We start from the raw sequence: 72,089 nt of genomic DNA, 5'->3' as shown, positions 1-72,089 counted from the left end.
TGTCGCAGTAATGCTAATTGAATGTTCGTTATCTGGTCTTTAATAATGTTCTCAAAACATTACAAAAATCATGGAATGTTTTTTTCTGAAACATTTTAGTAGTCTAGGCTACTTGTTTCAGAACGTTCAGAGAACATTCAAGTAACGTTCCCATAATGTTACATAATGATAAAATGGAATGTTCCCTTAACTTTCATGTAACCAAGAATTTCTTTTCATAAAATTAAGGTTGAGCCACTGGAGTCAAATGGACTATTTTAACGATATTTACTACCTTTCTGGACCTTGAAAAAGGTCAGAGCGCTCTCGGATTTCATCAGAAATATCTTCATTTGTGTTCTGAAGATGAACGAAGGTCTTACTGGTTTGGAACAACATGAGGATGAGTTTTCATTTTGGGGTGTACTAACCCTTTAATGGGAACATTAGCTAAACGTTTTTAGAACATATTTTTGTTTGCTGGACTGTACACTCTAAAAAATTGGGGTTGTTATTTCAACCCAAACGCTGGGTTGAGACTGTTGGGTAAGAATGCTGGGTTGATTTAACCCAATTTTGGTTGAAAGTTGTTCTTAACCTGCAACCCAGCGGTCCGCAAAAGGCGGATTCGAACTTCAGGTCGATTCACGTCAAAACTTGATGCCATGCGTCTTACCCCTACACTATTGCCACTGTAGATGATACAGTGATTTCCATAATTTTGTCTTTCCCGGCCAGAAGTTTAGCAAACAAGGCAGTGTATTTGTACTTAATGTAAATGACATCTACTCCAGTAAAATTGTTCTGAGAGAGGACCCACCCACATTTTTTTTTGCTTCCGAGACCCATGGGTAGGACGCATGACATCAAGTTGACGCGAATCGACCCGAGGTTCGAATCCGCCTTTTGCCGAACTCACTTTACTCCCTTTTCCCATCACATATCAGATCGGAAAGGCATTTACACTCACCTAAAGGATTATTAGGAACACCATACTAATACTGTGTTTGACCCCCTTTCGCTTTGTGAAATGGTGCATTATCCTGCTGGAAGTAGCCATCAGAGGATGGGTACATGGTGGTCATAAAGGGATGGACATGGTCAGAAACAATGCTCAGGTAGGCCGTGGCATTTAAACGATGCCCAACTGGCACTAAGGGGCCTAAAGTGTGCCAAGAAAACATCCCCCACACCATTACACCACCATCACCAGCCTGCACAGTGGTAACAAGGCATGATGGATCCATGTTCTCATTCTGTTTACGGCAAATTCTGACACTACCATCTGAATGTCTCAACAGAAATCGAGACTCATCAGACCAGGCAACATTTTTCCAGTCTTCAACTGTCCAATTTTGGTGAGCTTGAGCAAATTGTAGCCTCTTTTTCCTATTTGTAGTGGAGATGAGTGGTACCCGGTGGGGTCTTCTGCTGTTGTAGCCCATCCGCCTCAAGGTTGTGCGTGTTGTGGCTTCACAAATGCTTTGCTGCATACCTCGGTTGTAACGAGTGGTTATTTCAGTCAAAGTTGCTCTTCTATCAGCTTGAATCAGTCGGCCCATTCTCCTCTGACCTCTAGCATCAACAAGGCATTTTCGCCCACAGGACTGCCGCATATTGGATGTTTTTCCCTTTTCACACCATTCTTTGTAAAACCCTAGAAATGGTTGTGCGTGAAAATCCCAGTAACTGAGCAGATTGTGAAATACTCAGACCGGCCCGTCTGGCACCAACAACCATGCCACGCTCAAAATTGTTTAAATCACCTTTCTTTCCCATTCTGACATTCAGTTTGGAGTTCAGGAGATTGTCTTGACCAGGACCACACCCCTAAATGCATTGAAGCAACTGCCATGTGATTGGTTGATTAGATAATTGCATTAATGAGAAATTGAACAGGTGTTCCTAATAATCCTTTAGGTGAGTGTATTTTCAATAAAAATGAAGAAAAAATTTGAAAAGTAGAAATAAAGCGTCAAGTGTTTATCGGTTAGGGGTAGGTGAACAGACATGCGCTGAATTAGAGACGATAAAAGTGAGTGGGTCCAATATCATTGATCGTAAAAAGTGGACGGGTCTTGTCCGACCCACATATAATGGTTCCGACGCCCATGACGTCACGTTACAACACGGATCACACCAGTGCGAGAAGCACTTCAGGTGGAAACGAGTGCAAGACGGTTTTATGGTAAGTAAAGACAAAACATTTTAAGTCATTATCAATTGTTTTTGTATATTTTGAGATTGATTGAAGGAGAAAAAAGTCAGAAAAGAGCTTTAAATGGAAGTATTAACGGTTTTTGCCTCATTCGCCTCAACTCTCAACTCTCTCTCTTTTATTGAACTGAAGAGATTAATATAGTGGATTTCTTATGACGTATTTATACATTTTTTGAAGTCTGTTAATAGTAATAAAAGTGATTTTATGATTTCCAAGATTTCTGGCTTTAATTACAAACAGCAACATTTTTCCAGCAATGTAGTAATTTTACACCAAAATGTAGGTTAAAAAAACAACCCAGCATGCTGGGTTAAAACAACGTCCCTTTTTGACCCAGCGCTGGGTTGCCAAACTAACCCAATTTGGGTTGATTTTAACCCAGTAGTTTTTAGAGTGTATGAAAAGCTTGTGTGGATCAAATTACATTCATGCAGACCTATGAAAATCTGCTGATTCAGATGATACACTCTAAAAAATGCTGGGTTAAAAACAACCCAAGTTGGGTTGAAAATGGACTAACCCAGCAATTGGGTTGTTTTAAGCAAACATTTAAACAACCCAATTGCTGGGTTAAAACAACCCCTTCACTGGGTTAACCCATTCACAGCATTTTTTAGAGTGTACCAGTTTTGTCCTGATGATAATCAGGTATAGCCTAAATCACATGTGAAAATGTACTTTCTTACCTGAAATTTGGGGTTTGTCCCGTAAAACCTTTATATTCCACAACTTGTACTGTCACCTCAGGAGGGTGCTGGTCATGTTCATTTCCAAACTGGCTAAACTGATGCAGTGTTACATCACTTCCTGCATGGTCTTCATGCATAGATGGGCTGATGCTGGACTCTGTCAGAAAAAACACACAAGGTTGACCTCAACAGATCTGCATCTCTTCTGTTGTTACAGCAGTTTATAAATTACAGCGATGCCCATTTTTGGTTCCCCAGAGAACCTTCCAAGAAATATTTAGCAATCATTTTCCACTATAAAGAACCTTCTGTGCAAAGGAAAGTTTCCATGGATGTTAAAGTTTCTTCCTGGAACCATCGATTCCAATAAAAAGCCTTTATTTTTAAGAGTGTATTGTCTGTTTAAAAAGAGAATAAGAAATGTTCTGGCATGCAGTGTAAACAGTACCAGGACAGCCCACAATAAAATAGAGATGCACATATTTCCTGGACCTGCTTATGAAGTCACAGTATACAGTTGTCATTTAAATAAATTGTGAAACTACTAATTTACTCAGAGAGTAGTAGCCAGGGATACACCAGAGCATGCTATCCCACAATGCACCGGACTGGTCTGGAAATTCTCAGTAGGGTTTCTTTTCATGTGTACTCCCATGGCAGTTGAGGAATAATAGGTCTCAAGCTTCACTTAATCTCTGAGCGTGATCAAAGTGCTGCGGCACCAATTTAAAGACCCTGTCAGAAGCCGGACAATACGCAGACAGAGCCTGTTACATTCAATACTCATGCACATTTACATTACAACCCGCTCATAGGGCTAAAAGTGGAAGCGGCAGGCTTTCTCTGACTTAATCATAAGGTCGTTGGGGGAGGACAAAGCAATAAACCCAGAACCAGCTATTGTTCCCATAAAAAAAAATTAATATACAGATGATTGAGCATTTCACAAAGATTTAATATTTTTTGTGTGTACAGTAAGATGTGACCACACACATTGTCTATTGACTGTTTATAACTCCACATGGCTAAAGAAATAAATGAGAAAAACACATTTCAGGAGTCCTTTAGAAGTAACAAACAGGCCTAGTAGCTTTGTTTACTGGTTTTAGAGAGGTTTGGCCACGTTTCAGCTTCATTTTAAAGCAGCTTGGCCAGACTAGACTTTTGACTGAATACTGCGAAAAATAAACGCATATCGGCATCATATCGCTGCTTCCAGATCTCCATTTTGGGAATCAGTGCAGTTTCCACTGTATGTGCAGTCGCTACTACACAAAGCGTCCGCTTTATGCTGAAAATATAATGAGCCGGTTTTATTGACTCGCTCCTGTTTCTCCCCCCACTTGCGACGGGATGGACTTGTTGCTGACGTGCACATCCCTGGAAACGGGTTATTTCCCAAAGTCGAGTGACCTATGGCCAGAACAGAGGGCTCTTCAAGCCCGGCTGTGATTAGCATAGAGTGGCGCTGACCTCGACTCGGCTGAATTTTAATAGCTCTTCATTCCTACTGACTCTGAAGCTGATGTTCAGAGATAATGACATCATAGATGGATCCGGGAATTACACCTGTGCTGCTGTGTATTCCAACAAGATATTTTTCCCCCAACCTACGCATAAATCATTACTGTCCAGTACATTCTTAAAGATTACAGGGGTCCTATAAAGCCCCTTTTTACAAGATGTAAAATACGTCTCTGATGAGTGTGTATGTTAAGTTTTAGCTCAAAATACCTTGCAGATAATTTTTTATAGCATGTCACTTTTTGAGGGTGAGCAAAAACGCGCTGTTTTTGTGTGTCCCTTTAAATACAAATGAGCTGCTGGACCCGGCCCCCTTTCTAGATGTGGGCGGAGCTTCAAGAGCTCAGACACACTAAAAATGTCAGAAACTGTTCAGACTTTTATGTTCAATCCGGAGTCGGAAAATGATGGAGAGACTCAAGAAGAAGTGACAACATGTAGAATGAGACAGGACGTTTCTGAATTTATGAGTTAACTATCTTCAAGTCATTGATTAGCATATTCTGTCATGATAATCTATAAATCGCTGGTGTGGGAACTGTTGTGAGATTCACAGAGCCAGAGAATATCTGCGGCATGAAGAGAGAACAGGAATAGTTTCGTTTAATTACGGTTATAACTTATCTTGTCATCTTGCTTCATGAGGTATTGCATTTGTGTTCGTACTGTATTGTAATAAATGTGAAAACACGGATGACAGCTTGAGCGACTCCCAAATGTGCTCGACTACTACAACAACTCTTCCTCTTCTCAACATGCCTCTAACCCGTGAATGCGCTTGTTGTAGTCCTTAAAATGCAATTTCTGTAAAAGAAAATATCTCCCTTTGCTTTGAACTCTGAGCGTTGTAACTTTGCAGATGTTGTTTATGCTCAAACAGCAACATTACACACTAACTAAAGTTAAAAAGTCAAATCATAATCAAGGATTTAAAGGCTTTTTATGTCACTTACAGTTCCATGATAAACCTTTAACATCCATTGAACCTTTCTTTTGGACAAAAGGTTCTTTAGAGTGGAAATTGGTTATTTTGATTATTAACGACTTTTTCTAATATTAACTTTCATGCAGGGTGTAATTAGCCTGGTCTTACCAGACTCTCGTACATTTCATTTGTACACTCTCCATTGACAAGTGTTTACTTCCTTGAAGGCGGGAACTCTGTTGAAGTTTAAAACTATTGGATCTGCCCAGAGTCACTCTGATCTGCCATAACCAATTGCTAACGTTTGGTTGTGACGTATGTCGTGTGCCGTTCGCCTTTGATTCTCACATGGAAGTCCGAAAATAAATGTGCACACCACCTCAGTGATAAAACCTAAAACTTGTGCATTCGGATTGTGATTTATTCACAGTGGAGGGGAGAGTTTTGTGATCGGGAACGCGCTGCTCACGTGGTCCGTAACATGATTGTATGCTGTAAATATGCTATCATATGCTTGGTATGATAAGAATAAATGCTGCCATAAATAACGGCCCAATTCAAATGTTTACGTGTGTAACATTACTCCACTGGAGGCAAGCTTCAGAACCAATGTGCAGTTTATTCCAAACAAAACATAAAACAAGGACTTGGCAAAACAAACTATAAAGAGATTTAACTATAACGAAACTCACCATCAGCGGTTACACATACACAATTACAGACATGGACGCATGGCAAACATGAGGGCTAAATACACTGAGACAATGACAAGACAAGTGACACCTGTGAACAGTGATTAAACAATGAACCAATGACAGAACATGACAAGATCACATGAGGGCATGGGAATCACATGACAAGACCAGGAAACCTGACAGAACATGACAAACTTAAAACATGAAACATGAACATGAACCGTCACCAAAACACCCTGTGACAACGTGCTTTTCTTCTTTTTATTTTTTTTAACGGTGATGAAATATATTGCTCTTGTAAACACTTACCAGCATTTAAAGAAATACAAGTCTAGAAATGCATCCAAATTACAATGAAGCACAGCCGTACGGTGCTCTGCAGTGGTCAAAAAGGTTATATTCTGGTCAAAGATATAGATAAGATATAAGATATATTCTTGAAAACTCAGAGATGTGGATTCGGAGAGCAATTCAATTACCACACGACCTTGGTGTTTGTCTAAAATAGTAGGTCATTCGGCCGGGGATTTTAACGAGGGTCGTGGGACCACTTACCGACTAACACTAACCACTAACACCACTAACGGAGCGAGCTGGAAAATCAAACTTTTCCCGGGCCACAACATCATGGCCACCAACAAAACTCAGCAAAGATTGTTCTTGCTCCGGCTTTAACTTCTGGATATTCGGCAACGGTGCCACAACGCAATGAATGGCTTCACTCGCATCTTTCTCCGCCGCCATTTCTGAACTACAACTCAAACTAGCGCACGACATCAACGTCCTTGTTCTCAGCCACTCCCTCTGTTCGCTGATTGGACCGAAAAAAAATTGTTCGGGAGAAAACCTAAGCATATACAGCAGTCCCAGACGGAGTACTGAAAGAAAATGAAAATTGAGCGGAAGTACGTAGGAGGGTGGAGCCAGGCTAGGGTGTAATATAGCTGTTTGTGAATATAAAACGTTTGCAAACTAAAGTTATTGTCTCCTAAAATAGTGAAATTAATTGATTCTGAACTGCTGAAACGAGTCATCTGTAATTCCAGCCTCACTTCCATACATGCATAGGTTAGCAACACATTTGCATAATGCCCGCCTACGGTTTTCATTGGCTGCCCAGGAACGTCTACTTTGACCCGTCCTCAAACACTTTATTTGGTTCGTGTTGTCGACATGTCGAGAAGACGCTGTTTTCTGAGCTGTGAAAGCAAATTCTCTTTGTATGCACTTCCAACGGACGAGAAGGTGAAGAGTCAGTGGTTGAAATTAATTTTTACAAGATACCACTGTACATCTCCAACCTTTTGTTGCATTGTTCATTTTACTGACGATCGCTTTTTTGGCATTTAAAATTTTAATTAAAAAATTTAAACCAGTGGTTGGGTTTGTTCATATTTGACCCAAACTTATTTTTTAGTGTGGGACAGTACCCACTATAGTAGGACCAACTTGCTCATCTGGATTCAAACCCGTAAATATGATTAATTATTGATGTATATATTTACTACCGGTTGTTTAATGTGGTTTTGTCTCCGGCTAACCGCTAACTTGCATTATTACTGTCTTACTGAAATACTTCTCCAAATCAGCTGTGGGCCACTATTACCTAAAACTGTGTCTATTAATGCAGATTGTCTGTTGTTCTTACTACTTTGAGTAAAGATAAAGGATGGAGCAAAATTTTGGTTTACGAACTGTTGTTACTTCAGGCTAGTGCTCAGCTAGCGTATGCGCTGTCATTGATACAGTTAATGATACAGTTCCATAAATTAGAAATCAGTTTGTTGATAATACAGATGTAGAGGACATCTTATAATGTACGACAAACAAAGTAAAAATGTACCAATGGGAGACGTCCTGCTCAAGTCGTCCTTGCGATAGAGGTTCGGTTTGATCATCTAGTTCTTCCAAAGTTTGATCATCGGACTCGTGCTCAGATTTATATGATAAAATCAACACCGACGTTACTGTCCTTACAATAGCTAAGGATTGAGGAAGCCTCTAGTCTAGAATGTAATTCAGTAGACGACCATCTGACCAATCAGAGAAGAGTAGGCTTGCAGAAAGGAGGGGTTTACAGAGACTGAATCTTCGAAAGAACAGTTTCAGACTCTTTGAAAAAAAAGCTAATGTGCAATGAATATTATGAGAAAATGAAAGTTTTTTGACCCATGATGCCTTGTAGGAGACCAAAACAAAATTAGGAACCTTTAAAATAGCATAATAGGGGCAAGCTAAAGTGTTCTTAAAGGGTTAGTTCACCCAAAAGTGAAAATTAGCCATGATTTCCTCACCCCAAGTCATCCTAGGTGTATATGACATTCTTCTTTCAGATGAATACAATCAGAGTTATATATTCCGCCAGATCAGGGAAAAAAAGCGTAACAGTATGCAAGGCACTACACTTTTTCCATAAGTTGAATACGGAATGCGATCTGATGGAAGCTAGATAATTTACTTTATAAAGTTTTAAATATGGATATTTTTCTTACACAAACGCGCCACTTGGCTTCAGTAGGCCTTTATTAACCCCCCGGAGCCGTGTGGAGCAGTTATATGATGGATAGATGCACTTTTATGGACTTCAAAAATGACCCGATAATTCACTGCCATTATAAAGCTTGGATTAGCCAGGACTTTTTTAATATAACTCCGATTGTATTTGTCTGAAAGAAGAATGTCATATACACCTAGGATGACTTGAGGGTGAGTAAATCAAGGGCTAATTTTCTTTTTTGGTTGAACCAACCCTTTAACACTAAGCAGAATTTATTTTTTTATTTTTTTGGGCTATTCACTGAAATGTTCTTTGGGGAACCAAAAATGGTTCTTCAATGGCATCACACCGAAAACCCACTTTTGACACTTTTATTTTTAAGAATGTACTGTACTGACAGACATTCTAAAACAAACTAATATTTGTCCTTGTCTGCTGTGATCATTCACTTAACAAATGTTTCTAGAAAAAGCAAAGATGACAGCCTAAATGTTGCATATTTCCATGTGCAGAGAATCTGACACGGAGATGAACGGAAAGGCCAATGCACCGTTCTCTTCAGGTACAAACATGATAACCAACATTCCCGCTGTGCTCTGAGTAAATGTCTCCATCTGGTGGACTCATTTTAATCTTAAATTATTAGCTTAAATTATTAGCATGAGCAGGAGATATGTGGCATTGAAATAAAGTAGGGAAATAAAAAAAGAAAGAAAGAAAGAACAAACTAAATAAACCTTGACTCTGACACTTAATATTCAGGTCCAGTTTCAGGTCCAAACTATCTTTTATCCACAAAGCAATTACATTTTTAATTTCTTCTTCCAGTGTTAACTGTTGGTTAGCTGGTCTGGTTATTTTTTTAATTAGATGTATTTGCTTTAAATTATTGTTTTTATACGCTAACTGTGATTGTTGAATGTCTGCTGCAAACTTACTACAGTGATAAATAAACTGACTACTATTCAACAATATTAGTGATCTGACTCTGTTGTATGAGAACTGAACTGACTAATCAAACTTACTGTAGCATTTTTACAGTCAAAATCATTCTTTACATTGTATGCAATTTTCTCAAACTGACCAACGTGTCACTTGGTCGTATGATTAGTGTGGGTGCAGATGCGTCCCACACACTGCTGGCATAAGAAGTGTCTGTTCTGTGACTCAAAAGGGACAGTGTTGCAGGACAACAAACTGCTAGGCATGATGCCAATTGCATGAAACGTACACACACACACACTAGCAGCAGTAGTTAAGGTCAGGTTTTTCTCAAGGCAAAACAGAGGCTTGGGAAAACTGCAGAAGAATGCACGTTTGTGTACAAAGAAAAAAGTTGACCTAGTCATTTAGGTCACAACACAATGTAACTCAAGGCGGCCCCTATTATACAGCCGACAGCGCACAGTCCCTCCAACTTAATTGAAGAGTAAATTACCTCTTATACAATAAACAAAAAGACTCCTAGACCATGAGAGGCTCATTTACCTTCAATGGAAATCACTCACTGCTTCAGATTAAAGGCCGTGAATGTATGAGCACAAAAAAGTCGGAAGAGCAGTTTATAATAGGTTTGTGAAAGCACTAAAACATCCGATAACTCAAGAGTTACACAAACCAGTGCACATGATTGTTTTTGCTTAATGCTTTGAACAGCAGCTACGCTAATAATTGTTCTGTTTTATCTTGGGACGCCCATCCCGAGGTAACTATAGAGTGTCAGCTCCAGTCTGGATCCAGCCTCTCCTGAAGGACTGCAGATGACCATCACCCGTGAAGAGACCTCTCCAGATGACCATCACCCGTGAAGAGACGTCTCCAGATGACCATCACACATGAAGAGACGTCTCCAGATGACCATCACACATGAAGAGACGTCTCCAGATGACCATCACACATGAAGAGACGTCTCCAGATGACCATCACACATGAAGAGACGTCTCCAGATGACCATCACCTTTGAAGAGACGTCTCCAGATGACCATCACCCGTGAAGAGACGTCTCCAGATGACCATCACCCGTGAAGAGACGTCTCCAGATGACCATCACCTTTGAAGAGACGTCTCCAGATGACCATCACCTGTGAAGAGACCTCTCCAGATGACCATCACCTGTGAAGAGACGTCTCCAGATGACCATCACACATGAAGAGACGTCTCCAGATGACCATCACCTGTGAAGAGACGTCTCCAGATGACCATCACCTGTGAAGAGACGTCTCCAGATGACCATCACCTGTGAAGAGACGTCTCCAGATGACCATCACTCGTGAAGAGACGTCTCCAGATGACCATCACATGTGAAGAGACGACTCCAGATGACCATCACTTGTGAAGAGATGTCTCCAGATGACCATCACTTGTGAAGAGTCGTCTCCAGATGACCATCACTTGTAAAGAGACGACTCCAGATGACCATCACTTGTGAAGAGACGTCTCCAGATGACCATCACCCGTGAAGAGACGACTCCAGATGACCATCACTTGTGAAGAGACGACTCAACTCCTGAAGGACCCCAGATGACCATCACCTGTGAAGAGACGACTCAACTCCTGAAGGACCCCAGATGACCATCACCTGTGAAGAGACGACTCCAGATGACCATCACCTGTGAAGAGACGTCTCCAGATGACCATCACCTGTGAAGAGACGTCTCCAGATGACCATCACCTGTGAAGAGACGTCTCCAGATGACCATCACCTGTGAAGGGATGACTCCAGATGACCATCACCTGTGAAGAGACGTCTCCAGATGACCATCACCTGTGAAGAGACGTCTCCAGATGACCATCACCTGTGAAGAGACGTCTCCAGATGACCATCACCTGTGAAGAGACGTCTCCAGATGACCATCAACCGTGAAGAGACGTCTCCAGATGACCATCACCTGTGAAGAGACGTCTCCAGATGACCATCACCTGTGAAGAGACGACTCCAGATGACCATCACCTGTGAAGAGACGTCTCCAGATGACCATCACTTGTGAAGAGATGTCTCCAGATGACCATCACCCGTGAAGAGACGACTCCAGATGACCATCACCCGTGAAGAGACCTCTCCAGATGACCATCACCTGTGAAGAGACGTCTCCAGATGACCATCACACATGAAGAGACGTCTCCAGATGACCATCACCTGTGAAGAGACGTCTCCAGATGACCATCACCTGTTAAGAGACGTCTCCAGATGACCATCACCTGTGAAGAGACGACTCCAGATGACCATCACTCGTGAAGAGACGTCTCCAGATGACCATCACTTGTGAAGAGACGACTCCAGATGACCATCACTTGTGAAGAGATGTCTCCAGATGACCATCACTTGTGAAGAGACGACTCCAGATGACCATCACCTGTGAAGAGACATCTCCAGATGACCATCACCTGTGAAGAGACGTCTCCAGATGACCATCACTCGTGAAGAGACGTCTCCAGATGACCATCACATGTGAAGAGACGACTCCAGATGACCATCACTTGTGAAGAGATGTCTCCAGATGACCATCACTTGTGAAGAGTCGTCTCCAGATGACCATCACTTGTAAAGAGACGACTCCAGATGACCATCACTTGTGAAGAGACGTCTCCAGATGACCATCACCCGTGAAGAGACGACTCCAGATGACCATCACTTGTGAAGAGACGACTCAACTCCTGAAGGACCCCAGATGACCATCACCTGTGAAGAGACGACTCAACTCCTGAAGGACCCCAGATGACCATCACCTGTGAAGAGACGACTCCAGATGACCATCACCTGTGAAGAGACGTCTCCAGATGACCATCACCTGTGAAGAGACGTCTCCAGATGACCATCACCTGTGAAGAGACGTCTCCAGATGACCATCACCTGTGAAGGGATGACTCCAGATGACCATCACCTGTGAAGAGACGTCTCCAGATGACCATCACCTGTGAAGAGACGTCTCCAGATGACCATCACCTGTGAAGAGACGTCTCCAGATGACCATCACCTGTGAAGAGACGTCTCCAGATGACCATCAACCGTGAAGAGACGTCTCCAGATGACCATCACCTGTGAAGAGACGTCTCCAGATGACCATCACCTGTGAAGAGACGACTCCAGATGACCATCACCTGTGAAGAGACGTCTCCAGATGACCATCACTTGTGAAGAGATGTCTCCAGATGACCATCACCCGTGAAGAGACGACTCCAGATGACCATCACCCGTGAAGAGACCTCTCCAGATGACCATCACCTGTGAAGAGACGTCTCCAGATGACCATCACACATGAAGAGACGTCTCCAGATGACCATCACCTGTGAAGAGACGTCTCCAGATGACCATCACCTGTTAAGAGACGTCTCCAGATGACCATCACCTGTGAAGAGACGACTCCAGATGACCATCACTCGTGAAGAGACGTCTCCAGATGACCATCACTTGTGAAGAGACGACTCCAGATGACCATCACTTGTGAAGAGATGTCTCCAGATGACCATCACTTGTGAAGAGACGACTCCAGATGACCATCACCTGTGAAGAGACATCTCCAGATGACCATCACCTGTGAAGAGACGTCTCCAGATGACCATCACTTGTGAAGAGACGACTCCAGATGACCATCACTTGTGAAGAGACGTCTCCAGATGACCATCACCCGTGAAGAGACGACTCCAGATGACCATCACTTGTGAAGAGACGACTCAACTCCTGAAGGACCCCAGATGACCATCACCTGTGAAGAGACGACTCAACTCCTGAAGGACCCCAGATGACCATCACCTGTGAAGAGACGACTCCAGATGACCATCACCTGTGAAGAGACGTCTCCAGAGGACCATCACCTGTGAAGAGACGTCTCCAGATGACCATCACCTGTGAAGAGACGTCTCCAGATGACCATCACCTGTGAAGAGACGTCTCCAGATGACCATCACCTGTGAAGGGATGACTCCAGATGACCATCACCTGTGAAGAGACGTCTCCAGATGACCATCACCTGTGAAGAGACGTCTCCAGATGACCAACACCTGTGAAGAGACGTCTCCAGATGACCATCACCTGTGAAGAGACGTCTCCAGATGACCATCAACCGTGAAGAGACGTCTCCAGATGACCATCACCTGTGAAGAGACGTCTCCAGATGACCATCACCTGTGAAGAGACGACTCCAGATGACCATCACCTGTGAAAAGACGTCTCCAGATGACCATCACTTGTGAAGAGATGTCTCCAGATGACCATCACCCGTGAAGAGACGACTCCAGATGACCATCACTTGTGAAGAGACGACTCAACTCCTGAAGGACCCCAGATGACCATCACCTGTGAAGAGACGACTCAACTCCTGAAGGACCCCAGATGACCATCACCTGTGAAGAGACGACTCAACTCCTGAAGGACTCCAGATGACCATCACCTGTGAAGAGACGACTCAACTCCTGAAAGATTCCAGATGACCATCACCTGTGAAGAGACGACTCAACTCCTGAAGGACTCCAGATGACCATCACCTGTGAAAGGACGTCTCCAGATGACCATCACTTGTGAAGAGACGACTCCAGATGACCATCACTTGTGAAGAGACGTCTCCAGATGACCATCACCTGTGAAGAGACGTCTCCAGATGACCATCACTTGTGAAGAGACGACTCCAGATGACCATCACTTGTGAAGAGACGTCTCCAGATGACCATCACCCGTGAAGAGACGACTCCAGATGACCATCACTTGTGAAGAGACGACTCAACTCCTGAAGAACCCCAGATGACCATCACCTGTGAAGAGACGACTCAACTCCTGAAGGACCCCAGATGACCATCACCTGTGAAGAGACGACTCAACTCCTGAAGGACCCCAGATGACCATCACCTGTGAAGAGACGACTCCAGATGACCATCACCTGTGAAGAGACGTCTCCAGATGACCATCACCTGTGAAGAGACGTCTCCAGATGACCATCACCTGTGAAGAGACGTCTCCAGATGACCATCACCTGTGAAGGGATGACTCCAGATGACCATCACCTGTGAAGAGACGTCTCCAGATGACCATCACCTGTGAAGAGACGTCTCCAGATGACCATCACCTATGAAGAGACGACTCCAGATGACCATCACCTGTGAAGAGACGTCTCCAGATGACCATCACCTGTGAAGAGACGACTCAACTCCTGAAGGACCCCAGATGACCATCACCTGTGAAGAGACGACTCAACTCCTGAAGGACCCCAGATGACCATCACCTGTGAAGAGACGACTCCAGATGACCATCACCTGTGAAGAGACGTCTCCAGAGGACCATCACCTGTGAAGAGACGTCTCCAGATGACCATCACCTGTGAAGAGACGTCTCCAGATGACCATCACCTGTGAAGAGACGTCTCCAGATGACCATCACCTGTGAAGGGATGACTCCAGATGACCATCACCTGTGAAGAGACGTCTCCAGATGACCATCACCTGTGAAGAGACGTCTCCAGATGACCAACACCTGTGAAGAGACGTCTCCAGATGACCATCACCTGTGAAGAGACGTCTCCAGATGACCATCAACCGTGAAGAGACGTCTCCAGATGACCATCACCTGTGAAGAGACGTCTCCAGATGACCATCACCTGTGAAGAGACGACTCCAGATGACCATCACCTGTGAAAAGACGTCTCCAGATGACCATCACTTGTGAAGAGATGTCTCCAGATGACCATCACCCGTGAAGAGACGACTCCAGATGACCATCACTTGTGAAGAGACGACTCAACTCCTGAAGGACCCCAGATGACCATCACCTGTGAAGAGACGACTCAACTCCTGAAGGACCCCAGATGACCATCACCTGTGAAGAGACGACTCAACTCCTGAAGGACTCCAGATGACCATCACCTGTGAAGAGACGACTCAACTCCTGAAAGATTCCAGATGACCATCACCTGTGAAGAGACGACTCAACTCCTGAAGGACTCCAGATGACCATCACCTGTGAAAGGACGTCTCCAGATGACCATCACTTGTGAAGAGACGTCTCCAGATGACCATCACCTGTGAAGAGACGTCTCCAGATGACCATCACTTGTGAAGAGACGACTCCAGATGACCATCACTTGTGAAGAGACGTCTCCAGATGACCATCACCCGTGAAGAGACGACTCCAGATGACCATCACTTGTGAAGAGACGACTCAACTCCTGAAGGACCCCAGATGACCATCACCTGTGAAGAGACGACTCAACTCCTGAAGGACCCCAGATGACCATCACCTGTGAAGAGACGACTCAACTCCTGAAGGACCCCAGATGACCATCACCTGTGAAGAGACGACTCCAGATGACCATCACCTGTGAAGAGACGTCTCCAGATGACCATCACCTGTGAAGAGACGTCTCCAGATGACCATCACCTGTGAAGAGACGTCTCCAGATGACCATCACCTGTGAAGGGATGACTCCAGATGACCATCACCTGTGAAGAGACGTCTCCAGATGACCATCACCTGTGAAGAGACGTCTCCAGATGACCATCACCTATGAAGAGACGACTCCAGATGACCATCACCTGTGAAGAGACGTCTCCAGATGACCATCACCTGTGAAGAGACGTCTCAACTCCTGAAAGATTCCAGATGACCATCACCTGTGAAGAGACGACTCAACTCCTGAAGGACTCCAGATGACCATCACCTGTGAAAGGACGTCTCCAGATGACCATCACTTGTGAAGAGACGACTCCAGATGACCATCACTTGTGAAGAGACGTCTCCAGATGACCATCACCTGTGAAGAGACGTCTCCAGATGACCATCACCTATGAAGAGACGACTCCAGATGACCATCACCTGTGAAGAGACGTCTCCAGATGACCATCACCTGTGAAGAGACGACTCAACTCCTGAAAGATTCCAGATGACCATCACCTGTGAAGAGACGACTCAACTCCTGAAGGACTCCAGATGACCATCACCTGTGAAAGGACGTCTCCAGATGACCATCACTTGTGAAGAGACGACTCCAGATGACCATCACTTGTGAAGAGACGTCTCCAGATGACCATCACCTGTGAAGAGACGTCTCCAGATGACCATCACTTGTGAAGAGACGACTCCAGATGACCATCACTTGTGAAGAGACGTCTCCAGATGACCATCACCCGTGAAGAGACGACTCCAGATGACCATCACTTGTGAAGAGACGACTCAACTCCTGAAGGACCCCAGATGACCATCACCTGTGAAGAGACGACTCAACTCCTGAAGGACCCCAGATGACCATCACCTGTGAAGAGACGACTCAACTCCTGAAGGACCCCAGATGACCATCACCTGTGAAGAGACGACTCCAGATGACCATCACCTGTGAAGAGACGTCTCCAGATGACCATCACCTGTGAAGAGACGTCTCCAGATGACCATCACCTGTGAAGAGACGTCTCCAGATGACCATCACCTGTGAAGGGATGACTCCAGATGACCATCACCTGTGAAGAGACGTCTCCAGATGACCATCACCTGTGAAGAGACGTCTCCAGATGACCATCACCTATGAAGAGACGACTCCAGATGACCATCACCATGAAGAGACGTCTCCAGATGACCATCACCTGTGAAGAGACGTCTCCAGATGACCATCACCTGTGAAGAGATGTCTCCAGATGACCATAACTTGTCAAGAGACGACTCCAGATGACCATCACCTGTGAAGAGACGTCTCCAGATGACCATCACTTGTGAAGAGACGACTCCAGATGACCATCACTTGTGAAGAGACGTCTCCAGGTGACCATCACCCGTGAAGAGACGACTCCAGATGACCATCACTTGTGAAGAGACGACTCAACTCCTGAAGGACCCCAGATGACCATCACCTGTGAAGAGACGACTCCAGATGACCATCACCTGTGAAGAGACGTCTCCAGATGACCATCACCTGTGAAGAGACGTCTCCAGATGACCATCACCTGTGAAGAGACGTCTCCAGATGACCATCACCTGTGAAGAGACGTCTCCAGATGACCATCACCTGTGAAGGGATGACTCCAGATGACCATCACCTGTGAAGAGACGTCTCCAGATGACCATCACCTGTGAAGAGACGTCTCCAGATGACCATCACCTGTGAAGAGACGACTCAACTCCTGAAGGACTCCAGATGACCATCACCTGTGAAGAGACGACTCAACTCCTGAAAGATTCCAGATGACCATCACCTGTGAAGAGACGACTCAACTCCTGAAGGACTCCAGATGACCATCACCTGTGAAAGGACGTCTCCAGATGACCATCACTTGTGAAGAGACGACTCCAGATGACCATCACTTGTGAAGAGACGTCTCCAGATGACCATCACCTGTGAAGAGACGTCTCCAGATGACCATCACTTGTGAAGAGACGACTCCAGATGACCATCACTTGTGAAGAGACGTCTCCAGATGACCATCACCCGTGAAGAGACGACTCCAGATGACCAACACTTGTGAAGAGACGACTCAACTCCTGAAGGACCCCAGATGACCATCACCTGTGAAGAGACGACTCAACTCCTGAAGGACCCCAGATGACCATCACCTGTGAAGAGACGACTCAACTCCTGAAGGACCCCAGATGACCATCACCTGTGAAGAGACGACTCCAGATGACCATCACCTGTGAAGAGACGTCTCCAGATGACCATCACCTGTGAAGAGACGTCTCCAGATGACCATCACCTGTGAAGAGACGTCTCCAGATGACCATCACCTGTGAAGAGATGACTCCAGATGACCATCACCTGTGAAGAGACGTCTCCAGATGACCATCACCTGTGAAGAGACGTCTCCAGATGACCATCACCTATGAAGAGACGACTCCAGATGACCATCACCTGTGAAGAGACGTCTCCAGATGACCATCACCTGTGAAGAGACGTCTCCAGATGACCATCACCTGTGAAGAGATGTCTCCAGATGACCATAACTTGTCAAGAGACGACTCCAGATGACCATCACCTGTGAAGAGACGTCTCCAGATGACCATCACTTGTGAAGAGACGACTCCAGATGACCATCACTTGTGAAGAGACGTCTCCAGATGACCATCACCCGTGAAGAGACGACTCCAGATGACCATCACTTGTGAAGAGACGACTCAACTCCTGAAGGACCCCAGATGACCATCACCTGTGAAGAGACGACTCCAGATGACCATCACCTGTGAAGAGACGTCTCCAGATGACCATCACCTGTGAAGAGACGTCTCCAGATGACCATCACCTGTGAAGAGACGTCTCCAGATGACCATCACCTGTGAAGAGACGTCTCCAGATGACCATCACCTGTGAAGAGATGACTCCAGATGACCATCACCTGTGAAGAGACGTCTCCAGATGACCATCACCTGTGAAGAGACGTCTCCAGATGACCATCACCTGTGAAGAGACGTCTCCAGATGACCATCACCTGTGAAGAGACGTCTCCAGATGACCATCAACCGTGAAGAGACGTCTCCAGATGACCATCACCTGTGAAGAGACGTCTCCAGATGACCATCACCTGTGAAGAGACGACTCCAGATGACCATCACCTGTGAAGAGACGTCTCCAGATGACCATCACTTGTGAAGAGATGTCTCCAGATGACCATCACCCGTGAAGAGACGACTACAGATGACCATCACTTGTGAAGAGACGACTCAACTCCTGAAGGACCCCAGATGACCATCACCTGTGAAGAGACGACTCAACTCCTGAAGGACCCCAGATGACCATCACCTGTGAAGAGACGACTCAACTCCTGAAGGACTCCAGATGACCATCACCTGTGAAGAGACGACTCAACTCCTGAAAGATTCCAGATGACCATCACCTGTGAAGAGACGACTCAACTCCTGAAGGACTCCAGATGACCATCATCTGTGAAAGGACGTCTCCAGATGACCATCACTTGTGAAGAGACGACTCCAGATGACCATCACTTGTGAAGAGACGTCTCCAGATGACCATCACTTGTGAAGAGACGACTCCAGATGACCATCACCTGTGAAGAGACGTCTCCAGATGACCATCACTTGTGAAGAGACGACTCCAGATGACCATCACTTGTGAAGAGACGTCTCCAGATGACCATCACCCGTGAAGAGACGACTCCAGATGACCATCACTTGTGAAGAGACGACTCAACTCCTGAAGGACCCCAGATGACCATCACCTGTGAAGAGACGACTCAACTCCTGAAGGACCCCAGATGACCATCACCTGTGAAGAGACGACTCAACTCCTGAAGGACCCCAGATGACCATCACCTGTGAAGAGACGACTCCAGATGACCATCACCTGTGAAGAGACGTCTCCAGATGACCATCACCTGTGAAGAGACGTCTCCAGATGACCATCACCTGTGAAGAGACGTCTCCAGATGACCATCACCTGTGAAGGGATGACTCCAGATGACCATCACCTGTGAAGAGACGTCTCCAGATGACCATCACCTGTGAAGAGACGTCTCCAGATGACCATCACCTATGAAGAGACGACTCCAGATGACCATCACCTGTGAAGAGATGTCTCCAGATGACCATCACCTGTGAAGAGACGTCTCCAGATGACCATCACCTGTGAAGAGAAGTCTCCAGATGACCATCACCTGTGAAGGGATGACTCCAGATGACCATCACCTGTGAAGAGACGTCTCCAGATAACCATCACCTGTGAAGAGACGTCTCCAGATGACCATCACCTGTGAAGAGACGTCTCCAGATGACCATCACCTGTGAAGAGACGTCTCCAGATGACCATCAACCGTGAAGAGACGTCTCCAGATGACCATCACCTGTGAAGAGACGTCTCCAGATGACCATCACCTGTGAAGAGACGACTCCAGATGACCATCACCTGTGAAGAGACGTCTCCAGATGACCATCACTTGTGAAGAGAAGTCTCCAGATGACCATCACCCGTGAAGAGACGACTCCAGATGACCATCACCCGTGAAGAGACGACTCCAGATGACCATCACTTGTGAAGAGACGACTCCAGATGACCATCACCTGTGAAGAGACGTCTCCAGATGACCATCACTTGTGAAGAGACGACTCCAGATGACCATCACTTGTGAAGAGACGTCTCCAGATGACCATCACTTGTGAAGAGACGTCTCCAGATGACCATCACCCGTGAAGAGACGACTCCAGATGACCATCACTTGTGAAGAGACGACTCAACTCCTGAAGGACCCCAGATGACCATCACCTGTGAAGAGACGACTCAACTCCTGAAGGACTCCAGATGACCATCACCTGTGAAGAGACGTCTCCAGATGACCATTACCTGTGAAGAGACGTCTCCAGATGACCATCACCTGTGAAGGGATGACTCCAGATGACCATCACCTGTGAAGGGATGACTCCAGATGACCATCAACTGTGAAGAGACGTCTCCAGATGACCATCACCTGTGAAGAGACGTCTCCAGATGACCATCCCCTGTGAAGAGACGTCTCCAGATGACCATCAACCGTGAAGAGACGTCTCCAGATGACCATCACCTGTGAAGAGACGTCTCCAGATGACCATCACCTGTGAAGAGACGACTCCAGATGACCATCACCTGTGAAGAGACGTCTCCAGATGACCATCACTTGTGAAGAGATGTCTCCAGATGACCATCACCCGTGAAGAGACGACTCCAGATGACCATCACCTGTGAAGAGACGACTCAACTCCTGAAGGACCCCAGATGACCATCACCTGTGAAGAGACGACTCAACTCCTGAAGGACTCCAGATGACCATCACCTGTGAAGAGACGACTCAACTCCTGAAGGACTCCAGATGACCATCACCTGTGAAGAGACGACTCCAGATGACCATCACCTGTGAAGAGACGACTCAACTCCTGAAGGACTCCAGATGACCATCACCTGTGAAGAGACGACTCAACTCCTGAAGGACTCCAGATGACCATCACCTGTGAAGAGACGACTCAACTCCTGAAGGACTCCAGATGACCATCACCCGAGAAGAGACGACTCCAGATGACCATCACCTGTGAAGAGACGACTCAACTCCTGAAGGACTCCAGATGACCATCACCTGTGAAGAGACGACTCAACTCCTGAAGGACTCCAGATGACCATCACCTGTGAAGAGACGACTCAACTCCTGAAGGACTCCAGATGACCATCACCTGTGAAAGGACGTCTCCAGATGACCATCACCCGTGAAGAGACGACTCAACTCCTGAAGGACTCCGGATGACCATCACCTGTGAAAAGACGTCTCCAGATGACCATCACCTGTGAAGAGACGTCTCCAGATGACCATCACCTGTGAAGAGATGTCTCCAGATGACCATCACCTGTGAAGGGATGACTCCAGATGACCATCACCTGTGAAGAGACGTCTCCAGATGACCATCACCTGTGAAGGGATGACTCCAGATGACCATCACCTGTGAAGAGACGTCTCCAGATGACCATCACCTGCGAAGAGACGTCTCTAGATGACCATCACCTGTGAAGAGACGTCTCCAGATGACCATCACCTGTGAAGGGATGACTTCATATGACCATCACCCGTGAAAAGACGTCTCCAGATGACCATCACCTGTGAAGAGACGACTCCAGATGACCATCACCTGTGAAGAGACGTCTCCAGATGACCATCACCTGTGAAGAGACGTCTCCAGATGACCATCACCTGTGAAGAGACGTCTCCAGATGACCATCACCTGTGAAGAGACGTCTCCAGATGACCATCACCTGGGAAGAGACGACTCCAGATGACCATCACCTGTGAAGAGATGTCTCCAGATGACCATCACCCGTGAAGAGATGACTCCAGATGACCATCACCTGTGAAGAGACGACTCCAGATGACCATCACCTGTGAAGAGACGTCTCAAGATGACCATCACCCGTGAAGAGACGTCTCCAGATGACCATCAACCGTGAAGAGACGACTCCAGATGACCATCACCTGTGAAGGGATGACTCCAGATGACCATCACCTGTGAAGAGACGTCTCCAGATGACCATCACCCGTGAAGAGACGACTCCAGATGACCATCACCTGTGAAGAGACGTCTCCAGATGACCATCACCCGTGAAGAGACGTCTCCAGATGACCATCACCTGTGAAGAGATGACTCAGATGACCATCACCTGTGAAGAGACGTCTCCAGATGACCATCACCCGTGAAGAGACGACTCCAGATGACCATCACCTGTGAAGGGATGACTCCAGATGACCATCAACTGTGAAGAGACGTCTCCAGATGACCATCACCTGTGAAGAGATGACTCAGATGACCATCACCTGTGAAGAGACGTCTCCAGATGACCATCACCTGTGAAGAGATGACTCAGATGACCATCACCTGTGAAGAGATGACTCCAGATGACCATCACCTGTGAAGAGATGACTCCAGATGACCATCACCTGTGAAGAGATGACTCCAGATGTCCATCACCCGTGAAGAGACGACTCCAGATGACCATCACCTGTGAAGAGACGTCTCCAGATGACCATCACCTGTGAAGAGATGACTCCAGATGACCATCACCTGTGAAGAGACGACTCCAGATGACCATCACCTGTGAAGAGACGTCTCCAGATGACCATCACCTGTGAAGAGATGACTCCAGATGACCATCACCCGTGAAGAGACGACTCCAGATGACCATCACCTGTGAAGAGACGTCTCCAGATGACCATCACCTGTGAAGAGATGACTCCAGATGACCATCACCTGTGAAGAGACGACTCCAGATGACCATCACCTGTGAAGAGACGTCTCCAGATGACCATCACCTGTGAAGAGACGACTCCAGATGACCATCACCTGTGAAGAGACGTCTCCAGATGACCATCACCTGTGAAGAGATGACTCCAGATGACCATCACCTGTGAAGAGACGTCTCCAGAGGACCATCACCTGTGAAGAGACGACTCCAGATGACCATCACCTGTGAAGAGACGTCTCCAGAGGACCATCACCTGTGAAGAGACGACTCCAGATGACCATCACCTGTGAAGAGACGTCTCCAGATGACCATCACCTGTGAAGAGATGACTCCAGATGACCATCACCTGTGAAGAGACGTCTCCAGATGACCATCACCTGTGAAGAGACGTCTCCAGATGACCATCACCTGTGAAGAGATACACTCGCGACATGTGATTGACAGATCCGAACATGATAAAGAGTGTTCTTTGATCGCTCTCTGTTGTTTAATCATTTAAATAAGAGATTTGTTTCATGCTACTAACAGAAACGATGTGAAGTTGATCGTTTAGTCACTGGCTTGATTCACTGATGCATGAACAGTATTAAACGATTTATAAAGAAAGTCTGAGTGAACTTGATTAGCTACACATCAGAAATGACTGATCACAGATCAGGCATTAATGAACACTGTTACTCACTGTTTGTGGCGGTGCTGTCGAATCCATGTTGTAAAGCCTGAGCTGACATTACGACTAAAATAAACTGAATCCATTCTCTCCTAATTCTCTGGGTGGGCAAAAGGGGAAGATTCCAGATCGGCTCATCTGAGCTCTCATTTTCTCAAAGGCAGAGCAGGACTCCCAGAACTCGGTTTACACCTATCAACATTTCTAGCCACTTGGGGGCCATATACAGGCTAGGGGAACTCATATTAATGTTAAAAAACCCTCATAAAATGAATATTTCATGCCATGGGACCTTTAAGACGGTCACCTGCTGCCACCTACTGGCTGTTTAGTTTCATGTTTAAAAGTATCATTCTCTCCAACATTTCTTATTTGTATATTCAAAATATATTTCAAAAAATATCCTAACTTTATTCAATGCCGTTGTAATTTCTCAGTGTAAATTATTTAAGTTGATTGGCAACAGCCCTATAGCGTTTTATTATTGAACTTATTGATCCCATTTAAGAATTTAAAATTAAAGATGAAGCACGCATTTAATAAGATTAAGGGAAAAATATCCTTTATAAATGTAAAAAAAAACAAAAATGCAGATTTAAATATGATAGAACACTGTTGAGAATAAATTAGGCTATATTTACAACACAAAAATATATGTATATTTTTCCAGACAAGCAACTCAACTTTTTATTCTGACAATTAAATGACCGATTTCCTTGCACATGACACACACACACACACATTTAAACATCATATAATATAATATATAAACATTTAGTTGTGGTGCTTCTAACTTTTTGAAGTAAAAAAGTACATTTTGAGGCCTGTATACAAAGCTTTAGTTTAACTGATAGTATATTAATGCAATAAATAGGTATAGATGTGGTTTTACATGCTTAACCTCGTGTTCATATTCATTAAACTAGCCATAAATCATAAAAACACCCGACAACAGCTGTTTTTCGTGACTTTTTCCTCTGTAAAATTAGGTATGGTCAACAGCTAGATAGCAACGCTGATAGCCACTCATCAAGTCACAGCTAAATTGTACTAATTTGGACGGTCATGCTAAAAGTGTGCTTTAATAAGGGGATTTTAAGGCTTTGTGTCAGGGGGAAATAATTTAAGTGTGTAAAACAACTGCAATTTTGTCTTATTTCTGCCCCTGTTTTGAGTCGAGGAGTCGATTCCATAGACTCCTAAAATGGGAGTCTGGAATCGGAGTCGACTCCAAAAAACCTGGAATCAAACACCCCTAGAGAGAAACATACATTTAGGGTCTTCGGGGTCTTTTCTGACCCCAAAGGACGTTTGCTCAAATTTAAAAAAAATTCCCTTTCTCCAAATGGCATGAGACTTTGTACGGTTGTCAACACTCTCTAGATCTACAAATAAAACAAAATAAATTGGATTGATATCTGTTTTTATGTTCGTGTGACAAAAAAAGTCACACCCAGGCTTAGAAAATTGACAAAATTCATCCTCAAAAACAGAAACAACACAGAACACGCATACAGAAATGAAGTGGCACACTTCCAACAATGCATAAAACATCAAAAATGCAAAACAATCATGCTCTCACACACACACACACACACAGGAATACATTTGCTGTTCAGTTCATTGCATTTTGATGTTCATGTTGTGTATTTTTTACTCAATATGTTGATTTATATATGAATCCAACTGAAAAATACTTGTGAAAAGATGTCTTTCAGTCAGTCAAAGCAAAGTGGAGCTCTGCAGCCATTTACATGGTAAAAGTTTTTATTTTTATTTTAAAACTGTATTTTTCAAAAGATGGGCAAAAATCTTACACTAAACCATGTCAAATTATCAATGTTATCCCCACGAATGAAAGTTAGAAATGTGGGTCTTTTATAAAGGGAATTTTACATAAAAAAAAATGATTTTGTGTGAAAATCCATTAAAAATATATATTTTTTAATTTATTTATATACATTTAAAAATTATTATAAATACTCCAAGAACTGCACAGATGTTGAGTAAAAACATGAATAAACAGAGAAAAATTACATTTGTTCTAAAAAAAAAAAAAATGTTTTGTTACAAAATTACATTTTGTTGCCTGGGGTCTGTGAAGACCCCAAAGACCCTGAGTGTAATTCCCAAACGAAGACCATACGGGTTAAGAAAGAACTATACAAAAGATGGATAAATTAGCGCTGTTAGTTTCACTCAGCTTCACGCTCGGCCGGCCACATGACGTAACAGGCGCGCGTTCTAATAATGACGTCACAGTCAGACAGAACTATAAGAGCCGCGGGCGCTGAGTGAGTTCAGTTCGGCGATTATCAGAGTGAATGACCTGCAGTTACTGGCGATTGGAGCAAACAGATACACACGCGCATTCTACAGACACGATACTCGAATACATTTTACGAATATCCTGATGGAGAGCAACAGCAGCAACTACGTGTTTGAGTACTTACCTAAGGAGGAGAGCAGTGGCAGTGAAGTGTTCATGGATGCGCTTGAGGATTTGCCCGTGGAGACGGAGAACAACCCAACAGGTGAGTAATGGCATTAACACAAATCAATACCGACATGTGTACAGAAATAATAGTAGGACACTGGACACGTAACACATAAGGTGCGTCTCAATCAGCTCCCTAGTCAGTGGCGCAAAAAGTGGGTATGCGCTATATGCGGCATAGGGGCACCAAAGCAATGGTATGAAAAGAAAAAAAAAATGTTGGTATTTTCTATATGTAGCTGCTGTTGTGCGTTTCTAAATAATTTCTGTATTTCCTCAATATTATATAAAATTTTAGAGGACTAACAGGCTAGAGTAGGCGCACTCATACGATTCCATAATAGGATTTTGGATAACAATGGAATGTCGCGAGTGGGCGCGCCGGCGGCAAGCCAAAGTGTTCATATACGCTTGGGCGGGCGTCTGATTGCGCACTGACACGTCAAAAGCGTGCGATTTGACAGCAACAAGCGTGATTTACCACAAAAACGATGCAGGTTTTTATATCAAAGCGCATGTCCTCGATTCGTGATTTGCTAATTAAAAAACCGACGCGCGTTTTCCCCCAGTGCGCACGTTAAGAACACGCGCTTATATGGTAAATCATGTGTTGAGGACGTGCGCTATGAGTCCTTATTTAGGCTAAACAGGTAAACCAAACAGGCAGTGCAAACTTGTGTTTGAAGTATCCAAAAAGACTAAAGAATGTGCTCTTTGTGTTCTCAAAATTGCATGCTCACTTTTTAGGGCACACCTCTTATAAAGCATGGGCGTAGATTACGCTGGGGACTTTTATACACTTTTAATAAAACATACATTCGTCCCCCGCACTTTTTACCAGGTTGCACCGGTCGACCCGCTCCGTGCGGGATTCGATCCGACGTCTAGTCGCACCGCTCTTACTGGCCTACGTCTGTTACACAAGCAAGTGCGTTTACCTAGAAGCAGATGCGTAGCAAGCTTTTCAAAAGTGTGGCGGATGGATGTGGTTTGTTTGTTAACAATAAAAACGATGAATACAATGACAGAAGGGTACAAAGGTTATAACATACATGATATATAATATATATACCTCAGTTTTTTTTAACCATGGTGTTCGGTTGGGTTCTGATGGCTAGTCACATCAGTTTTTTGCTATTCTATTCTTAGGTGACGGGTACAGAAAGAGGTTAAGGAGAAAAAAATGCTAATTTTTTATTTTACTTAAAAGACTTGAAAAACCTTACTTAAACTTAAAACTTTACTTAAAAAAACCTTGTACACATTCCTAGTGTATAGTATAATATAAAATAAATATATTTAAAGATTTACACAGGCAGCTCAAATCTGTACAGCAGCATTTAAGTTTGAAATTTAATGAATAAATGTAAAAATAAAACACTAACATAGACTTCACTATAAAATATACATTGATTCTTATTAAAGCTACTGTATTCATGTTTTTCAGTCAAGAACAGAGAGTGCGTTTCTATGTCTTTTGTAGTTGTAACCCATTTAATCCCAAATTTTTCCCAGACACAAAAATATCCAAATCATGTGTCATTAGTATCCCTTTGAAACAATCAATCATCATTTTTTGAAATTTTCATGGAAAAGTGTGTGAAAAAGTGTGTTTTATGATCGGTCACAATTGTGACCGGTGGGATACTGTGTTGTATCAACCATTGTATTGATTTAATATAGGTCTATTTGACCTGTGCAGTGTTTTTGTGTGTGTTTTTGTGCGTGTGTGTATGTTTTTGTTTGTTTTTTTGTTTTTGTGTGTCTGTGTGGGTGGGTGTGTGTGTGGAGATCAGACATCAGAGGAGACGTGACCATGTGTGAGTGTGTGTGTGTGGAGATCAGACATCAGAGAAGACATGACCGTGTGTGTGCGTGTGTGTGTGTGTGTGTGTGTGTGTAGATCAGACATCAGAAGACCATGTGTGTGTGTGTGTGTGTGAGTGTGTGTGGAGATCAGACATCAGAGAAGACATGACCGTGTGTGTGTGTGTGTGTGTGTGTGTGTGTGTGTGTGTGTGTGTGTGTGTGTGTGTGTGTGTGTGTGTGTGTGTGTGTGTGTGTAGATCAGACATCAGAGAAGACATGACCGTGTGTGTGTGTGTGTGTGTGTGTGTGTGTGTGTATGTGTGTGTGTGTGTGTGTGTGTGTGTGTAGATCAGACATCAGAGAAGACGTGACCATGTGTGTGTGTGTGTGTGTGAGTTTCTGTGTGTGTGTGTGTGTGTGTGTGTGAGTGTGTGTGAGTTTCTGTCTGTCTGTCTGTCTGTGTGTGTCTGTGTGTGTGTGTGTGTGTGTGTGTGTGTGTGTGTGTGCGTGCGTGCGTGCGTGCGTGCGTGCGTGTGTGTGTGTTTCTGTGTGTGTGTGGAAATCAGAAATCAGAGAAGACATGACCGTGTGTGTGTGTGTGTAGATCAGACATCAGAGGAGACGTGATCATGTGGGCATGTTTTTGTGAAATATCAGGACACAAATGTGTATAATGACATGGGTATGACACAGGTATTACAAAAAGCGGGTGAAATATGAGGACGTTCCCCATGTCCTCACTTTTCAAAATGCTTATAAATCACACAGAACAAGTTTTTTTTTCACAGAAAGTGAACTGCACAGTCTCCTGTGAGGGTTAGGTTTAGGGGCAGGGGCAGTGTAAGGGGATAGAAAATACGGTTTGTACAGTATAAAAACCATTACGCCTATGGAATGTCCTCACATTTCACAAAAACAAACATGTGTATGTGTATGTGTGTGTGTGTGTGTGTGTGTGTGTGTGTGTGTGTGTGTGTGTGTGTGTGTGTGTGTGTGTGTGTGTGTGTGTGTGTGGGTGTGTGTGTGTGGAGATCAGACATCAGAGGAGACGTGACCGTGTGTGTGTGTGTGTGTGTGTGTGTGTGTGTGTGTGTGTGTGTGTGTGTGTGTGTGTGTGTGTGTGTGTGTGTGTGTGTGTGTGTGTGTGTGTGTGTGTGTGTGTGTGTGTGTGTGTGTGAAATTGGTTGAAAGTAAGGTAGAACAGTTAGCCTATGTGTATTAGTATGTAGATACAATGGGTTATCCCACCGGTCACTATTGTTGCCGATGACATGTTTGTGAGTTCTATGACCACATTAAACAAAGTTGAGTAATTGCAAATGCATATATCAATACTAGACGCCTTAAACAAGATGTGTACCAAAAATCTATGTCCTATCTTTATGTTAACATACTTTACCACCCTTTTCTTTGGGAGCTTTCCTGCTGCCACCCTCTTCTCTTGGCGCAAACAGGAAGTAAACAGCTCTGGTCATGTGACAATTTACAGTAAACATGCGACACTGCACATATTTCATTGAGACCCTTTATTATTTCAATATCTGCTGGAAATGCATTGATAGATCATTCAGTAACATTTTTATAGCCTTAGAAATGAAACATTTTTTTACGGTCACTATTGTGACCGGTGGGATTAAACGGGTTAACATTAAAGTCCCCATAGTAGGAAATAATATGGAAGTCAATGGCTACCATCAGCTGTCTGTGTTCAACAGAATAAATGAATACAGGTTTGGAACAACATTAGAGTGAGTAAATAATGACAGAATTTTAGAGGTGAAATGTCCCTTTAAGGACCGCGTGTTCACTAGGCTGCGCTGCTGTCAATTTAAGACGTGCATCTAATATACAGACACACGCCGATTTTACTTTCACTTTACACATAACCGACTGTGTTTATGTTAACCTTGTGTGTATTTGACAGTATTAGCACAGTAAGACTACTTAGTCCAGTAAGCATGTGTTTGACAGGCTTTTAGTGCGCGCGCTCTGCGCGTTAAAACGGTGCATAAGCACACGAATAACCGGCAAGGCTTTAAAACGCATGCAAATAATGAACTTTCGTGATTGTGAAGAACTATAGTGTTCTGTGAGTATAACTCTCTGACACCAGCATTGCAAGCGTGTCTAGCACTGTGTATAGTGATTGGATATTTGCTCATATCAGCGCATAGACTCACAGGTACACTGCAAAAACAAAACAAAACAAAAAACAACGCAATTCACAAGCGCGTATTGAACCGTGAATGCTGTACCGAACGGTTTAATATTATAATGAGAATTGTGGCATCCCTAAAGCATTTGTGCAAAACTGCGGGAAAACTGCAGAAAAAGTGTGGGTGTTGAACCCTCTCACCGGGAAAAGTGTGGGTGTTGAACCCTCTCACCGGGAAAAGTGTGGGAGTTGAACCCTCTCACCGGGAAAAGTGTGGGAGTTGAACCCTCTCACCGGGAAAAGTGTGGGTGTTGAACCCTCTCACCGGGAAAAGTGTGGGTGTTGAACCCTCTCACCGGGAAAAGTGTGGGTGTTGAACCCTCTCACCGGGAAAAGTGTGAGTGTTGAACCCTCTCACCGGGAAAAGTGTGGGTGTTGAACCCTCTCACCGGGAAAAGTGTGGGTGTTGAACCCTCTCACCGGGAAAAGTGTGGGAGTTGAACCCTCTCACCGGGAAAAGTGTGGGTGTTGAACCCTCTCACCGGGAAAAGTGTGGGTGTTGAACCCTCTCACCGGGAAAAGTGTGAGTGTTGAACCCTCTCACCGGGAAAAGTGTGGGTGTTGAACCCTCTCACCGGGAAAAGTGTGGGTGTTGAACCCTCTCACCGGGAAAAGTGTGGGTGTTGAACCCTCTCACCGGGAAAAGTGTGGGTGTTGAACCCTCTCACCGGGAAAAGTGTGGGAGTTGAACCCTCTCACCGGGAAAAGTGTGGGAGTTGAACCCTCTCACCGGGAAAAGTGTGGGAGTTGAACCCTCTCACCGGGAAAAGTGTGGGTGTTGAACCCTCTCACCGGGAAAAGTGTGGGAGTTGAACCCTCTCACCGGGAAAAGTGTGGGAGTTGAACCCTCTCACCGGGAAAAGTGTGGGTGTTGAACCCTCTCACCGGGAAAAGTGTGAGTGTTGAACCCTCTCACCGGGAAAAGTGTGGGTGTTGAACCCTCTCACCGGGAAAAGTGTGGGTGTTGAACCCTCTCACCGGGAAAAGTGTGGGAGTTGAACCCTCTCACCGGGAAAAGTGTGGGTGTTGAACCCTCTCACCGGGAAAAGTGTGGGTGTTGAACCCTCTCACCGGGAAAAGTGTGAGTGTTGAACCCTCTCACCGGGAAAAGTGTGGGTGTTGAACCCTCTCACCGGGAAAAGTGTGGGTGTTGAACCCTCTCACCGGGAAAAGTGTGGGTGTTGAACCCTCTCACCGGGAAAAGTGTGGGTGTTGAACCCTCTCACCGGGAAAAGTGTGGGAGTTGAACCCTCTCACCGGGAAAAGTGTGGGAGTTGAACCCTCTCACCGGGAAAAGTGTGGGAGTTGAACCCTCTCACCGGGAAAAGTGTGGGTGTTGAACCCTCTCACCGGGAAAAGTGTGGGAGTTGAACCCTCTCACCGGGAAAAGTGTGGGAGTTGAACCCTCTCACCGGGAAAAGTGTGGGTGTTGAACCCTCTCACCGGGAAAAGTGTGGGTGTTGAACCCTCTCACCGGGAAAAGTGTGGGAGTTGAACCCTCTCACCGGGAAAAGTGTGGGTGTTGAACCCTCTCACCGGGAAAAGTGTGGGTGTTGAACCCTCTCACCGGGAAAAGTGTGAGTGTTGAACCCTCTCACCGGGAAAAGTGTGGGTGTTGAACCCTCTCACCGGGAAAAGTGTGGGTGTTGAACCCTCTCACCGGGAAAAGTGTGGGTGTTGAACCCTCTCACCGGGAAAAGTGTGGGTGTTGAACCCTCTCACCGGGAAAAGTGTGGGAGTTGAACCCTCTCACCGGGAAAAGTGTGGGAGTTGAACCCTCTCACCGGGAAAAGTGTGGGAGTTGAACCCTCTCACCGGGAAAAGTGTGGGTGTTGAACCCTCTCACCGGGAAAAGTGTGAGTGTTGAACCCTCTCACCGGGAAAAGTGTGGGTGTTGAACCCTCTCACCGGGAAAAGTGTGGGTGTTGAACCCTCTCACCGGGAAAAGTGTGGGTGTTGAACCCTCTCACCGGGAAAACATCCCCCACGGGTGCGACGCCCCTGCGTAGAAGCCAATGTGAATAAATCTAGATTTTAATTCAAAGACACAAAACAATCTCTACATGACCTGTCATTTTATTCGTATCCAAAAAAATGAGGCGATCTGAACACTATGGAGTGCTGCTAACACTGTGCAACACACAATTCATACTCGAAGCCGGAGGGCGCGCTCACAGAAAGAACTAAACTGATTCGTAGAAGTAAAACCCGTCACGTTCAGCGCTGTAGCAGCAGCTGAATACAAATAATCGCTAGGACTGATAAAACGTGACAACAAACACAATTGCGACAATATATGGTTTGTTTTTCCAGCCATCTATATTTGAGTATTTATTGACAATAAATATGAATATTGCAGTGCTAACTGACAGCCTTTTTACATTTACATTTATGCTTTTGGCAGACACTTTTATCCAAAGCGACTTACAGTGGCCTTATTACAGGGACAATCCCCCTGGAGCAACATGGAGTAAAGTGCCTTGCTCAAGGACACACTGGTGGTGACCGCTGGGATCGAACCAGCAACCTTCAGTGTGTCAGTTCCATGGTTTAACCCACTGGACCACCATCTCACATTTCACATCTCATTTTTAATGTTTAGTATCTTCTGCTTGCCAATGCTGCATTTATTTAATCAAAAATACAGTTAAAACATTAATATTGCGAAATATATTCACATAGAAAACAGATGTTTTCATTTGTAATGATATAGTAAAGTGTACTTTTTTCCTGTGATCAAAGCTGAATTTTCAGCTTCATTACTCCAGTCTTCAGTGTCACATGATCCTTCAGAAGTCATTCTAATATTATCATTTAATGAAAAAGAAACATTTATGATTATAATCATTGTTGAAAACAGCTGTGGAAACCATGATGCATTTTATTTGAAGGATTTTTTGATGAATAGAAAGTTAAATGAATAGCATTTATTAGCATTGAATAAAGCATTTATTTAATATAAATATTTTTTTATTAATGTCACTTGTGATCAATTTAATGCATGTTTGATGAATAAAAGTATTAATTTCTCTCTTTTTTATCTTACCACAAATGTTTGAATAGTTTCATGGTTTTCACAAATATTTTTTTAAACTTTATATTCACATAGATAATGGCTGTTTTACATTGGGATAATATTTCACCATACTACTTTTTTTTTATTAAATAAATGCAGCCTTGGTGAGCAGAAGACTTCTTTCAAAAACATTTAACAATTGTAATGTTTCCAAACTTTTGATAGGTACTGTATATTTTCTGCCTTATTCAGTGATTAAAAAAAAAAAAAAATTTACATTGCATAAAATCCATGGGGACTTAATGCATAAGTGTTTGTAGTACATTAACCAATCGTAAAATTGGCATAAAATATAGGGAAAACATTATAGATATTAGTGGTTATTGATCAGCAGTGTATTTGATATCTTACTGAATTAAAAGCAAGAGATGAGATCAATTAAATCTGTCAATTAGACAAAGGTCAGAAAAAAACTGGTAATACACCTGACATTTCGGTCCCCCTCACTTCTGAAAAGATGGCTACGCCCCTGTTATAAAGTAAAGTTACATATTGTTGACCATCTTTTTAAATCATTACACTATTTACCACGATTCACTATGGCTGTTATAAGAATTCAATTAAATCAGTATCAACAAAATCCATCTTACCATTTATCAAAATCCACTTACACTATAATTACAATTGCCTAAATAACTTCATGAGATTTTTAGATTTATGTTCTAAATATAATATTTTAATTATAGAAATATGAAATTATTCCAGGCCTATGAAACTATAAACTGCCAGTATATTTGGCGGCGTGAGTGGATTCTAGAATCATTCAACTGTTCTAACTGACTGTTCAAAAATGGTGAATTATTGGGCAAAATTGTTGCTGCATACCCCTCTGGCACTGGGTAGTTGCGCCCCTGTCCCTAGTAAGCGCGAAACTTAAATCACGTGAGCCAGCTCACAACACATAACGACTGATAAGGACACTCAGCATATGTTTTTATTAAAACAGAGAGCGTTATTCCATCATATTTCAGCATCATTGATATGATGTAATGAACACGATATAACGTTAACTAACATGTACCATTTATTAACGGCCGAAATGTTGTAACAAGCAAAGTATTTATCATAATGTACATTAAATAACATAAAGTAATGTCCGAAAGAGATCAGCTGTGCTGTTTTAGTGATGGATCGCTGTACAAGTGAATTCATGAACACACTGATTCAGAGCTCAGGAACCGATTGAGACACACACCAAATAATAACGGTCAGACATTCATACATTATAGTTAATGATGAGCTAATCGTTTATAAAACATGACTATAAGTTCATAAATTATTAAGTGATGTATGCTAACGATTTACAAATGTGTTGTATGTATCTTAAAAATATGTAACTCATGATTAGATTATACTTTCACTGCGTGATTTACTCTTATCATATCATTTAATATAGTTCATAAATATCACATGAGGAGTGCAGGGTTTCTCCAGGCATCAGCATAACACGCGTGATATAGATTTTTATATTAGTTAATATTAAGCGTCTTACATTTTAGACAGCATGCTGCCCGTTTTCGCTATTTTTCCATGAAAATAGTTCAAAACAAAATCATAGCTGTAATTGTGTCTCTGAGCAACACGCAGCAGTGTTTCTTTACTGAATGAATCAATGACTCAATGACTCAATGACTAAAGTGTCCTGCACACGGTGCGATTTTTCAAAATCCTCTGCGAATGTTGCTTGTCAGACTGTTCGAACATGATCCCCGATGTAATACATGTCACATTGTAGGATCTCAGTTGTCATTATGTCAGACTGTACGACAGTCAGACGCGAAAAACGGACGCAAGCAAGAGACTCGTACGGACTGAGTTTTACGTCATCAATCCGTGACACGTTCGGTAACGGTGAGCCGCATTCACAGACTTCCTTTTTACCCCTGTCATGATACAGCGGTGAGGACACGTCATATAAACACTCCTTTTCCCTCCATAGCTCAATAAGTTTCTCTTCTAGCTGAACAGTCCACCTGACTCTTTTCGACATTTTCCCTGTTGTGATTTGATGTTGTCGCACGAAATGCGTCATCAGGTTCTGCGCTCCTATTGGTTCTTGATTTGACAGTCGACCTAGAAGTCACACTGCAGGATTGCGCCTCAAATCTTCTGACACTGCCAGAATTTTGTCTGAGGTCAAATTTGATCGCAACGGTCATTAATCGGTTGTCGGTGCACATGTCGAACTAAGGATCAAAGACTTCAGATTTTAGCCTAGGATCAGAGAAATCTTTTAGGATTTCAAAATTTGTCTCAGACGGCCAAATCGTGGCCAAAATCGCACAGTGTGCACCTGGCTTAAGGCAGAGTCTAATATCGCCCCCTAAAGACTCAATCACTATTCCCTACTTTAGTCCACTTACACAGTTCACTTGAAGGAGTGAATGAACACGAGTGTGTGTCGTCGGACAGCCGCTGTGTGTACATCAGCTGTACACTCGTTATTGCAGTGCAATCAATGTGGGACTGAATGAGTGCACTCAATAACGTCCACTATGGTTTGTTCGTAAGGGCCCATTAAAGGTAAAAATCAATTGAAACATATTGAATAAAAAAATAATTTTCATAACAATATGATAATATGAAGAATATCAATAACAGTCCTAAAACTGCTCCGTACCAGCACAATAACACAAATGTCGTCTGATTATCGTATCGACAAAATCCCTAGAAAATATTGAGATATTATTTTGTCACTATCACACCCCTAATTACGCATCATCTGCAGATCTTTCTGACCTATTAAAATTATGTGTATCCACTCATCTTAAGTGTGAGAGCTTCATCAGTGGTAATGTGTCATGTTTTGTACATGATTAGTTCATCATTAATAATAACTCATGACTGAACGTTATTATAATGTGTTACATTAATCCTTCAGCTGTAATCTGTGCTAATAAAACATGTTTCTAACCAATATTCTTTGCTTGCAGAAAAACGCTGGAGAGCCCCTGCTTTTTTTAAGACCACGAAGAAGGCTACAAAGAATGGCTTGAAAACCTTCAAAAGCAAAGTGTGTTCTAGTTTGAAGGCCAGCCAAGAGCGTCCCACAGAGGGTGAGTCTCCAGTTATTAGCGCTCTGATTCATGCAGTGCTGTAGGCTAGTGTGTGTAGTGTTCATCTCTGTAGTGTGTGTAGTGTTCATCTCTGTAGTGTGTGTAGTGTAGTGTACGCGTACGAGTCAAAATTACATTCAATTACTTTACCAATTATTGAATATCAAAAGTAATTAGTTACTAGGGAAAGTAACTTTTACGTTACTTTTATGTCTGCTTTTTAAATGTAAATATGAACAGTACTGACCAGTCAAACACAATAAACATAATTTTTTCTATCCGATTGTGAAAAGACCAGAAGTAAATGCCTTCTGAGATTTTTTCCGATCACTCAAACAACCAATCGCGTCGCCGCAAATAAGTAAAGCAAGCCAACACGCAAACTGCCGCAAGTGAAACTGAAAGTAAGTCTTATATGCTCCAAAACGCAATCATCTTCATTAAAACTAATGAGACTAAATGATCTTAGCAGTGCTTAGTTCGCTCTCTCATATTGCGGTCTTTGATCTTTTAACTTATAGGCTAAATAAAATGCAGCTCATATATTTTGCTTTCGTTGACATGAACGCCGTTAAATGTGTAGCGAGGGATATATATAGTGAGGGAATTGAAGATCGAATTATATTCGTTTTGCGGAGAGGTGTAAGGTAAGACAACCTGCATGTTTTTATTTTTTTAGATTGTGTAGCCCGTTTCATTTGCGAGCGCCTACACCTAACCTCAACTTATAAAAAATGCCTTTTTGGTGGTGGTGGGGATAGTAGTTTAAACTAACATTTTGATGCTTGAAGTGTTTGATATCTATAGATTTTATTATAGGCAAGACAAGTCAAGTGTTGATTTGAGAGACTAAAGTGTTGGGTTAACTCACTGTCGGCCGCTGGCCTCTTGGTCGTCACTTTGAAAAACAAAAACTTTAATTTAACAAACAAAAAAATGCTCCAAACATTTTTCTAAATTAACTTGATAAAGAAACTAAACGAAATAAAACTACTTTGACATTAAAAACAAAACTGGACTATTTTAATGGCTGCAACAATGTGTAATAGGGAGGATAAAAAAGAAAGAAAAAGGCTAGGGCCTAGATCTGAGCTTCTTGTCTGCAAGCGTTAATATTTCACAAAAGAGAGTAACGCGAGTAACTAACTCATTTAAATTTCAGTAATTGTAATTGCGTTACTTGAATAAAAAAAAAAATTTGTTACTTGCGCGTTACCGCTAAAAGTAGTGGAATTACAGTAACACGTTACTCCCAACACTGCTCATTTCGGAAAAGTAAGTAGGACACTCCGAATGCGACCTTCAAATGCAATGTGACTACATGCCCTTCTTTTCAGGAATTCGGAGTGTGCATGAGGTGCATCCTTTGCTGCTGCTGATTACCCACAATTCTTTGCGTCGCCATTAACAACCGTCATGTTTTTTAAATATAATTTTAAAAAATGGCGCCTCCAGCAGATATACATGTAAGCGAAGATGTGGTATTTAAACTTAAAGGGTTAGTTCACCCAAAAATGAAAATTCTGTCATTAATGACTTACCCTCATGTTGTTCGACACCCGTCAGACCTCCGTTCATCTTCGGAACAGAAATGAAGATATTTTAGTTGAAATCTGATGGCTCTGAAAGGCCTCCATTGGCTCAATGGCACTTTACACTCTCAAGACCCTTAAAAGGTACTAAAGACGTCGTTTCAAAGTCCATCTCACTACAGTGGTTCTAAAATAACTATGAATCGGCGACAATAGTTTTTGTGCGCAAAAAAAACCCTAAATAACAACTTACATAGTGATGACGATTTCAAAACACGGCCTCATGAAGCTTCGAAGCGTTATGAATCAGTGAGCCGAATGATGATTCGGATCGTGTGTCAAACTGCTGAAATTTGGCGATTCAAACCGCTGATTCGACTCGCTGATTCAAGGCAAGAAACATTTCATAGTCATTTTCAAGTTAAAAATAATTTTCATTCATATAACTGGTGTGAGCGCAATGCCACTGTGAACGTGTTGGCATAGCAACGAGATACTTCCTGCCTGTGTGTCCTTCGAAGGACGTCAAAATTAAATTAAATGAGACACATCTTAAGATAGATTGAGAGTCAAATGCTTCGTTTCTGAATGAATCAGTTGAATCAACGACTAAGGCCGAGTCCAGTATTGCCCTCTAAAGACTCAATCACTATTCCCTACTTTAGTTCACGTATCCATTCATCTTAAGTGTGAGAGCTTCATCAGTGGTAATGTGTCATGTTTTGTACATGATTAGTTCATCATTAATAATAACTCATGACTGAACGTTATTATAATGTGTTACATTAATCCTTCAGCTGTAATCTGTGCTAATAAAACATGTTTCTAACCAATTCTTTGCTTGCAGAAAAACGCTGGAGAGTCCCTGCTTGTTTTAAGACCACGAAGAAGGCTACAAAGAATGGCTTGAAAACCTTCAAAAGCAAAGTGTGTTCTAGTTTGAAGGCCAGCCAAGAGCGTCCCACAGAGGGTGAGTCTCCAGTTATTAGCGCTCTGATTCATGCAGTGCTGTAGGCTAGTGTGTGTAGTGTTCATCTCTGTAGTGTGTGTAGTGTTCATCTCTGTAGTGTGTGTGTAGTGTTCATCTCTGTAGTGTGTGTGTAGTGTTCATCTCTGTAGTGTGTGTAGTGTTCATCTCTGTAGTGTGTGTAGTGTTCATCTCTGTAGTGTGTGTAGTGTTCATCTCTGTAGTGTGTGTAGTGTTCATCTCTGTAGTGTGTGTAGTGTAGTGTTCATCTCTGTAGTGTGTGTAGTGTTCATCTCTGTAGTGTGTGTAGTGTAGTGTTCATCTCTGTAGTGTGTGTGTAGTGTTCATCTCTGTAGTGTGTGTAGTGTTCATCTCTGTAGTGTGTGTAGTGTTCATCTCTGTAGTGTGTGTAGTGTTCATCTCTGTAGTGTGTGTAGTGTTCATCTCTGTAGTGTGTGTAGTGTTCATCTCTGTAGTGTGTGTAGTGTTCATCTCTGTAGTGTGTGTGTAGTGTTCATCTCTGTAGTGTGTGTGTAGTGTTCATCTCTGTAGTGTGTGTAGTGTTCATCTCTGTAGTGTGTGTAGTGTTCATCTCTGTAGTGTGTGTAGTGTTCATCTCTGTAGTGTGTGTGTAGTGTTCATCTCTGTAGTGTGTGTAGTGTTCATCTCTGTAGTGTGTGTAGTGTTCATCTCTGTAGTGTGTGTAGTGTTCATCTCTGTAGTGTGTGTAGTGTTCATCTCTGTAGTGTGTGTGTAGTGTTCATCTCTGTAGTGTGTGTAGTGTTCATCTCTGTAGTGTGTGTAGTGTTCATCTCTGTAGTGTGTGTAGTGTTCATCTCTGTAGTGTGTGTAGTGTTCATCTCTGTAGTGTGTGTGTAGTGTTCATCTCTGTAGTGTGTGTGTAGTGTTCATCTCTGTAGTGTGTGTGTAGTGTTCATCTCTGTAGTCTGTGTAGTGTTCATCTCTGTAGTGTGTGTAGTGTTCATCTCTGTAGTGTGTGTAGTGTTCATCTCTGTAGTGTGTGTGTAGTGTTCATCTCTGTAGTGTGTGTGTAGTGTTCATCTCTGTAATGTGTGTGTGTAGTGTTCATCTCTGTAGTGTGTGTGTAGTGTTCATCTCTGTAGTGTGTGTGTGTAGTGTTCATCTCTGTAGTGTGTGTGTAGTGTTCATCTCTGTAGTGTGTGTAGTGTTCATCTCTGTAGTGTGTGTAGTGTTCATCTCTGTAGTGTGTGTAGTGTTCATCTCTGTAGTGTGTGTGTAGTGTTCATCTCTGTAGTGTGTGTAGTGTTCATCTCTGTAGTGTGTGTGTAGTGTTCATCTCTGTAGTGTGTGTGTAGTGTTCATCTCTGTAGTGTGTGTAGTGTTCATCTCTGTAGTGTGTGTAGTGTTCATCTCTGTAGTGTGTGTGTAGTGTTCATCTCTGTAGTGTGTGTGTAGTGTTCATCTCTGTAGTGTGTGTGTGTGTAGTGTTCATCGCTGTAGTGTGTGTAGTGTTCATCTCTGTAGTGTGTGTAGTGTTCATCTCTGTAATGTGTGTGTGTAGTGTTCATCTCTGTAGTGTGTGTAGTGTTCATCTCTGTAGTGTGTGTGTGTAGTGTTCATCTCTGTAGTGTGTGTGTAGTGTTCATCTCTGTAGTGTGTGTAGTGTTCATCGCTGTAGTGTGTGTAGTGTTCATCTCTGTAGTGTGTGTGTAGTGTTCATCTCTGTAGTGTGTGTAGTGTAGTGTTCATCGCTGTAGTGTGTGTAGTGTTCATCTCTGTAGTGTGTGTGTAGTGTTCATCTCTGTAGTGTGTGTGTGTAGTGTTCATCGCTGTAGTGTGTGTAGTGTTCATCTCTGTAGTGTGTGTAGTGTTCATCTCTGTAGTGTGTGTGTGTAGTGTTCATCTCTGTAGTGTGTGTGTAGTGTTCATCTCTGTAGTGTGTGTGTAGTGTTCATCGCTGTAGTGTGTGTAGTGTTCATCTCTGTAGTGTGTGTGTAGTGTTCATCTCTGTAGTGTGTGTGTAGTGTTCATCTCTGTAGTGTGTGTGTGTAGTGTTCATCTCTGTAGTGTGTGTGTAGTGTTCATCTCTGTAGTGTGTGTGTAGTGTTCATCTCTGTAGTGTGTGTAGTGTTCATCTCTGTAGTGTGTGTGTAGTGTTCATCTCTGTAGTGTGTGTGTAGTGTTCATCTCTGTAATGTGTGTGTGTAGTGTTCATCTCTGTAGTGTGTGTGTAGTGTTCATCTCTGTAGTGTGTGTGTGTAGTGTTCATCTCTGTAGTGTGTGTGTAGTGTTCATCTATGTAGTGTGTGTGAAGTGTTCATCTCTGTAGTGTGTGTGTAGTGTTCATCTCTGTAGTGTGTGTAGTGTTCATCTCTGTAGTGTGTGTGTAGTGTTCATCTCTGTAGTGTGTGTGTAGTGTTCATCTCTGTAGTGTGTGTAGTGTAGTGTACGCGTACGAGTCAAAATAAATATTGGAGTGTCTATTTACACCAAGTGCCAATAGTGTGCCTTGTTGGCAAATGCTATTCACACTAGCTCCGCCTAACAATGCCTGTTTGGGTGGCAAATAACGGTGTATTATTTTTAGGGATGCTCCTCCGATCATGATTTTTGCTGCTGATACAGAGTACCGATATCTTGTCATGGTGATAAGCCGATACCGGTCCCGATTCCAATTCCAATGCCTAACTGATTTGTAACGCTGCATTCACACGGGGCGTTGGCGCTTCTCATTTACTTTGAATGGGTGATGTAATGTGTTGCCGAACTGAATTGTGGGTACCGTCACGTCTAAAAATCTGCCTTTATTATATTTTTGATACATTTTTATGGTAATTAGGTAGTGTAATGTAACTTGTTTTAACAGGGTACTAAATAATCACAAAAATGATTCATTATACAGTGAACACTTTAAAGCTACACTATGTAACTTTTCCGTCCACTAGAGGTCGCCTGTTCAAAACAAAGGCGTAGTTTGATGACGCCACGTTTGAGCGCAGAATCTTGGGACATGTGGTCTTCACCTCACAGCCGGTGGAAAACAGTCAGGATAGGACTCGGGCAGAAATCATGTTCATGGATGCGATTATTAACATTACTGTAGTGAAGTAGAGCAGGAGCGAGTGTTGTGGAGCTGAGCAAGGCCGCAGGAGCGATTGAAGAGCGGGACTATTATTATGGCATAGTCACCAGCGGGACTTTTATTATGACACAGTTGCCGGCAGCACTTCCTCTTCTCCAGTGCTGAGTGTGAGGTAACGCAGCTCTGTTTATCGTATTAGATATATCTGAGTGTGTTGAAAAGGAAGTTATGACGTTCGCTCGGCGGCTGCTATGACACTTGTTCACAATGCAGTGAGAGTAAAGTGTTTCACTGAATAAAACCGGAGACAGAGGGTGACGCAGATATGACGCAATCGACAGGCGACTCCCTCACACGCATAGCTCACACGTCCCGGCTCCTTGGTTAAAATAGCAATTTTCTCACGATTTACAAATTGTTGAAAACATTTGGGATATTCTAAGTACTCAACTGAACAAAATATATAACACTGGCCTAGTGATTTCTGGATGTTTTACTGCAAAAATCCTACATAGTTCACCTTTAATATGCCTTTAAAATGGGGTTTCTGCATAAAACTATGCATATCAGGATACTTAATAGGGCTGTGAGACTCTTATCGGGCGAAAAAAAAATATTGCCTTTAATCTATTCTCAAAGTTGGGTTGGGAGCTGGGTCTATACTACTCAAGCTATGATGACTTGCTAGTGATTGACATTAGTTCACGTCGACTACACCACTGATTCATGGCCATTTCAGTCTGTGGTTTGATGTGAAGCTCCTCACCTGATCTCCAGTTCAAGCTCATGCTGGATGTTAACATGTTTCCTGTGTGTTTTTCAGAGGGCTTCACCTTTTATAATCACTCGAACCTTAGAGAGCTTTTCTATCGTTATGGAATGACGACTGATGAAGAACGGACAGAATGGAAATATCCCTACCGTACTTCAGAAGCATTCAGGAGATCGGACGGCCAAAAAGTATGTCTCTTTCTCCATAACCAAATGTTCCTTCTGTGACCTTTAAGACGTAAAGCTTGTAGCTGATCACGGACATCAGGGATCAGTTTACTCACGTTTGCAAACATTTTCTTTATTTTTTAGGTGGTGTTAAGATTTAGTAAGAGGGACTGGCCCAAGGAATCAACCATACGGGTAAGTTGACTTTATTCTTCATGAAATTCTCTATTATGAATTGTTTTGTTAACCCTTAATCGTCCCTCAAGTAGGGTTTACGTTTCAGACCCTTGGGGTCAGATTTACAGAGCGACTGCATAAGGAAATATACATTTTTTACATGGAAAACTATATATCATTTTTTTTATTTACTTCTCAACTATACATTTATGCTGTGTTTTTGTGGGTATTTGGTAGATTTTTACCTATTTACTGCACCAATACTTAACTATGTCATAAATTGGCTCATTTAAAATTATTTTGTTTTATGAAATAATCACTTGAATGATGATCTTAAATAAATATAAATAGTTTTTGGACATTGTTCTATGTGTTAGGGATAGAATACTGCCATCTGTAGGTTTGTGGAAAAACTTTAGGAATTATAGTTAAAGAGAAAGAGAGCAATGACCACATTATCCACTAGAGGTCCATAGGGAAGTTATGCAAAAGTTAAGCTGCCTTTCATCTTTCTTTTATTTGCCCTTTTCCCTCTCTTTCTCATGATTGTTCCATGTTGCATTTGTGCTCTAGTATTTGTCCTTCATTTATGTATGGAATTTTTTCAGATTTATGCCAGTTTTGTTGATTTTATTTGCCAGTTTCTATAAAAATGCTCTCTGTTGCAGTCACACACATGTGTGAGTTTGTGTGTGTGTGTGTGTGTGTGTGTGTGTACGTGTGTGTGTATGAGATAGAAAGTTTGTTCTACTTTGTGTTTATGCTCTAGGACCAGATCTTGAAATAAATGTGGAAATTTTCAGATTTATACTGGATTTATTTAATTTTTTTTTGACAAAAAAAGTTTAAAAAAAATGTGTTTCTTTAAACTTTCCCATTCATTTTCAATGTGGGGTCAATCTGACCCCGAGGGACTTAAACGGTAAAAAAAAATGTACACACCTTTAGAACAACCAAATCAAGCCCAGATTTTTTTATGCATGTTTAGATAGATTATTTAGGAAAAGTCACAGAGTCTCATGGCCCTGAGATGAAGGGAACACTTTTTAAAAATGGAGGAAAAGTCCAGTGGGGTCAGCTGGACCCCAAGGGCCGATTAAGGGTTAAATTCTGTAACTAAATTAGACAGCCAAAGCCTAGAAGCATCAGTTGTGAAGTTCATTGCTTTCACTCTTTAGTTAGAAGATTTGAGCTAACCTTTTGTCCATCTCTCTTCTTTAGCTGCCTGGGATTCCTGCTCTCTTGTCTGAGGAAATGGCTGCAGGGATAAAGCTACAAGCGTCTCCACGTTCTGAATATTTACCTCGACTGCATGAGTGCTACGTCACAGAACAGGATGAAGTATTAGTCAGGGAGTACATACCTGCACCCTTTATCTCTTTGGGACTCTTTATTAGAAGAATGGGCTCTTCCATGAAAGAAAAAGATGTGAAAATCATCATGAAGCAACTATTTCTGGCTCTCAATCACGGCTGGGAGTGTGGGGTTTACCTGCGGCTAGATCTGGAGGGCATAGCCATAAACCCCAACACACTCCAGATCAAAATCACAGACTTTAGTTCAGCACTACCAAAGTTCCACGAGACGATGACCAATTGTGACAAAGCTGTAGCCGAGGTCTGGCTGGAAGTGTACGCAAAATTACTACACTCTGAAACCTATTTCACAGTGATGGAGGCGCTGGTTACAGACATCAACCCTCAGCACCTGTCCAAAGGTGAGATCAATAATGATAATGATAATGAATGTTAGCAGTGATTAAATGTTCCTGTCACAGTTACAGTAACCAATGCATTATAACATGACCTTACGTGACCTACAGATCTCATGACTAATCCGCTCTCCTCTGTTCACTTTCACAGAATGCTTCGATCTTCTCTGGCGACTGGAAACATATCTAGGGCCAAGGCTGCATGAAATCTTGCAGAACATTTTAAATGACCCCTGGTTTGAGTAGTCCCAGAGAATGAGGAAGAAAGAAGCTGAAAAAGTAAGAAAAAAACATCTCGGGATCATCAGTCGGTCCCCGACGGTCTGCCTTCCGGGGCTCAGCACAGCACACCAGAGGGAAAAGGCTAGCGAAAGAGAACTAGCGCTTCATCTCTTTATGGGAGCACCGTTATGAAAGCACTCCGGGGTTTGGACAGATGAGGAGAGAGAAGTAGACGTCAGCATGAGGAGCAACAGAGAGGGGAGAGAGGAAAAGAAGACATTGTCCCGTTCCCAAAATGCACTGCCATCCGGCCATTTTAAATATATCAACTATTAAAATGGCAGTACCTAGGATATCGAAGTCCACTAAAGGAGGAAGAACGCTTTCATATTTGGCTCCTAAACCCAGTTTAAATCCAGATTAAAGACTCATCTCTTAAACCAGGCATTCACACAGTGCATTTCATTACCTTGTACACATGATTGTTTTTTTGACTCAACCCCCTTGACTCGCTTTTTTTCTAATCAGTGCCAAAGAGCACGGTTCCCACGCTTCTTGAAAATACTTGAATTTCAGACACATGTATTCAATGCCTGGAAAGTACTTGAAAACAAACATAGGTCCTTGAAAGTGCTTGAATTAAGCATGAACTGCATTTTGTTAGCGTAGCATGGTGCTATTACAAAAATTGGCCTTCATGCGCTGCCAAAGCCAGAACAAAACCGCGTTACGTGAGGAAGCTATTTCAATATATTTCTGCTGTTCCATAAGCGCCATCTACTGTCAAAAGCCCTATTCGGATGGTAATTGTTTCTTGTGGGGTCGTAAGGTATTTTCATCATTGACAGGGGCTAGTCAGTGATTTTACTGCCGCCCGAATTCAGATTGTCTGATGTTCAGTGTTTTTCTCCCGCTACCCGCGTAAAAATCTCCGGCCGAATTACCCACTGTTTTTAGACAAACACCAGGGACGTGTGGTAATTTAATTGCCGTCCGAGATTAGATCACTTAAAAAATTCACTGTTTGCGTTTGGTTGCGCTTTGCTGAAATGTGGATGCATTTTAAAGATCTAGACCTTCATTACTGAAATGCTGGCAAGTATTTACAAGAGCAATATTTCATCACCGCTCAAAAAATAAAAAGAAGAAAAGCACGTAAATATTTGAAATGGGCCGTTTTTACGGCAGCAATTATATATGTTGAATATAATATATGTGCAGGTCTTAAAAGCCTTCAAATTGATTTTTAAAAGGTACATGTACAGGTGATTTAATAACTAATTTTGCAGATTTTAAATGCCTAATAATTAAAGCGAAAGTTCACCCAAAAATGAAAATTCTGTCATCATTTACCCACCCTCAAGTTGTTCTAAACCGTATGAGTTTCTTTGTTCTGCTGAACACAAAAGATGATATTTTGAAAATATCATCTTTTGTAATTACATCTGTAATTCATTTCTGTAGTTACATTTGTAATTACACAGTTGACACTTCCCTAACTCTACCCGTATCCCACCGCAATATCAGCAAAAGTGTTTTGCAATACAATTTGAACACAGTAAGTACATTGTACTTATTTGTACTTTGTATTTACCTATTTGATGTAAGTACATAGTAGTTAAGGCCACCTAATATAAAGTGGGGCCAAAAAAAGTAACGTTAGGTGTTTGTCGGATAACGTTAAGTATGAATGAGCATTTAACAAACTGGTTTGCAGAGCCAAACAGCGTTGTCATTTGTTTACTTCCTTGCTACATCGTACAATTAAAAATACAAACTATTATTTTTTTATAAATAATAAAAATCAACTCACCCTATGGGTGAGTTGAAAACATGCTGAACTAGCTCCTACTGGCTGTAGTCTCTAGCCTCTGGCCAAAAAAGCCTCAGATGAAACCAAATGAATATATTTGCATCATAGGTGACTTTTTTCCATACAAAAAACTCAGGGGGATATACCCGAATATACTAACGGGTTTCACTTTCTACTGATACAAAGCTTAAATGCTAATCGCTGAAGTAACCCTTTAAATATTCAAAAATAGTTAAAATAAAGACAACCTTGCTTCCAAAAAAAAACACATTGTAAATATTTTGTATTTACCTGCAAGGCACGAATCTCGTTTCAGCCACTGAATAAAAAAAATTCTTTATAACTCAATTGCGAGAAAAAGTCAGAATAGTGAGATCTAAAATTATTTTTTTATATTTCACAATTCTGACTTTTTAACTTACATCATGCAATTATGAGATAAAAAGCAGCAATTACCTTTCATATTTTTTTATTCAGTGGCAAAACATTCTTCCATAGGCATATGATCATTAACCAACATCAGAGAACTGAACATGCAGATGTTTCGTTAAATTATTAAAATAAATCTAAATCTCAGGAGGTAGGTTAAATTAAGTAAATATTTTAATTCAAAGTTTCTTCCACAGAATAAAACATTTTAAAAGATAATTGCGTCTCGAGTTAACATCTCGCAATTCTGAAAATGTTCTCAGAATTGCGTGATATAAAGTCATAATTGTGAGATATAAAACCCATTTTTGTCTAGCCTGGGAAAACCCAGACAACTTCCGGCAAATTTAGATTTGCTCTGCAAATAGTCTGGCAAAGAGCCCATTCAAGCCCATTTCTAAACCCTAAAAATCGCGGCACCAATTAGAAACGTTGGGGCGGGCTTTACACGATGACGACAGCGCAGCGACGTTGAAGCAGATTTGTGGAGCATCACTCGTTCGAATCAGCTATCGCATCTGTTTTAAGCGATTTAAACTTTTCCTTTTCGTTAAAACCCGAGCAAAGAACAACACTCGAAGCCTTTATATCTAAAAAAGATGTCATCGCTGTCTTACCGACTGGATTCTGATACCAGCTTGGCCCTTTGGTGGCTAAACGAATGGGTCTTAGCGAGAGCCCTCTGGTAGTGTTAATGTTTTACAAAATATAGTTTTAAGTCCTTTTCAGGCGTGAATGTAGTTGTTTAAAGCTCAAATCTGTGGTTTATTTATAAAGAGAGCGCCTTTTTTAAAATTTGATCTGCCGTTTTCGGAGTTGTAAGTTCCAGTGGTTCAGCAGCGCTCAATCGATCATTGAGCCCGCCGAGAGGCGCCTTTCCTCGGCCAGTCCTTCTGCCGTCTGCCGCTGGCTCTGATGTCTCTGCAGTGGTTAAACCGTCTCGTCTTGTGTAGATCTCACGGCTGATCTTTGCTCTCATTAATCTATAATTTGTTCCTAGACAGATCGTTTTGTCTGAGGGCAAAGTGTAGTTTCATAACTATATATTTTTAAGATATTAAACTTTACCGTTGTAGTCTCCTAGCGCTGACATAGCTTCTTATACCTTTTACTTATACTTTTATAATTGCTATTGATGGTCACACATAAACTGACATTTAACTAAAAGAGACTGGGTTGTGTTTTGTGTCATATTTAATTTATTACAGTGATAATCATAGCCTATGCCTATATTATGTGTGTGTGTTTTTTTAAATGTAAACGAAAAGAGGCTGGGTTTTTTATATTTCGTTTTGTTATAAACATGCATTGAAGATAATATGCATTGCCTGCACTACATATATTCTGAGTGATACTGTCAAGAACGCTGCTTGTCCATTAGCAGAGTAGGCGGACTAGTGTCCTCCCGTCCTCGGGAGTTCGTTCTCCGGAGTCAAACTTGGTAGCCTAATGCCGCGTTCCAGGCAACCCGTAACCCGTGTTTTTCCAACCTTCTACCCGTGAAAGTGCACTGGAACGGCAGTCAAACCGTGACTTCCCACCCGTGAACTCGTACTAGATCGATGTACTCCCAGTTACGAGTTTTGACGTCACTTAGCCCACGAAGCAACAATGGCAGCCCCTACGGATGCAGTGTTTATGAAACAAATATACAAATAACGTAAAATAAAAGGTATAACAGCTTTTCTTGCCGTCTGCGCTGTTTTTCTCCTCCGTTTCCCTCAAACAAGCAAGGAGTAAGCACCTTTGGCGATAGAAATTATTGTAAATGAGCATACACCCCGCACGGTCCGCCATGCTTTGTTTACATCAAACTACCACACAATTCCTTGCGCTCAGGCAGTTTGGCGTGACTTTGCCTGGAACACTACAAAGTCGTGAGTCGTGGTTTGAAGTTGTAATTTACGGGCTCAAAAACCTGCCTGGAACGCAGCATAAGTCACGGACGCAAGTCAGAAGTTCGCGTACGAAATATGTCATAAAACACCACTGGCTCATTTCATAAAAATAAAAAAAAAATTTAAACATAATAATAGCCACACGAATGTGGTTCAGGCAACTCGTAGCTAGGCCTACATTGATTATCTTATATATTTATAATAAAACGAAGTATAAAACACCCTGCCTCTTTTCGTTTACATTTAAAAAAATAATTTATTAAACATTAATATGTGGTTTAGGTAAGGTGACCAGATTTCTGAAATGGAAACCGGGGACATTTCCTATTTGAGAACACAAGTACAGACAAGAACGCATATTGAGAAACGGCCAGTCAGATGTTTCTCCGTCGCTCTGCATACGTCATCTCCCTCATCGCTCTGATTGGTTTTAGGTCTATCCAATTGCGCCGAGAAGCATTTGAGCGACGCCCGTTGGTGACGCCCCTTTGGAAATGATTTGTCTATGAAGCTTTGCCAGACCATAACTCAGTTACTACTGAGAATGGTCTGGTTTTAACCAGGCTAATTTTTGTCAGAATTGTGATATAAACGTGCAATTACCTTTTTTTTTTTTTTTTTCCATTCTGTGGCAGAAACAAGCTTCCATACAAAAACGTTTGGGAATCGCTACTATAACCGATTCCTGACTGCTTTTATTTCATTACACATCAAAAATGTTGTTTTTCATTCACTCATAATCTTGGGGTAAAGGATTTAGAGAAAATTCTTAGTAAACACAATAAATCAGTTTCATCACTTACAGAAAGTGTAACACAGAATTGTGTAGGCATGATCTTCAAGCTGAAGAAGGATTTCTGCGTGTTTGATGTCAAAGGAATGGCTGTCCCCACCACGACTCCCAGTCCATAAGCCAGTTTGGCTGTAGACCATCACTGAGATGAGAAGAGAAGATAACCTCCCCTGAGCTTGCTGGCTTCTACTTCAAAAGGACGAGTGACAGGCAAGGACAAGCACAAGTAACAAGGACTGGCGCTGGATACTGTGGTCAAACACTAAAGAAAGACACGCGCTCATGGCGGACATCTTCACGAACTACGACGACTTCAGAGGAAATCTATGCTATGATGCATTTTTTAAATGCATATGAAAAAGGATATGTCATTGGGCTGTCACACCATCTCAATATGAAGGATCAGTGGAAGAAAGCCTTCGTTTCACATCTTTTCTTCAGCTTATTTTGAAGGATGCATTAAGTGTATTAGAATTAGAGGGGAAAATGAAACGGCACTTTCATTACGGTCACCCCCCTTTTTGAGAATAGTCATGAAAATGCACTATCCAAACTTAAAGGGCTGTAATTCAAGAATGCTTTGGAATATAGACCAAAGTTTGGTCTTGTTTTAAAGCAGACACTCAGCAGATTATTATGAAAGTGAAAGCATTTGAAAGTATGAAAAAGTTATGGAAATTTAAATTTACTGTAAATGAAAAAAAAACTAATATTTGTATTTTATATAAAATATATATTTTACTCTAAAATTACTATAAAATCAAAGTCATATGTCTAACCAAGTTGATATCACAAAAATTGAAGTCCCCATGAGATTTTGTTTAGGCGCTGTACCACAAATAGCCACCGGGTGTCATTGAAATTCCATTGATTGTTTTTTTAATGCATTTTCCTGTAAATTTCTGTCCAAATATCACTTCCAACACTAAACAGTCACCAAATATTGAACCTTGAGACCTTTCCGACGATATACGTTTTGTCAAGATTGGAAAAGATTTTGATTATAAAGTAGTTAAAAAACATTTTGTAATACGAAACATGACACCGCCCACTGGGGGGGGAGCCCGCTAGAAGAATTTAGAGTACCGTTTCCATGCTAACGCAACATCTGATTTCTAAACGGTTTCCACAAGATGAATTTTGAGTTCATAAGCTTTCGAAAGGTACCTAATTTATGATAATTACTCAAATATATGATACGACAAAAAAGCGATCAAAAAAAAAAAAAAAAAAAGAGCGCCAGGCGTTGAGGGGTTAATGCAAGACAAACAAATGAGGCGGAGATTGACCGCGGTTTGCTGTAAATTAATAATTTACTCACTGAACGGTCCATAACGTAACCACTGGGAGACCACAGACAGTTGTCATTCACTGTACTGAATATACATTAAAGCTACACTGTGTAACTTTTTTAGTTTATTCTTTACTAAAAACACTTAGTTCTTTCAAAAATATATGTGCTCATTAATGTATATTTACTTCTTTCAAGTAATAAAGTATTCTCGTAAGTTTATAATATGCCATTGAAAATACATACGGATAAGGGGTTCGAATGCAGGTCGCCATGTTGCCCCTCCATCTTGAAAGTACATCAGCCAAAGAGGGACATACCTGTAAATTCAAGCTTCGCCTTTCGCGTTTTAACACTCGATGGCACAGTGTCGAATGTGGACGAGGTCGAACTGGAAGCCATGTTAATCTTGGACTAAATCGGCCACCGTAGGAGTTAAAACAAAATCAGAATTGAGAGGAAGAGAAACTAAAAGTCTCTGGATGGTCATATACCTTTTCACCACTAGATGGGGGAAATGTAGGGAGTGTAGCTTTAAGTCAGTTAAAGAAAAAAACACCTTTCCAAGTGAAACAGAATATTGAATAGAGGGTAGGGTTTTACTTCAGCGCACCTACATCTCTCACTCATAGCAGACTAACGGTTGGAGGGGAGTGGTTAAGGATATTCAAACCACAGACAGTAAAAGAAATGGACACAGCGACCCCAGAGACTTCAACGGAGGAAAGTGAAGTCAGTTAGCAGCTCTCTCTTCCTGATGGCTGATGAACTGCGCAGCCTCAGACTGAGCTTGACCACGTAGATGTGACGTGAGCAACCTGTCTGACAGTTGTAAGTCTTCTAGTAGTTGTGCAAACAAAGTGAAATCTGAATCACCGAATCTTGCAGAGACGGAGAGCGTGAGCAGAGGCAACTTTTGGTAAGTATTCTGATGAATTATTTTGTCATTTTGCTTAGTATTTATTTTAATAAATTGCCTCATAGACCGTAAAAGATTGCCTGCGAGCTTCTCCTCCTGTCTATACGGTAATTTCTCTACTGTGCGACAGAGAGTCGCGTGGTTATGATGCAATCATTAGCCTATTTTTACAAATGCGGCTTCTACGGGGCGATAGTGTAAGATACAAGGTAATGGAGCCTTTTATACATTGTCGTGTTTCTTTAGAAATAAACAATGGACAAATGGAGTCTTTAAACGCCTCAGATCTAAAGTTATTCGCTGTCAAAGTGACCCCAAAATGAATGGGATGCTAACAGCAGGTGATGGCTTGGTTAGCAATGGCTGCCCCTATGGAAGGTACGCTTTCCGGGTGCTGGATTACCCCCTTGATTCAAACCCAAAGGGGGTTGATCTTCCTTGTTATTTCTGACATGTAACAAAAAACAGAACAATGTCTAAAAGCTGCTTTGTGACCGTGTGTACAGCAAACAGAAATAGGTTTTAATAAGCCGTCGACCCAAAAAACGAGCGTTTAAGGAGACATAAGTGGATACAGGCAATAAGACGTGAAGCATCAGCAGGAAGAATGGGTACATTTTGGGATCCTGACACTCAGTATGTCTACGTGTGCAGTAAACATTTTGGCACCGTTAAGTCAAATATCCAGATGTCAGTTTTATATTTCCTGTTGCTGCTCCCCTCCAGTGAGTGTAGTTCTCAGTGTCTCGCTTCGTCTCATTTGGCTGGATCCACTTTGTCCTTAAACACTTGTTTTTTTGGGTCAACAGCTTATAAAAACTTCTGTTTTTTAGCTTGTTTGCTGTACACCTTGTCTCACAGCAGCTTTTAGACATGGTTCTGTTTTTTGTTACAAGTCAGAAATGACAAGCTTCACGCAATACAAAGTCAATGGAGACGGTTTGATTGATTTCATGAGGACTTTAAATTATGACATTTAAGCCCGGTTTAAGAGACAGGACTTAGATTAGGCCTTAGTTCAATTACGACATTTAAGCAGCTTTTATAAACCAGCCTTAAAAAAAAAAAAAAAAAAAAACATTACTGCTGTGCATCTTGAGAAAACAATGAAGCAGACATATTTAAGATATATCAGTGCAAATTGCTTTCAGTTAAAACAGCTCAAACATGCATTTCAGTCTAGGACTAGGCAAGCAAAAAACTCGAGACAAGAAAAATTGACTAACTTTTGCAAACTTAAATAAAAAAAAAAGTGGTTAGATATTAATATCTATGCAGGTATAATATAGAAACGGATGATATTGACCGTTGTAAGCCCTGCCTAATAACACAAAATAAGCACTAGACATAAAAAAAAAAAACACAATCAAAACGTTTGGCTAGTAAAAGGTTTCATTAAATGTCTGGGGCTGGGCTAAATTTGCGTCACATTTAAACTTTTGACCAGCAGGTGCCGCAAATACACAGTGTTTTGAGTAGTGGTTCAGAGTTACAAAATGTTTGTCTGGCTATCACCAGAGCAAGCTCAATTTAAGATTGATTATTGGTCTGGGAGTCTGCTCTGGATTTTCTACTGCACAAGAGGCGTGATTAACAAGCAGAAATTAAATGACTGTACGCAATTGGGTAGTCCTTCAACCAATCAGACCACAAGAGGCGTGATCAACAGAATGACCAATCGCTTCTCTAGCCGTCATCGCGTTAAACCAACCAATAGCGCTCCAGGTGGATAAGCCAGTCTGTGATTGGTTCCTGCAAAAGTGTAACAGAAGCAGTAGAAATGAATGTACAAGTTTCCAGACTGAGTTGCAGGGCGAGATCAAATCGCCGGCAGATCAGGCTGGGTTTACCCAGTCTGACTAAAATGTTGTTTCTCCCATCATTCCTCCAGTCTTCAGTGTCATATGATCCTTCAGAAATCATTCTAATATGATGATTCGCAGCTCAAGAAACATTTCCTATTGATATTGAAAATGGTTGTGCCTATAAATAACTTTCAGGATTCATTGATTAGAACATTTAAAACAATATCAGGGTTTTTCCTGGGTCAAAAATGGTCTTCGGTGGTGGCTGACAGACATGGTCATCCATACACACACACACACACGCACACGCACGGTAAAAAAAAAAAATACCCTTCCCACTTGATCTGCAAGCACAATACTGACAATAAATTTGAAATAAATTCAAAGAAAGTTTGTAATTTTTGCTTCTTATTTTGATACCTTGATGTTTGTTTTTGTTCCTCATTTTTACACTATTTACTGATAATTGTTTTGGCAATCATATCAATATTAAAAAATAGTATTAAAAAAATGAACAAATAGCCTAATTTTCTGCCATATACAATCAGCTAGCTAACAACAAATTTGTTCTGGGTTCAGCTCACTCCAGTCTAAACTAAATTATTTTAGGCTATTTATTTTACTACACATTGTCCACATAAATAAGCTGAAAGAACATAGCTAAAAATAATTCTTACTATCCACTCTTGCTAAAGTGGGTAAGCACACTTGTGTTCTCATTTCAGGTGTTGTTCTGAGTAAATGATTAAACTAATTTGTGAGTTCAGTGTTGGACAGATCAGTTGTTCTAACCAGTCGTTAAAATGATTTGGTTCAAAGGAGTCATTAGGTCGCGAATCGGACATTAGCAGACGCTTTGTGTGCGAATCCCGTCTTTAGAACATCGCGAAAGATTTGTCAACACACAGAAAACACTTCATAACCGGATAGGATTTGTTTCCTGTTTATTTAAAGTATGCTTTATGTCAGCTGGTCAGAGAATCAGTCAATGTTTTTTGAGCGCATTTCACACCCAGCGGTAATTAAAGGAAGACGTCTGATAGCGCCACGTCTGATAGCGCCACATGCAACATGGATTCGGTCTTCCGACCTTTTGATTTTGATTAACGTAATATGTGAAACATTAGAAAGCTAAGTATGCTTATTTTGAAGACAGAGCGTGCGAGCGGGGGAGGAGCTCACTAGTCATTCTCTGGGTCACTCATTTAACCCAAGTGCAGCAGTCATCTGTTCTTCATCACTCATAAAATCACAATAACTGATCAGATAAGGCTTTGGCGGGACAAATTTGTTTTGGCGGCCGGCAAAAAATGTTCAATGTAGGAAAAACCCTGCAATATATACAGCCGATATTAAATATTTTTCTATAAATATCTTGGCTGTCCCTTTGGATCAGCTTGACGTCTTAAAGGGTTGATACCTTGTAACGACGTTTTAAGTGCCTTTTATTGGTCTTGGGAGTATAAGTGTACTCAATGCCAATGGAGGCCTGTCTGAAGCCTTTCTCAGCCATCAGCTTTCAACAAAAATATCTTCATTTGTGTTCCGAATATGAACGGAGGTCTTACGGGTGTCCAACGACATGAGGGTGAGTAATTAATGACAGAATTTTCATTTTTGGGTGAACTAACCCTTTAAATCCTGACCCCAATAGCCTACTACTCACACTGAACTATAAGAGAACAATATAGTGAAAGAAAATTAAAAGGACAAGCAGAATGCATTTAGTAAAACACTGGAATTTAATAAAAAAAACAGAGCTCCAGGTTCAATGTCTGGGAACCAGACTCTGGGTGCAATGCTTCAGAATACATAATTTGATTTAAAAAAAACCTGCATACTTACAAACTCACCAAAGCCGACCATCTCAGAGAAGAGGGGATAAAAGTAAAAGGATGAAATGGAGGAGAAAGAGGGGGAAAATAAAATAACCTTTCCATTCTCTCCTTACCTTGTATTGTGAAGTAAAAAGCTAACTGGCACGGCTAAGTAAGTCACATCAAATAAAGTACTTTTCACATCTTGACTTTTTCCTTTGAATGGCGTGTGTGTGTGTGTGGGTTCCTCTATTCAGCCATTAAACACTCTGAACCGCTCCCCAAGGTCTCTAAACGCAGGCCTGTGTGTAACTGCCATTTGTCATAGTCGCATGCATGCGAGTGTTATTTCTTTGCGAAGGAGATTTTCATTGCATTGCTCTGTGTGATCTTAAAGCCTTGCAACGCTTCCCTGGCTGCGCCCGCCTGCACCTCATTATCAAACTCCACAAAGGCGATGTCGTGACGACCGGGGACAAGACGGACTTCTTTGAATCCAGGGAACCTATGAGAAGAAAGCGACATTGTAATTAGCAAATGGAGATTTAAAATGACATGTGGTAGTTTTGGACAGGTGGATTTGTTGCAAACAAACACTCACTGGTTGAACAGCATGGACAGCATGAGCTCGTTGGTCTCCTCTGGGAGATTGGTGAGAAACAGGATGTGGTTGGGAGGGTTTTCCGACACCTACAGACAAAATGAATATTAATAATTAAGTCATAAAGCAAATATAGTTTTCATTCTAGTTTTGCTACACGGCTCTGACCAATCAGTCGAGTGTTTCACAATAGTGTCATCCAGCAGTATGTTATTCCCCAATAACAACCGGTTAAAACACAGGCTCATCCGGGTAACTGAAGTCAGCAATATACATTGCTGTGAACGTTTTAAATTTGGTGAGCTACTAAAAAAAAATTAGGGCCAGATCTACTAAACAGGGCAAATTAGCGAGAGCGCAACTCCATAAGTGGTGATGGGAGTGGAAAGTTCAGCGTGTGACCTATTGACGACACGCCAATAAAGAACAGATGATTTCCATAATGACCAACACAATCTACCAGCGCAAATTTACAACTGTCTTTAGTAAATCCTGACCGTAGTTTAACGCCAAAACAGGGTTTGCACTGGAGCAAGCTGTTAGTAAATCTGGCCCTAAAACTCAAATCTTATGTAGTTATGTAATTATGTCATCCAGTATCACTGACTCGCTCTCGTTTCATACAAACGCAGCTGCTGCCATTGTGCAACGATTGTTTTTGTACACTGTAATGGATAAGATAACAAACGGGTATGATTATAAAACATTTCAATCTCTCTTATCCCCATAATTAAGTGGTGTTATGCCGTGTAATAAGTGGCATGACTGTAACGTATCCCTTAAATGTCAGTATTTCATGTCTTATTTACTTATGTGGGAAGTATCCGTGTAATAAGCGAGATAATGTACATTCAGCTGTAGGGATGCACCGATCCACATTTTCTGACTTCCGATCCGTTACCTGAATTTGGATATCGGCCGATACTATTCCGATACCAGAGCTGTGTTTGCTACGTATTAGGGATGAAATGGTATGGAAATTTCACATCATGATAATAGTGACCCAAATTATCACGGTTGTCAATTTATATTTGAAAATCAACAAACAAAAAAATAAATCAAGCAGCTCTAAGCACTTTAAGCTAGATTCTGTGGGATTTCCTTCCTTATAATGGCCGTTGTCAATGGCAACGCATAATGCATACATCTCTAATATTATATCTCTAATCTCTAATATTATCTCTGTAAATATATTCTCAAGCAATATTCTCAGTGTTCTATCAGCTGTGACGCATTTAAATCTAGCATATTTTGTGTAAGAGCCCCTACAGTATCCTAGTGAAATAAAGCATTTATTCTCATATGATTTGACAGTTTATTTGATTAAATATCAAAAATCCAAAAGGTGTGCATCATACCTGACACAGGGTTCTTGCAGGTTTCAGTAAGTCAAATTTAAGACCTTTTTAAGACATTTTAAGACCATAAAGATTGAAATTTAAGACCTATACGACGCATTACCAAAATTATTTAAATCAAAGAAATAATAAAAAAAGCAATGACATTAGTAACCCTCCACAGCCAACAACGTGCCAAATGCCCAAAACCTTAGGCCCAAAATGAAAATAGGCTAAAACAAACTTGCCCTCAAATAGAATAGATTACAAAACAGCATATTAATAGCCTAATAGAGATTGAACAGGGGATGCACTAGGGAGATAGGATAAACTAGGGATGCACGATTTGGGGAAGATATCTAATTGCGATTATTCTGGTTAAAATGCAATTTTTTTTTTTTACAAATGAAAAGTGTATGCATATAACATTTGATATATATATGTTTATATATTGACGAGACTAATAATAATGATTATATTCAATAAATAGTAATATTTCTAATTTTGTTAAATATTTGTATTACAATAACATCTTAATTATTAAAAAATTTTAAATAGAGTATTTAAGAATAAATATAACAATATAATAATAATACTAATAAAATACCATTTATATTTTACAGAAAACTTATTTTACAAAAAAAACCTGCTGGGTTACCTGTTAATATGCAGACAGCCTATGACTAAAAATCATTAGAAAGGTCTAAAGATTTATTGTAAAAAATAAAATAAAAAAATAAAGAAATTCTGTGCTTTTTATCTGTGATATAAATTTCTTAAAGTCTATGTATTTAATATGAAATATGAGCCTCTTATGCATCCACTGTGGGGGAAAAACTGTACATTGGAGAAAAACATATGGGTTGTCATAAATTTATTTAGAGAGAAGTATTATTTTTTATATTTGTTACCCAAACTTTCATTCATACTGGAAGCCAGAGGGCGCCCTCGAGCAGAAACTCCACATTTCCCTCAGAGAAGTAATCCTTAGCCCTAATGTGAAGCTAGCGATGTAGGATAAACTGAAGATAGAAACGCTTTGACTGATGAAACGAAGACAATAAACACGACTGCATCAAGATATGGTGTATTTGAGTTCTTCAAGCCTTCACTATTTTCATAATATTAAGGTATGCAGTGCTGATTGAGTGCAGACTTTATCACTGAATAGAATAATATAAAACAATGCATGTCTGCCTCATTCTGTCCAGAAAAATACAACGTTATTAAATGTAGACGTATTTTGCGGACAGGTAATTGCATTTATCACGGGATTTGTAGTTTTATCACCGAGTACGTGTACCAACACCCCCAGAAAGAACTACAACACCCCGAACGAACGCTCTGGGGGCGGCGCAGCAAACACTCTAGAGCTCTGCTTTCGCCATTCGATACTTTTTTGCTACAGTGTAACATTAATAACTTTCTGCAGCCAGCATTTCTGGAAATGAACGAGGATAACACTTTTTTTTAAGTCCTAACTAAATTAAATTTAAGACCTTGGGTGAAAATCTGGCCGTTTAAGACGTTTTAAAAAAAATTAATTTTAGACATTTTAAGACTTTTTAAGACCCCGCGGGAACCCTGCTGACACCTAGATGAACACTTCACAGTCAGTTTTATGACCAAGTCATTCTCATCAAATGCCATTTAAGTTAGAAACGTGTTTATCCTACCAATGTTGTATGTAACTTTAGAGACGGTCCCTAAATTCGTGAACGTCAAGCCAACCTAATGCCAGTCATATCAGATGCGCTGTGGTTCTGCTGTGTTTGTTTGAAACTATTTTCGGTGCTGAAATAGAACAAAAACTGTCAATCACGGTATGATAAATGAGTCTCCTGCGTGCATCGCACGTTTATCTCTGCTTTGAGTGTAGATTCCAGTGAGTGAGCGGTGCGCGCTCTGAACAAAACTACGCTAATCTGAACGCCTCTGATTATTATATTCATAAACTCAATAGAAACACGTGGTTATAATGCGCAACACGATTATAACAGATGGCTTTTGAGAAGACCATAATAAGTTCAAAGTGGCTGGTGTGAGTGTTACACGCCACAGCCAAAATACACACGCAGATGGCGATTGTTGATGTCAAGCCCTGATTATTGTCTCTTAAATGTCACCCTAGTCTTGTCTGAACTTGTCTGCTTTTTTAAATGTTTGATTGCGTTCGTTGTGTTGTACGACGCGAGGGAGCTTCCACCTTTCTGAATTAAGGTTTTGCAAACATTGTCTTTCTCTGCGGTGTTTCCAGTGTGAAGTATTTCCACACAGCTGACATTGGCTACTAACACAATGCTGCTCAATGCTATCCTGCTGCAAACTGCGGAATGGATTTCCTGAGCGGGGCGTGTCTCATAACTCTGTCTCATTGAGCCACACCTCCGTTCAGGAAATCCATTCCATAGTTTGCAGCTAGATAGCAGACAAGCTGGCGGGAGTCATTTCAGCAGACAACGTTAAGACCAAGCGGCAACCTCCTGCAGTTTCTCTTGAAGCCAATACGGAAGTGCCTCAAACTGCAATTCATCGACTGGCCACTAGGGACAGGCTCCAGAAGGAGCAGAATCTCATTGAGCCCCATGTTAAAATGGCCAGATTTAGAGCAGAATAAAACATGTTTACAGTCTGGTACAACTTGTGGTTTTGGTCTATACGGCTAATTTTGCCCTTCATGACGACTGTGAGGGGGGTGAATTTTTTTATAACTCATTCGTTTACATTATATAAAGCATTAAAGTTCTGCATAATTAAGCGCGTGGCCACTTCGAGTGACAGGTGGATAGCCATTTATCTGCTGTCTGTTAGTCATTGCGTCACTTAAGCTCCGCCCACATCCCGCCTTTTTGCCCATTTTCTGTTATCCGGGAGTGACGCACTGCCAAGATGGCAACGGCCAGCTCGACCATACTTTGCGCTTCAGAACGGCTCATCAGAATCCTATGGGTGACGTCACGGACACCACGTCCATATTTTTTTACAGTCTATGGTTAAAGCACAGACATGGCTCATGGATATCGGATTTCTCCACAGGTTGGATCGGGAAAATCCGATACGTGAATTGCGCTGGTATCGGTCCCGATACTGGATCGGCCCCATCCCTATTCAGCTGGATGTCACAGAGTAAAACCTCTTTAGGGTAATGCAAGACCCTTCCGTAAATTATCCCTCACTTAACACATACCTGCTGTGGCATCTGGCCAGGCATTTGTCCTGGCATCATCTGACCTGGTGGCATGGAACCTGGCGGCATCTGTCCGGGTGCCATGCCAGGTGGAGGCATCATACCAGGCGGAGGCATGTAGGGAGGCTGACCAGGCATTGGCATCATGCGAGGAGCTTGGCTCATGGGCGGCATTCCCTGTAAATAACAAAAATAAAATTCAATAACAGCCTTAAAATAGGCCACAATGGAGCAAAACAATTCCCAAAGATCCCAAAAATATACTAACAGGCATAGCTGCAGGAACTCCGGCCATAGCAGGTGTGGCAGACCCCTTTTTCCCAGCACCTGGTTCAGGGACTTTAGGCTTTCTCTTCTCTTTCTTACGGTCTCGCTCCACAAATGTGCCCTTCATTTTCGCAATGATATCAGAGTCCATCTTTGAATACTGGATACGCTGTGAATAGATAGCATTTTAGTACAGATTGTGGTTTAATTAAAGACATCAATTATTTCAACATGTATAAATAAGTTTTGCGGTTTGTATACATTTCTGAAAGTAGTGTCTTATACTAAAGGCTGCATTTTTATTTGATCAAAACGACTTCCAAGATAACAGTTTTTGTTCTGAATAGATTTAAAAAAATAATTTAAAAGCTGAATTTTCAGCATCATTACTCCAGTCTTCAGTGTCACATGATCCTTCAGAAATCATTCTAAAGTCATATTCGGACTGTATCAGTTTTACATGGAGAGGTGCGGTAAAGTAATTACCCAAACTTCTCAGTGATTTGTCCCATTTCATCTCAGTAATAATTATAGACAACATCAATAGAGATTACAGCAACATTTACCTTCAGTAAAAAGGGCCAGAAAAAATACCTGAGGCTATGCTAATACCTAATATTCCACCATATCCTGTTTAAAAGTAGTTTTCTGCAGATTTTCAAGTGGGAAGGCACTTTCAGAAGCATTCAGTTGTGTTCTAGTCTGTGGCAAACCTCAAGTGCTTTCCACATAACATTCAGATCAAAAGGAACGTAGAAAGAACTTGATAGAGGCACAGCTTCTTTTAGCTTTAGGTAAGTGCCTTTTACCAACAGAATCCAATCAGAATTTAAATTACATGATCACGAAGCAACGTCATACGCACATGACGACAGGGAGGTGACACTTTTTTTTACCAGTTTTACTGAAATTTCTTATCCCGTGCAAATTGGTCATTAATATTTCCGTCATAAAATGACATTACTCCATCTACCCTTGTAAAACTACTCCCGTCTGAATAGGGCTTTAGATGCTGATCCCGATGCTCAAGAATAATTTCTTATTACATGCTGAAAACGGCTGAGCTGCTTAATATTTTTGTGGAAACTAGCCTTTTTTCAGGATTCTTTGATGAATAGAAAGCGCAAAAGAACAGCAATTATTTGAAAACAAAATATTTACTCACTTCTGATCAATTATAGTATAAAAATACGAATTTTTCAAAATAATCCATACATCTCTAAACTTTTGAACAGTAGGGTAACACTAGCATTGAAAGGTTTGGGGTCCATTTAAAGGGATAAATGAAAAGTAGCCTATGATTTACTCACCCTCAAGTCATTCTAAGGGTGTATGCAATTCTTTTATCAGACAAATACAATCAGAGTTATATTAAAAAAATGTCCAGGCTCCTCCAAGCTTTATATGGCAGTCCAAAATTTGAAGACCAAAAAAGTGCATCCATCCATTATATAACTGCTCCGGGGGTTAATAAAGGCCTTCTGAAGTGAATCCATGGGTTTGTATAAGAAAAATATCCATATTAAACACTTAATAAAGTATAACATCTAGCTTCAAGCGGACAACCTTCCGTATTCAACTTATGAAAAAAGCGTAACGGACGTAGCGCAAGTGTTTGCACTGCGAGAGGCGTTACACTAGGGCTGGAACAATTTGACCTCAAATCAAAATCTCGATTAATTGAACGTTTTACCTCGATTACTGAATGATTATTTTGTTCTTTTTTTGCCCTCATAGTTCACTGATAAGGTTTGTACTGTAAATATTAGGGATGCCACAATTCTCAATATAATATTGAACCGTTCGGTACGGCATTCACGGTTCAATACACACTTGTGAATTGCGTTTTTTTCGGTTTTGCATTTAATTAATTATTTTGTCTACAAATTCTATCATTTGCCTCCATCCCAATACTGAACAACGCGACATACATTCACGTCACACGTTAGTGGTAGAGTTATACTCACAGAACACTATAGTTATTCACAATCACGAAAGTTCATTATTTGCATGCGTTTTAAAGCCTTGCCGGTCAAACATTTCATTCGCGTGCTTATGCACTGTGTTAACATGCGCTGAGCGCGCGCACTAAACTCCTATCAAACACGTGATTACTGAACTAAGTCTTACTGTGCTAATACTGTCAAATACACACAAGGTTAACAAACGCATTCGGTTATGTCTAAAATGAAAGTAAAATCGGCATGTGTCTGTATATTAGATGCACGCAGGTCTTAAATTGACAGCAGCGCAGGCTAGTGAACACGCGGTCCTTTAAGGGACAGGTCACATCTAAAATGATGTCATTATTTACTCACTCCAATATTGTTCCAAACCTGTATTAATTTCTCGATGACAGAATTTTCATTTTTGAGTGAAATATCCCTTTAATGTTAATACAACAACAAAAAGACAGAAAATCACTTGCTGCTCTTGACTAAAAAAACTTTAATACAGTAGCTTTAATAAGCTCTGAGCTGCCAGTGTAAATCTATCTATCTATCTATCTATCTATCTATCTATCTACTAGGAATGTGTACAAGGGTTTTTATTTTAAAGTAAAGTTTTAAGTTTAAGAAAGGGTTTTCAAGTCTTAAGTAAAATAAAGAAAATAAAGAAATAAAATAGTATTTTTTCTGAGGTTCTGAATTTCGTTTACTTTAATCGTCCAGCCCTACGTTACACTTTCTGCGCAAGTTGAATACGGAAGGCGGTCCATGTGGAGTACTTTTATAAATGGATGGATGCACTTTGTGCTTCAAATCTTGGCCTGCCATTATAAAGCTTGGAACCATAACTTCCTGCGAATAAGGTCAAAATACCAGCGCGGTCATAGATATATACATAAATGCCTCATTAGTGCCTTTGCGGATCGGTCGAATGAGGAATCTACGTATATATTTCTATGATCGCGCCAGTATTTTGACCTTATTCGCAGGAAGTTATGGCGGTCTGGAGAGCTGATGACATTCGTCTGATATGAGGTGAAATAATAGCATAAATACTGTTAGGTTTCTCACAGAAACCGATCGCTTCGTGTCTTAAGACATCAATGTGTCGTCACGAGCCGCGGGGTTTAATTTGAAGTTGTCTGTTCATGTTTTTTTTAGTCTAATAGAATTGGACCCCATTCACATGCATCATACAACTGACAGACGGCAACAGTTGGAGTTAAAAATCTTCATTTGTGTTTTACTGAAGAAACAAAGAACCTACATCTTGGATGCCTTGGGGGTAAGCAGATAAACATCACATTTTCGTTTTTGGGTGAACTATCCCTTTAATATATGGAGGACATTTGTTAATCTAACCATGTTCGTCTGAAAGAAGAATGTCATATACACCTAGGATGGTGTGTGAGTGAGTAAATTATGAAACTTTCATCTCATCTTTCCCTTTAACAATAAATCCTGGGGGGGGGTGGCTCACACGGTTATAACGGTCTACACAAACATAGATCATACCATGGGTTTATCATAAAAAGGAAAGCCTTGCATGGAGCGGAGTGCATTGGAAGCACTGTTGATCTCCTTGAAGATCACGAAGGCCTGACCCCTCATTTTCAGTGTTGGAGAAACAAGGATGTCCAGGATTTGTCCAAACTGGGAGAATATAGCGTACAACGACTTCTTCAGTTCTATTAAAAACAAGAGAAAAGGGTTGCAATACGAACAATGTGCAAAAATTAATGGCAAAAAAAATCTAGAAAGATGAAATCATACCATCTTTTTTGATCTTCTCATTCAAGTTGTTAATGTAAATAGTGTGGTTCAGCCTCATCTCCTGGCCAGCCATGATTCTGGAATGATAAACACAGATAATGATAAAACCCTCAGAAATGAATGAAACTTCAACATGCGTCCGCCTTAAAAACGAGAAACTGAAGAGGAGCTTATTAAGCACATAGCAAACGGTGGAAGTAGTTTGAGTTTCGTTAAAAGTCCTCAAGACACAAGAAGCTAAAGAACACTATAAAACAATGAATGACTGAGCCGCCTCGTTGGTTAAACGGAAGCTAGTGAGTTAGCATGTCAACTCATTTATCAAAGAATTCAGTTTTCCTCTAGCGATCAACACATTTTATATAATAGGCTAAAACGCCAATAAGAAGAACAAAATAACACGCATTATTTTATCAAATTATATCAATTTACTCACAATTATTTGACGAGCTTTAGCCGACGACAACAACCCAGAATGAAAGTCCACACCGAGAAAAAAAGCGCACACTTCCGCCTGAAAAACCGCCTTCTCGAAAATATAAGGATTCGATTGGTTGTCTAACGAGCACGTCCGACTACCAGCACACATTCTGATTGGACACTTCGGAGCGGGCGAGTCATTCTATAAACCGATTGGTTCGTTGATCGTGTTACGCTGTTTTCTGCTCGGGTGTCACGTCGCTGAATATAATATAAAATGCAGCTGCTAATATTGATTTATTAATTTTGTAGTAATTTTTATTTGTTTATTTGAAGATATATCAGCATTAAAAAAAAAAAAAAAAAAACGATCAATCGGGATATTTTGTATTTTCGACCATGGGCGTATATGACCATATTTGGTATTCCCTAAGTAGAGAACACTACCCAGTTCACAGCAAAATAACTTCTTGGACGCTGGTGTGGATCCGTGTAATTTTGCGAATGCTTATATAATTACAACGTGTATTCGTTGGAACATTGTTTTGATGTCGGTTTATTGGAAACAACATCGTAACGTAACGTTACGCATGTGACATCATACTCTCACAAAACTCTCACATGTTGTCATTTGGTGTTCATTTACTAACTCTTCTGTTGCAGAAGCATGTCAGTGGAGAATGTGGCACCTCCTCCTCCTCCACCTCCTCCTCCATCACTGGCTCCCTCAGTGTCCAGCAAGAAGAAGCTTTACCAGGCTTTATCTGAGGGACGGGCCCCTGTGGAGGGGGACCATGAAGAGGCCACGATTATTATAGGACAGAGAGAAAGCAGGTGAGCACAGATCATAATCACACACTCTCAGAAAACCTTTTCTGTACAGTCATGATTTCATCGCAGCATTTCTCACTGAAGTTTTAGGAAGGATCTGCAATGGTTGCTGTTCAATAAGTACGTGCCTTCCCTCATTCAAGATGGTCCACAGTAAGTTTCCATAAACATACCTATTTAGTGGACTGATATGGATGTTTGATGGTCGATGATGCCGGTATCTTAGATGCTTAATATTATTGTACATAATATTTCTTTATTAAATTAGAAATAAATCAAATAGTACTTCAAATGAAATGGGTACATTCTAAAAGCTGCAGTCCGTAATTTTTGTGGTTACAAATTATCCACAACAAGTACACAACAATCTCCTTACCGTAGCCCCATTCACAAACGTAAGCTTGTAATAATGTGTTATAAATAGAGTGGTAAGGTGGATTTACGCAGGAAATTATTGCATGTCTTTGCGTCATTGCGTCACGTCTGTATCATAGACTGTAAAAAAATATGGACGTAGTGTCCGTGATGTCACCCATAGGATTCTGAAGAGCAGTTTTGAAGTGTAAAGTCGGCCGTTGCCATCTTGCCATCACTCCCGGAAAACTGAAAATGGGCAAAGAGGCGGGACGTGGGCGGAGCTGAGGTGATGCGATGACTAACAGACAGCAGACAAACGGCCATCCACTTGTCACTCAAAGTGGCCACACCCTTAATTATGCAGAACTTTAAGGCTTTATATAATGTAAACAAATGAGTTATAAAAAAAATTCACCCCCTCACAGTCGTCATGAAGGGCACAATTAGCCGTATAGACCAAAAACACAATTTGTTCCAGACTGTAAACATGTTTTATTCTGCTGTGAAGTTGGGCATTTTAACATGGAGCTCAATGAGATTCTGCTCCTTCTGGAGCCTGTCCCTAGTGGCCAGTCGATGAACTGCAGTTTAAGTCACTTCTGTAATGGCTTCAAGAGAAACTGTGGGAGGTTGCCGCTTGGTCTGTATACATAAAGAAAGAGTCCGGCTAGTTGTAGTTACGCATGTGAGGAGCATGTTCTTCAGCGGATCATTTATAGCCTTTTCTCACAGCAGCTGGAGTAAATAAGCGTATCATTTTGATGGCGGATTGTATGCAGAAAGGCCCAAATGACATCATCAGTGACAACTGGAGATTCACCCGTAGTCAAAAGCATTAGACTTTACAGAAATTCTACAGGTAACGCTAAAAAACACCAAATACATTTAATCATGCAATGCTAAGGCTGTTAACATTAACAATTTGAGAAAGAAGTATAACAATGATAATAATTTGTGGGTTGGATGTGATACGAGCGATCGTTAGATTTAATCACTGTTGGTAGCGCGATTTATTGTAATGTTTTGTTCCTAAAAGTGGCCGACATGTTACTTACTTGCTCAGATGACATACTCCAAGATGTAGAATCTGTGATTCTGAAGAACAGTATCCACACCGGTGCGGTGACTGAATGACCGCCACACACACTCCTCAAAACTTTGGATTCATCCGCGCTGAGGAGCCGCAGACGCTCAACCCACCCACAGATGATCACGCCGCAAATAACTGCAATTGCAGGTTTTAAACAGAGATGGCGACACAGAGGCAAAACTTACAGACTGCAGCTTTAAAGGGTTAGATCGGCCAAAAATGAAAATTCGGTCATTAATTCCTCACCCTCATGTCATTCAAAAGACTTTCATTCATCTTCAGAACACAAATGAAGATCGTTTGATGAAATCTGAGAGCTTTCTGTCCCTCCACTGACAGCTACACAACTATCACTTTCAAGCCCCAGAAAGTAGGAAAGACTGTAGGAATTAACATTTTGGGGTGAATTGTCCCTTTAAAGTAGCAACTTCTTGATTGTGTAATCATTTTATAGTAGTTTGCATGAATAAGCAAATAGTTAGCACTCAATAATATGGAAATCTGTACGCACTGGGAATCATTTTGGCTCATTTTTACACACAGTACACAGTGAATATGACATGAATATTCTGACACAAAAGTATCGTCCGACAAAAAAAAAAAAGCCAAATATCGAGCACTACAATAGCAGTGCGTTGGCTGTGTGTCTGCTCTGCTACATGAGATGTGATTTAAGACAGTAGGAATTTAAATTTGTGGGTGAATTATCCCTTTTAAAATAGCAACTTCTTGATTGTGTAATCATTTTATAGTAGTTTGCATGAATAAGCAAATAGTTAAAAACATGAATTGAAAAAAGTGCACTCAATAATATGGAAATCTGTACGCACTGGGAATCATTTGGCTCATTTTTACACACAGTACACAGTGAATATGACATGAATATTCTGACACTAAAGTATCGTCCGACAGAAAATAAATATTTGTAATTTTTTTAAAAAGCCAAATATGGAGCACTACAATAGCAGTGCGTTGGCTGCGTGTCTGCTCTGCTACATGAGATGTGATTTCAGATGTGGTCTTGTGGCGTTATGGATGGCGGCTCATCTTCTGCAGACTCCAGAGACGCTGGTCCTGGAGACACTGGTCCAAACGGCAAAACACAATGGCTACACTGAACAAGGAGAAATGTTTTCTGGTACTAAGACCTAAATGTCTTTCAAACTGTCTGTCATACATGTAGTGAATGTAATGAAAAGTTCAAATGGATGAGCATTAACTGTAAAGACTTCTAAATGCTATCATTTGTTATAATGCTAATATGTTTTTGTTCTGTTTGGAATTAGCCAGTGACATGGCCAAGCTGGCGGAGGAAGTGTGTGGGTTCAGAGTTCAGAGGTTATCAGGAGGCATGATGGGAGAAAACGCCGCTGTCATTCTCAAACACCTCGCTGGAGGACAGCCTGTTCTTATACCGTATCTTTACTGCCGATATGATTGATTGGTTTGGATCACTGTTTTCTGAAATCATGTGTGTTATTTTAGTTTATTTGATCACTTTTATCACTGTTTTTCTGAAGTAATGTTTGTTATGTACCACTAGGTTATTCTTTAGTTTGAACACTTTTCTGAAATGATTATATTTGATTTTACCACTAAAGCAAGTTTTATTGTTTTGCTCATTGTTTTCGGATATTTTTATTTTATTTACCACTATATTTTCTGATTTGATTTGATTTGATTTGGCCTGACCTTACATTACCACTAAGTTTTTTTGTTTTGCTCACTGTTGTCCATGGAAGCCCATTCACGCCACATAAGAAAAAAAATTGAGCATCGAAATTATGACAACAAAAGTCATAATTTTGAGATAAAAAGTCGAAATTATGACACTATGTCAAAATGATGAGATTAAAAAGTTAAAATATGACTTGCTGCTCATTGATGTGACACGAACGACACATGAGTTGCGCACGCATTGAGTATTTGAATGAAATGCTACTAATGATAGTATTTATCGATTAGTAAAGATAGCGATATTTAATTTAAATTTAAATTTATTTTATTTACCACTAGGCCAATATTTTTGGTTTGCTCAGTTTTCTGATATTTAATTTAAAATTAATTTATTAATTAATTTATTTTATTTTATTTACCACTAGGCCAATTTTTTTGGTTTGCTCACTTTTTTCTGATATTTAATTAAAATTTACATTTTATTTTATTTACCACTAGGCCAATTTTTTTGGGTTTGTTCAGTTTTCTGATATTTAATTTAAAATTAAATTTTATTTTATTTATTTATTTTATTTACCACTAGGCCAATTTTTTGGGGTTTGTTCAGTTTTCTGATATTTAATTTAAAATTAAATTTTATTTTATTTATTTATTTTATTTACCACTAGGCCAATTGTTTTTTGGTTTGCTCACTGTTTTCTGATTTTAATTTAAATTTAATTTTATTTACCACTAGGCCAATTTATTTGGTTTGCTCAGTTTTCTGAAATGTAATATAAATTTAAATTTATTTATTTTTACATTTATTTTATTTTATTTTACCACTAGGCCAAGTGTTTTGGTTTGCTCATTGTTTTCTGATATTTAATTTAAATTTATTTGATTTTATTTTACCACTAGGCAAAGTTTTTTGTTTTGCTCACTGTTTTCTGAAATTATTTTAGTTTATTTTATTTTACCATTAGCTGCCACATCTCTGGCTATTTATGTAAGTGCTAACATAATCAAATACAATGACACACAGTCACATATTCAGAGTCATGTGCATATTACGCTGTTTAACGAATCACATATCCAGACTGTATTCTGTCCCTGACTGCTCTGACACAGATATGATGAGGATTTTAATCATGAACCCTGTTTACGCAATGGCCACAAAGCCCACTGGGCAGTCATCTCAGGTGAGACTACATAATCAAGACAATTAACAAACTCTGAAAGTTGAATATAAGGGAATAACTCTTCAATTCAATCTTTTTTTCCAGGTTTATTACTAGGCTTAAGACAGGGCTGTGTGGACGGCAAACACTTCCCTGCTGACGTCACACTTCCCTGGCTGCGTGTCTCTCGGAACGAGGCGTCCGTCTCTTGGCCGATGGATGGCATTGAAGAGGTGTTTGTTCTGGCGAAGCAGGGGAAGAGTCTCCGTTACCAGCTGTGGAAGTTTGACGTGCTTACACAGAGCAACAGCCAACTCAAGGAAATGGACCCTCAGAGAGCCAGCGATGGGATGCGTTACGTGCTTCCTCCTGGCGGCGTACAGGAAGGTCTGGCAGGACACGTTCTGCTGCTTCATACCAACACACAGATCAGCTGATCAAAAACACCAAAGACTCTTCTCACTGCTTGAGCCGTTTCTGCAGGTGCTTCAGTCTTCATCCACCAGGTGTCCTTATAGTTCGAGTGTTTGTGAAGCTGCTAAGCTGAATATGAAGTTACAGTACTCTATGTAAAACTAAGAAACTGATGCAGAATAATGTCATTATATTACATGCTCATAACAGGCTGTGTGATATAATTTCACAACACATAATCTGCACTCTTTGAATGATCCTGGTTAAAACTGTTATATAAGTGCTTATTTTGGTACGTACCTCAGGAATAAGAGTTCACAATAAAGATTGGGTTTGAATACACTTATATTTGACGTTTGGTTTAACGGGGTTATATGACACTATTTTTGAAAATTCATTATTTTTATTATTGGGTGTAATAGCATAAGTTAACATGCTTTAATATATATTTTTTAAAATTCACATACTGTACATTATTGCTGCCTTCCTTCCGAGAAACTCAAGAGTGCTCTGATTGGCCACGTGACAGTGCGTTGTGATTGGCCAGTCACGTCTAGCGTGTGTTGGAAATATAAAAGGCCCGTTCACACCAAGGACGATAACTGTAAAGGTAAATTATCCTCAATATTAAAGAATATCAGAGTTCACACCACAGCTATAGTGATAACAGCACTGAGATTCACTTTCAGAACGATTTTATCCAGCAGATGAACGATAAAAACATTGACAGCCAGTCAGAATCCATCCTGCTGTAACGTGCTCGAGCATTTAAAGTGACAGACAAGCACGTGCTTAGAACAAACAGAACGATATTATCCGCTGGTGTGGATGCTAATATAGCTCTCGTTCCTGGTGTGAACGGGCCTTCAAGGCCAAATTATACTTTTTACGCGAGGGTCAGTGTACATTGTGCGTGACACGAATTTCATCATCATTAGAGTACGCACACCGGCAGATTTTTGTAACCATGCGTACTTTGTACGCCCAGGTCGCACATGCACATTTACATTTTTTGCAGTATTTACATGAGTTGTAACCATAGACTAATAAAAAAAATATATATGGACGTAGTGTCCGTGACGTCACCCATAGGATTCTGAAGAGCAGATTTGAAGCATAAAGTC

The 72,089-nt window shown here is 41.3% G+C and overlaps 2 protein-coding genes across 4 annotated transcripts; one reads left to right on the top strand and one right to left on the bottom strand.

Moving 5' to 3' along the window:
• Positions 1-55,013: 55,013 nt before the first annotated feature.
• On the bottom strand, positions 55,014-65,548 carry snrpa (small nuclear ribonucleoprotein polypeptide A). Its single transcript, XM_079826202.1, has 7 exons — positions 65,453-65,548; positions 65,017-65,093; positions 64,759-64,931; positions 61,296-61,463; positions 61,028-61,204; positions 56,504-56,592; positions 55,014-56,407 (listed from the first exon to the last, which is right to left on the bottom strand). The coding sequence occupies exons 2-7, from the start codon at positions 65,087-65,089 to the stop codon at positions 56,248-56,250; spliced, it is 840 nt and encodes a 279-aa protein (XP_079682328.1). The 5' UTR covers positions 65,090-65,093; positions 65,453-65,548; the 3' UTR covers positions 55,014-56,247.
• A 299-nt stretch (positions 65,549-65,847) lies between these two features.
• actmap (actin maturation protease) lies at positions 65,848-71,309 on the top strand. Of its 3 annotated transcripts, none has more exons than XM_079825933.1 (7): positions 65,848-65,928; positions 66,100-66,270; positions 66,352-66,420; positions 68,728-68,852; positions 69,001-69,130; positions 70,502-70,572; positions 70,657-71,309. In XM_079825933.1, exons 2-7 carry the CDS (start codon positions 66,104-66,106, stop codon positions 70,986-70,988), a joined length of 894 nt encoding a protein of 297 aa, XP_079682059.1. In that variant the 5' UTR covers positions 65,848-65,928; positions 66,100-66,103; the 3' UTR covers positions 70,989-71,309. The 3 variants fall into 3 exon arrangements, with proteins under 3 accessions (XP_079682059.1, XP_079682060.1, XP_079682061.1); XM_079825934.1 differs by having other exon boundaries at positions 65,872-65,916; positions 70,657-71,306; XM_079825935.1 differs by having other exon boundaries at positions 65,886-66,014; positions 70,657-71,306.
• Positions 71,310-72,089: the final 780 nt, after the last annotated feature.

This window comes from Gobio gobio, assembly GCF_949357685.1.
Source record: "Gobio gobio genome assembly, chromosome: 9".
In the NCBI taxonomy this organism is placed as follows: Eukaryota; Metazoa; Chordata; class Actinopteri; order Cypriniformes; family Gobionidae; genus Gobio; species Gobio gobio.
This window is presented reverse-complemented; position numbering and strand designations above follow the sequence as displayed.

Coding starts and splice junctions, on each gene's coding strand:
- snrpa (XM_079826202.1), bottom strand. CDS start 65,089: ATGGCTGGCCAGGAGATGAGGCTGAACCACACTATTTACATTAACAAC. Junction 64,932..65,016: donor TGAGAAGATCAAAAAAGATG/GTATGATTTCAT, acceptor TGTTTTTAATAG/AACTGAAGAAGTCGTTGTAC. Junction 61,205..61,295: donor GAGTTCCTGCAGCTATGCCT/GTTAGTATATTT, acceptor TGTTATTTACAG/GGAATGCCGCCCATGAGCCA.
- actmap (XM_079825933.1), top strand. CDS start 66,104: ATGTCAGTGGAGAATGTGGCACCTCCTCCTCCTCCACCTCCTCCTCCA. Junction 68,853..69,000: donor ACAAGGAGAAATGTTTTCTG/GTACTAAGACCT, acceptor GTTTGGAATTAG/CCAGTGACATGGCCAAGCTG. Junction 69,131..70,501: donor GGACAGCCTGTTCTTATACC/GTATCTTTACTG, acceptor GCTCTGACACAG/ATATGATGAGGATTTTAATC.